Genomic DNA, 72,089 nt, shown 5'->3' on the forward strand with positions numbered 1-72,089 from the left:
AACAAAATTAAATACCATAGGAGTGAGGCTGAATGATTCAGAAGGTACCTGACCAACAGAGAACAGGTAGTTGAAATCCGGCAAACCCAAAATAACAAGATTGTACAAGTTACATCTATCTAATCCACTTCCAGTTCTGAGGGGTGTATCGCAAGGATCAATCCTGGGTCTGGTCTTTTTTACTTTATTTACTAACGATCTACCCAAGTACCAGAGTGAATTTGCCACGACTCTGATGTATATTACAGTACAATATTGCCACCAAAACAAACTTGGTGGTTAATGAAGCTCAAACTCAGCAACTTGTATTCGGGACAACGAAGGAAAAATCTGTGCACTTGCCTAATGTCCAAGCAGCAGCAGAGGCAAAGTACTTGGGGCTGACGATAGATGAAGACTGAGGACATTAAAGACTAAAGTGAAGCTGTGGTTGCTGCAGAAACCTCTTTATACAATTGAAGAGTACTTTAGAAGAGGGGAACTGACAATTAACTGAACTCTGACCTTTTGTGAATTACAATTTTATAATTTTTTATTTAAAAAAATTTTAATTTTTATTTTATATATATATTTTTTTATAATTACAGTGTTGTAATTTTTTCTCTCTCTGAAAATGAATTGTAATTTTAAGTCTTTTCAATTGACGGAGTTACAATTCTTAAATAATTTGTAAATAAAGAAATTTGTTTATTGTCTACACAACATGAAAATGCTCATCGTCCAAACTGTGCAGGAGGTATGCACTGAGGGTAAAATTATGTGAAAATAAGTCAGTTGGAGTGGGACGTCCTGGATTATGAACAATACTAAATTTCTAACAATGCAACATAAATAAATTATTTTAATGTAAGATGATATATTCCTCAATAGATCCAAACCATCTTGATGGGTGATTATGAAGGAATTTTCTTGGAAATTAACTTAAAATGTTCAACAGCTTAAACAACAGATTAACAAATGGTAATAATCAAAGTATAATCCAGATCCCAACCAACCAAAAGAGGCATTCCCCAAAGTTCAGTACTTGGACCAGTGTGGTTTTTCATTTTGGGTGGGTAGATGTTGGCAGTCTGTGGCGGCCATGTTGTTTTGGTGTCAGCTATTTCATTAGTGTATTGTTGTTCAGTGAGTGCTGTCATTTCATGACAAGTTACACGATCGAGCAGCACGTTCAGATGATTAAACTTTATTATCAAAATGAGTGTTCACTAGTTAAAACGTTACATGCGTTGCGACCATTTTACGGCAGACGCGGAGGCCCTTCAATGTCAACTCTTCAACGTTTGGTAGCTAAATTTGAAAAGACCAGTTCGGTAAACAACCAGCCTACACCCAGACATCAAAGGAACAGCAGATCTATCGAGCCGCTGTCTGTGAAGTGTGCAAAGGAACCTGAGGCAGTCTATTCCTCGCCGTGCACAAGAACTCGGCCTTTCGCAAACTTCAACTTGGCGAAGTGACAAGATGCTGTAAAATTGACACTGAGGTAGTAAAGGGGATTCCTGCTTAGATAAGTTTCCAAGCAGGAATATCTTGTCATAAACAATCAGATCACATAGATTTTGGTTATCTCAGATTACTGTTCTTAATATGAAAAGTGCTCAAATCTCGACTACTTAAGGTTCACTGTTTTGACTCTCTGAGGCAGCTATATGAATATTTATATGTGGAACAGGATGAAAACTAGAACTGTAGAAGCTTTACGGGTTCATGAAAAGGGTTAGTATTTTGGGTGCAGGTGATCTTCCTATTATTATCTCTTTCTCCAATTTCTGTTTGTCATGGGTAATGTAAAATTGCAAATTTGTTAAATTCTTAAAGTTAGGAAGGGTATTGTTATAATAACCATTACGGACTATAGTCTAGTATGTTGAGATATATCTTGTTCAAGCAAGGATTCTGATGATACCCAGTTGATCTCAGAGATGGATGATACCATTAAGATGTCCAGATTTCTGTTAGTACTTCTTGGAAGCTTCCCACATAAAATATAATTAGAATGTTTTAATTATTATCACAGATGTCAAGAAATCTTAGGAATACCTCATTTAAAGATTCCAAAAAATCCCTATTTGTAATTACGTTTTGGATTTTCAGTGACGCAGGATGCAGTTCAAAGAATCTTATCAGAACCCTCACGCTTCCGCACCAGTTAAAATGTGATAGAGTGACTTTCACTTACTGACTTCAGAAATGCTTATGGATATATTCATAGACAATTAAGGATTCCCAATGATGTTACCATTGATCATGATTTTCTGGACCTGATGCAACAATATAGAGGTAATGGAAATTTCCAACTACCATCATTGATTTCAAAAATGTTTGGAATGCTCTTGCTGTCCAAATATGTATTCCAAATGATTGCTGATCTACATAATGATCTCTGAGTCTTCATGATTAAACAGCCAAATAGGTGGATCATGAGAATTTTCCATTACCATCACTAATAGAGAGGCTTGTGAATATCTCTTCATCCAGAAAAATATTCCTGATAATGTCTCTACTGAAGGAATGAACTCTCAGACATCTACAGGAAGATTTGACAGGGTCCAAAGGTGGAGAAGACACTTATTTATACTCACTCAGTTGTCAAGGAACACATCCAATAAACTTTGGCATGCTAGAATTTGCTGCAACCAATCTTTTCAGTGTTGTTTTTATGAGCCCTGGACTCCTTTTCTAACCACTATTTCACTATTTATATTACTGATACACGTGGAGGAAATAAATACAAAGATGCATTTTCGATAATACTTTATTGAAGACTTTGATAACAGTGTAATTACTTTATTCTCGTCACTTTCTTATCGTTCGAAATTACTGTCGAACTCTTGATGAATAGGGCCGTTTCAAAAATATTACATGTCCCTTTTGTTGTAAGTATTTTTAAGTAAAATATCTTGCAATCACATGTAAATTAAACAGATGATTTAATCTTCTTCATTTTTATTCACATGGTATTGTTGGAAATTTTGTTTTTTTTTTGCAATTTGAAAAATGCTTTAAGTTTATTTTACTGTGCATTAGAATAATTATTGTATCAATACACTGTTACAATTATTATTAACAAAAATGTATATCAACAAGATGCATGCACCCATTGCACTACAATTCTTACTAATGAAAATAAATTATGAATTTGAGTGATGAGAATCTGTAGGTAATGAATTTGTGTCAAATACAGCTCATCCCTTAATCAAAATACTAGTTTTAGAGAAAGTCTATATAATCTCAGGACAAAACTTGACTTTTCAGCAGTTACTATATAAATCAAAATTTTAAATTGTGGTTAAATTCACACAGTTTTTCTCTGGTTTAAACAGATTTGTTTGATAAATAGATAGTTTTAATATATAGACTAGTCGCTACCCCCAGCACATCTGTACTTACTGTAGTTGGTATATGTAGTTGATATTTCTATTGTTACATTCATATTATTGCTTTACACTTTTAAATGTAAAAATTAAATGTTTAGACATAGCACTCCTCCATTCAAGCATTTTAATCAGTAAAATAATTGTAGGAAAGAAAATTAAAGCATCTGTTCTAAGCACATTTAAATAATTAATTGATTTATCATAATATATTACAGTAGGCTACACACAGAACACACATTAAAAAGACGTACTTAGTATTTTGAAATGATTTATGCTTCTCGTTGAACATGTTGAGGAAAGGATAGAGTGAATAAATGTAATAATTAAAAAAAACTGGTAAAACACAATAAAGATTACAAAAATATGTACAGAATCGGATATTTATGGACATATTGTTATGAAATTTCTATATGTAGGAAACATAATGGGTCATAAGTCAGACCGTAAGTTATGGCTATAAAATAAATTGTATTCTTTTATAATAATATGAATAGTTCTTTATTTTAGATTTTTCATATAGTAACAATGGTTAACAAGCTTTTTTCTGCTAGTTTGATCATTATAAATCATTTCAAAATATTAAAGTAAGCAAACATTAGCATTAATTATTCTATTGCCTTATCTAATGTTGAGTGTAACATTTCCATTACAAAAGTAATGGAAGCAACAATACAATCTAGTCTTTGGTTTCGAAGCTGTTTTCGTAATAAAAAACTTAAAAACACATGAAAAACTTGTCCTAGTGAAAATACTTAATAACAAGTTATTATTGCACACAACGCTATCTAATATCTTACAAGAGTACTAGTTACAATCATACTTGTGAAAAAACTTTGAAAAAAATCACATCAAGATACTACAAAATGTTTTGATTCATGACTGACAACAGAGTGAGAATGACACAAAAACTAAACTATCAGAAGAGAAAATTCAAATGTTATTTTGAAATATATTATAAAAAACACAAACTCTCGTAAATCAGTTTTTAATTAAATGTACACTAATATAACAGTTTTACATTTCTGTTCACACAACCACTCAAAATGTACAGAAGTAAATATGAGACTCAACTTGTTAATCTATCATACGATAATACTTTTAAAAACCTTATTTATTACAGATTTCATATAACTGTGTTTAATTTACTGGATAACATTTGCCCGTAACTGTTATGGTACAGTTTTTACAATAAGTATGGAATAAAACTGGAATTTGTTTTGAAGGAAAGGTATTCTTCTAACCTAAACTAGCGTGACTGTCTATGACTACAGAAATCAGCATAGTACATTAAGTGGAGTTGAATAGCAAGGCTTTGGATTCTTTGCATAAAATCTTTCTTCTGTCTTTGAAACTGATTTTTGTTTTTACTGTTGTTAGGTTGTAGTAAAGTAATGCTTAAAGAGAGGTTGACTGCCAAGCTAATGTTTCAGTGAGATTTTAACACAAAGATGAGAAAATGCTCTGCAAGAAATCAACTCTACGACAAAGCCGTGGCAGTGTTTTGGTTCTCTCAGTATGGGAACATATTTTAATAGCAATTTCTTTAGATTTCAAGTATGTTTTCCCAAACCGGCAAATCAGCCTGCAGAACTTACCCTAAGGCACAGTGGACCAATATTTAATATGCTACATGTTTTACCAATTTTACTCAAGAATTTTAAGTGCCAATTACTAAAGCACATGTTCTCTAGTGGACTGTCTCGTATCTTACATTTTTGAGGATAAATATCAACAGTGTTTATAACGTTGGTAATCTATTACTACACAGAGCTTTAGGTGAGATAACAATAATTTTGGGACGCATAAACAGTTAAAAAGACCACCATTTAAATAACAATTTCAGTATCATAAAAATTGAGCATTAATTGTTTATTCAACAACAGTTTTTTTGGTACGTATATAATAGTTTAAGATTGCTGGATACATTTTTTTTTAACTCTTGATTTCATTTTTAGATATAAATTGTTTGCATAATATGATTTATTCTGTAAATGTGTAAAAGTGTTGGTAAATGTTTTTCATGAGAACTATATAAAAGTAATATTTTTGGGTACTGGAATGATTTTCATTGAAATCCTTACACATATAACATTAGGAGTAAACTAATTTCTAACGGTTATGTAACTTTCTTCATTGCTATTAAATAAACAACAGCAATAATCCCCAAAGATAAATAAAATAGTTACAATAATATTACAAGGTCCATAAATGTTGACTTTCAAGTGAATGTCCCCTTCCCACTAGTTTGGATCACGCTATCTGGTTATAACTAGTTTAAACTAGTCAAAACTGATTTTTCCTAATGGGGTCAATCAAAACCAGTTAAGACTCGTTTTTATCAGTTTTTACTGACATAGACCTTTGACTACCTAAAAACTGTGATAATTAACAAAATTAACATTTCCATCAGTGATTCAACATTTATGTAATACAAATTAAAAATTGGTTTTAAATTTAAAACACCAGTAACACACATGTGGTGAAATATATAAAAAAGTATTTTACAATACTCTAAGAAAAATGTACAGTTAGTTGTAAATTCAAATTTAACTGTTTTTATTGTTTAATTTTCAGATCCTAAACTTTAGCTCAATCATTTTTAAAACTCATCTCAAATGCAATTAAGTTATTAATGGTTTTATCCTTAAACATTTAATTTTTATAACTATGACTTACAGCTATAACGGATTAACTGTATTCATTCTGGACAGCAAAGCTAATGTAGGTATTCAAAACATAGGGCTGAAACTCTCAAAACCACAATGTAATAGCTTTGTATTGTTGTAACACCTTTTAAAAATTTCTGACTTCTTGAATCAAATTTACTAAAAAGACCTTATTCTATTAGTAAATATTGTCTGTTTCATCCTCAGAGGGAAATATAGATTTACTATAGCATCTCTCCTGGTACCACGTAAACTATTGTCAAGCTACCCTCCAAAAAGTTTGATAAAAATGTAAAGGCTTCAGAACTTATTTACATTTTCACATTTTAAATTGAAAACTTACGTTTGGATTCAGACATTGAACGAGAAACAGGAGTATTTATTATTTAAGAGAGTATAACGAATAGACATATATTTTCAACATTGTATAAACAATGTAATACTCGTGTTGCGATGTAATAGGTACTAAATTTCTCTTTCTTAAACTACTAACTTTTCCTCCTTAAAAATATTTAAAGTTCAATGCCTTCATTCGTTGGGAAAGCAAAAGTTCAGAATGTCCACACATGAAGGAAAATACCTTTATAATTTATACTTACTGCATGAAAACCAGAGGCAAATGTGAAACAAGACTTTTTACATACTCTCACATCCAAATGAATTATTGTTATCATTGATTACTGTAATTTTTTAACCACTTACCATTATTATTAAAGACAGTACTCTGTACAAAATTTAAATGCACTAAATCTATAACTACTACTAAACAATGAGTCTATATTGAATTAGAAAACACTCTGAAAGATCAAACACAGCTGCGAGCTGTGGAAGGGCAAATATCTTTAACAATTGTAAAGTTTGTTAAAATTCACTGCTTAAATAACTGTATGACATTTAAGACACTTTATTGTTTTATTTAATGTATTTATAAGCACACAAGTCTGAGGCCTGTGCCTTAGACAGCTATGGGTAATGGTTGACTTGACATTAAGAATATAATCCACAGCGCCCACTGAAAGCGTCACTATAAGCGTACACCAAACAAAAACTCTATAATTTACTACAGACAGCGGAATACACATTGGTTATTTATTATCAATGTTATGACTTAAACACATCACGCAATGAACGAAAATAACACAATTGATTTATTAATTTGCATAAACCAAGTTTTGATCTACGTTTCTTTATGGGTTTATTCAAACATACATTTTAAAAATAACTATCATCAGTTAGATTAAGATGGATGAATAATTTTGTCACTAAAATTTTCTATGCTCTTGAGTTTTATCGGCAACAATACTAACAGTATTAAAAGAATAACAAATTTTATCGTGAACTGCTTCTCTTACACACTTTAAGTTTTGTGTGTGAAACCAAGCAAATCGTATTAATTTTGAGTTTGAAAATATGCATTTGTCATACTTACAGAACACAAGAAACTAACAAAACACATAATGTAAAACTTTGCTTTTGAAAAAAAACAAATAATCAACATTACTGGTAGTAAAGACATGATAAATAAATAATAACACAATTAAAAGCTAGTTAAATAAATACTTTTAAGGTGTTAATGAGTAAAGCACATTGCTACGTAACGCATAAAATAGAGAACTTGGTGAAATAAAAATTACGAGACAAAACAAAGCAACTCATTTACTGGTAGCTATTGTCTGTTTTGAAATAACCGATTGAATTACTTTAAAACAGAATCATCTAAAAGAAAGACATTAATACATTTTAACTAACATTTAATTGAACAAGCCAAACCACTACCACATCACTTTACAGTTTTAGAACTTACATAAAGATCAACATAAATGTGCCTATCAAACAGACAAGTATACGAAAAATTATCACAGCGTTAAGAAAATATCAACAGATTCCTATACATATAAGCTAACTTATTATAATACTTTACATTCATAACATTTATAATAATAACCAATCCAAGCTTATTTACATATCACCGAATATGCCAGCGAATGTTTTCCTCAGATTCTTCATGGTGTCTTCCGTGTCCTCTCCGGTGACACTGCCGGTCGTAGAGCCCTGGCGTCCGAATGATGCTCGTTGCGCCTGAGCGGCGTCCTCGGGCCGTCGGGACGACTGCTGACTGACACTGCTCATTGTGCTGCTCTGTGACGCTGAAACACACATCATCTGATCAGCCACTGCTGCCACTACGACGACACACACAGCAAGGCGGGGGAGTCTACAGCTTACCTTCGATTCACCTGCCATCGCCTTCACTCCTCAGCAGATGTCACCTATAGTTGTGCAAGCAGTTTAGCAAATAAAAAGCCTTTAAAGCTGAATGCCATTCACCATTCACTCACTGGTGTGAACGTCACAGAATGATTCACTCAATAGTTTACAAACCATAATGGTCATTGTAATAGATTTCATTGGCATCTTCTTGATAAAACCTGCTTCTACAATCTTTGAGAATTCACTTTGATTGAAAAGAGTAAAACAGCTTCTTTACCCAACTGTTGTTCTGTTGTCTCTCAAGCACCAGTGAAGATTTATACTTCAAGATCTTTTCACCAATTCAGTTCTCTTCTACAAAACTCTATTTTGGAAACCATGAGCCAATCATTTTTTAGAAGTATACAACTTAGTTTATCATGAAATTTGTAGAGTAATTTCTACATGAAGAAAGAAATGAACCACTAGCCCTACCAGTTTTTGTGGAGGTTTTGACCACTTTTAGCCTGTTTGCATTTAACCTTGTTGCCTGAGGCTAATCTAATGATTTTATTATGTTTCTGATGGTTAGTTTTAAGTGAGTCTAGGCTAAAAATATGACATATAAAAACATATGTTTGCTATGTTAACTCCTTTCGACACTCTTAACATTTCAACCTCCACCAAATCTACGATGTTTTGAGGATCAATTTATTTCCTAAAGTAGAATTCCTATATTGATTTCACAGAAAAAATTTAGGTTGTTTACTTATACAATACAAATAAGCTTTCTGATTTTGGGTTCTATAACGGACTTTCTGGCTTCTAATGATATGTACAGGTCATTTATGAAAAATCCAGTAATATTTTGAGGATTTGTGAAAACAAGTCAAAGAAAAACAAAATATGTAATAGTAAACATGGGGCATAAATGCTTACTTAGTATGGCACCTGGCTGTCTATATGTGCTTTTCACATTTCATTCTTTACTTCAGAAACAAACAAAAAACTCAAATTTTACCCAATTATTGTTTTTACAGCTGCAAATCTAGAGTAACATTAATATTACATCATCTATTACATTTACAAGTTGGCAGACTATTGAACCTTTTAAAGCTTAATAATATAACAACTGATAAGTCATTGAAGATATGGAAAGAATAATAAAAGTTGGTAAATTTAATTACAAACATTTTGATAACTAAAACATAAAAAGCGGTGACAAAATAATGAGGATGTAAGCTTTTAACTGTTTTAATGGACAGCAAAATATTTATTATTTAAAGGTTTACAGCATCATTACCCGTGCACTACAACAGTTAGATGTCTATATCTACATTATTTACTGACTGATCTAGTTGTAAAAATGTTTGTATTTAAATTTAGCTTCTATCATTCTTAGAACTTTCATAAACTCAGTTTTTACAGTATTAAGCTTTAAGTTATCAACCATCCGTTATTTTGAAACATGATAATATATTATTAATTTTTCTCTTGATTTGAGACTGCAAGAACAATTGTGCCACATTTGAGTTTTTATATTACCTAGTTTCAGAAATAAAAATAAAATACAAAATACATACAAGAAACTAATGCATTTCCGACCCATGTTTAAATCACATTTCCCAACAAAGACACCATAAAAAGGACAAAGAAGCAAAATATTACCGAAAAGTTCATAAACACTCTGTATGAATGAAAATGTTAGCACCAGAGAAATTATTAATTCTCTTCCTATTTTCTTTATACTGCCTTTAACATTCAAGAAAATATCATTTGCATCCGTTCATGAATTGTGTGGTAGAAATATTTTGTGTTTACGGCCAGTTCAGTGCATCAATTATTATACAGTTATCAATTATTATTATTATAAATTATCATTTTTTGTTGAGAATCGTAATCTATTTTGAATGCTTTAAGGTAATTACCACCTTTTGATTAATTACCTTAAATTTAAATATTAGGTATTTTTGTTATTGTCACAGTTTAACGTACTCAATAATGTGTTAAGTACTTTCTCTAACATATTTGTAGTTACTGTTGTTGCTGTCATGAATTTTTCAAGATTCAACCTTTTTCAAGCAGCAACAGATTTTAGCATTGGATTTTGCCAATGATAACATTTTCCCCATAGATTGCTACATAATCAAAGATCCTGTTTACTTATTATGACACGTTCCTTATCATTGGCTGAAACAAAAATATAAAACAGGCACACCTTAATTGATTGTACAATATATTTGTTGTTAAATCTCAAAACATATGAAATCTTAAAACCATCCAACAGATAAATAATTTTAGTCTAGGAGCAAACAACTAATTTAGACTGTATAAGTAAACAGCCAGTTTTTCTTGAAATCAGTAGAGGAATGTTTCCCAAGAAAGAAATCAATCATCAGTATACTAATTTTGGTGAAGGTTGAAATAGGAGTTTATCAAAAGAGTTAAAAATGTATATTTTTCTGATATATTTTTCCTAGCTTAATACTCTTCAAACCGACTGTGAGACACATTAATAATAGTTATATCACTGGCAGAAGATAAACTATAAAGTCACAGATAACGGACAAGGAGATCGAAAGTTACCACTTCAAACATCTATATGGTTAGCTGAAGCTGGTTTAATATTTATTTACATGTCTGATGGTCAATTTTAAATGTATTGAGCTAAAAAATATGTGATGTGGGAATAAACTATCATTTTATATTTTTAAACATTTTTATAGAGGTCAGTTTGACCTCTACTAAAACTAATGTGGATGACAACCAATTTCTTTCTAAGCAAATATTTCTTTATCGATTTCAAGAAAAACCAGTTGAGTGCTTATACAAAGCAAATTATCTCTCAGCACTTTGACTATTAATTAAAGGAACTGAATATAGTATTATAAATCTGTAAAAATATCTAAAGCCAAAGAATGTTTACTTTTTGAAAATAACAAATTAGATTTAAGTTAGTAGTCTTTCCTCCTATATTCAAACATTTATGTTCTCATATACTCAGATCATAAAACCTGTTACATCTATCCTTTCATCTTTCCTTGGAACATAAGATCTTACTCCTCTTCTTGTACTTCCTCTCTCTCTATTTTTTCTAACTTCACAAAGAACGCATACTTTATTTTTTTAAGGAAAGGCCGATCCCCTTTCAAGCCATATTCTGCTTGTCTTCATGGCCCACAGGCCTGTGCGAGATCTTATCAAATAGAATAAAGGAGAGAGTTGGTTCAGTACAATATAGATAGATTGTACTGATAAAATACTAAGTCCTGCATCTTAGACCGCTCAGCCACCAACACTTTAACTCTTTACGCTTCTCTCTTTTAAGCTATAAGTAAAGTTGTTTTGAATAGTTGAAAATATTATTTTGTTAATTTAATGTAATGATAAAGTCGTTATTGTCCATAATGTAATTGCTCTGTTTTATACTTCACTATATACATGACATTTGGTAAAACTTTATATGTCTGCATATAAATACAAGGGGTGACATCTAGTATGCATTTTCATTCAATTCCTCCTTAGTCTATCCAATTTGTCTGGTAGTAGTACGTTTCAAGTTTTCCTTTCATCTCTTCTTTATCATTGTTGTGCTACTTTTGTATGTATATACAATACCTTCTACAATATACTTTCTTATAATTATTTATAGCTAGCCAACTTCAAAGTTTTTTTGTTACTTGCATGCGTAATATAAATCTCTTTGTTGGTAACTCTAACTACATGTATAAACGACATAATTAAAAATAGAAAAAAAATTGGAAATTGAATATTTTAACTTAAGAAAATTTAAACAAAATCGCTAGCCATTGCACATTTGATCAGCTGAAAGTAAAAAAATATGTTTAGTTAAGCTAAAATTAGTTTGTGCAGTTCAAATTATTGGTAGGCACAATAAGTTTTGTGAATTTCAATTTGATAAATAATTTGGAAACTATACCAATAATAATCAATTTTGCTTTTTTCACCCATGATATGGTAAACTGTTTTTATAGTATACTGTAATTGAGCTGTTTTAGAAAAACAAAAAAGACCAAGAAAAACTCATTTAAGTTTTGCAGTCTATAAAATTCATGCAACCTGGTTAAATTGAAATTGTGTGATGTAATACGCATAGATTATTTATTTGTTTGTTTGGAGTTTATTTTTGTCTTGTATGATTTGTTTATTTTAACCTACATTGAAATTATTTGTTAGGTTAGTTATTAACCTGAAGAGATCAGATTGTAGATCTCGAAACGTAGTGTTACTGATTTTTTGTATCGCTGAACAATGGCAAATATCCAGAAAAATCCTTATTTATTTGCCTTATAAAATTTATATAGCCTTATATAACACATACAACTATGTGTTAACTATGTTATACTGTATAATTATGTTGAAGAAACCAACAGAAATTATTTAGAAAAAAATAACATTAATTTGTTCATTCATACTCTTCCTCTTGTTTTGTTGTAATCACTAATATATTTCTATTGTATTAAAAATTATTATTTAAATACAAACAATTAAAATATTAACTGTTATATTTTACATACTTTTAAATTATATAAAAATTGTAGAATGCATTTAATCCTACAATTTCTGAATATCTTGCTTTATTATTTTAAAGATAATCCTGTGGATGAAAATATTAGATGATTGGTGACTTAATGGCATTTATTCAACAAATGTTACATATACAATATCTCTGCTAATCTAAGAGGCCATATAAGCTACGTGACTAACATCACATTCTGTAGAAGGTAAGGTACACAGATCACAGAAATGGAGAAGAGAAAGTCCAAATATCACAGAGTACATGAACAAGTAGCTCACACAACATCTATACACTCAAGCTGAACAACATTAACATTATGATTTTATGTTCTTCCAGCTTACAACAGTTATGATGAAATCATAGTACTCAGTAGAAATCGTAGTAAACATTGGAATTTTTATATTGAAATATAGTACCAAAGGAAGAAATAAATCCTTTGTGGAGGATTTAAAAAAGGCAGTTCAAGTTTAACAATAATTGTTTGCACTAAAATATTTTTATTTTGTCTTGAATTAGGTGTTACAATTATAGTTTTGAATTAAAAATCTTTCAAGTCTAATAGAAATTTAAAATGTTATAGAACGCAACATAAAATTTAATTACAGATTAATACTCATAATGTTGCAAACTTTCTCTAAGCGTTCCAGCAGATATATTTTAGTCAGTATAGAAATTACAAGTTTGGACTTGCTTTAACATGGTAACACAACACTAGGAATAAGAGTGGTTTAAACATTAAAGCAGTTTGTTGAGATTTTTTGTAGACTAATCATTCTTGAACGTTTACGTTAATAGCAAACTATGTTGTGAACATTACTCTGTCAACAAATGACAGATGTTACAGAACGTACGTCTCTACAGTGCTTGTACATTACTGATTGTCACACGGGTAAAGCACACTTAGTACATAACGTTACGCTGGGGCTGCAGGCTGTATCTCCTGGATTTACCTTGGGAGTCTCGTCTGGGCTGTGGGCTGGTGCCGGAGGCGGGAAGGTCCGCCAAGGCACTCCGCTCCTCACTGGTAGGAGAGCCGGGAGCCGGCGGGGCTCCACCCACCGTGCTGCCCACCATAGATCCACTCATAGAACCACCCATAGAACCGACCATTGAACCACCCATGGATCCACCCATAGATCCACTTTGCATGCTGGACATTGATGTGCGAGATGCTGTTTTTGTCAGAGTTGAAGGTCGACAGTATTGCTGAAACACAATTCATGAGAATTGTATACAATGTATTGTGATGTGACAAAAATATAAATAAATAAACCAATACAATGGAGTATCGGACCCAACAGAACAAACTTTTCTGACTTCGAACTTCTAACCAAAGTCTGAAAAACAGATCGAACTAAGTAACTTTATCACATGTGTTAAAATGTCACATAACAAAATGTCGTATGACTGTACTTAGTTTGTTTACAAATTTGTTTATTCTTCAATTTTCTTGTTGTCAATTTTTGTCTGCTCTCTTACCATTGTAGACTTTTATTTTTACCTTTATACTCCAAAATATTTTTCCTTGGACTAAGAGGAAACTATGTACCAAGTTTAAAGTCTATAGGACCTTTCTATCAAGAGTTATAGAATGGCAGACAAATATACATATATATATATATATATTCCCAATCTTTGGCTTCATCTTTATTTAACAGAACTGGAACATCTTTCTCAGAAGTTGGTCATTCTAAATCAACAAGATCTGTTTTCAGATGCCATAAAAGTGACACTAACTGAAGAATGAATGCATATGTAGCTTTATTGAGCCAATGAATCATTGAACAATTTTCAAACCGTTGTAATTTTATGTTAAACATTTATTAAGAAAGCGATTTTTGTAAAATTTATGTGCACAATGAAGTGTAAAAAATGTTCTTGGCTTGGTAAGTCATGAAAATTTGGATTTGAATGGACATAAACAAAATGTTGATTTTAATTCATTCAAATATATATGCATTATCAATATTTGTACCTTTATAAAAACTGAAAATCTAAGAATCATATATTTTTTATACATTTACAAGTGTGCCAACATAAAGAAATAGCTAACATTTATTTGGTTAGTGGATTGAGCATAACTGTTTGAGCAATGTGTGTTTTAGTAATCAGCTGTTCTAAACTAAACAAAAATACTCTGATGTGACTAACATTGGGACTGTGGAAGCTCGGTGGGTGGGGCAGAGCCCTAGTTGAATGTATTTTAAATCCACAATAGGCACATCTATACTATAAGACCCCAGATTGCCACCTACTATGTACATAAAAAACGTTCTTGATACATTACACTGGAGTAACAAATCATTAAATTATTTTAATGAAATATAGATATATGTATTCTCTCATATAGCTAATTTAAGTAAAATACTACTCTGTTAGAAAAGAACTATAAGAATAATGTTAACACGTTCATGATGACATGTACCCCATTGAGTACACGTGATCTTTCACAACTGCTGTCGTGTACCCGATCGAGCTTTTTTAAAGTACATCATGCGCCCGATGGGGTACACGTTGCTATGCATTTTATTGTTGTGTTTTTATTGTGTGCCTGTCTTGGAGGTTTGTTACATTTGATCCCACGCTTAGATAAATACCTGACTATTGTGTACCCCATTGGACGCACAATTGCTTAATTTTTAAGGTAAATTCATTTTTTAGGTACCCCGTAGGGCACGTGGAGGAAAATTGAAAAACAATAATAAAATAATTGTTTTGTGCAAAATTGCGAAACCTACACACCTTTTTTGTTATACTTAATATTTTATGTAAAAAAACCGATTAAGGTATTTTGCCATTATTATTTAAAAATTCAACAGCAAATAAAAAGGTATAGAAAAACGCTGACACCGTGAACGTGTTAATGTTACTGGATGAGCATTAGCAAAGCCTATTACTTGAGGGGCTGTAATATTTTATGTCCATTTGTCTATAAGATATCTTAAGTACAAAACTGAGGTATAGACAGCAAAGCCTATTACTTGAGGGGCTGTAATATTTTATGTCCATTTGTCTATAAGATATCTTAAGTACAAACTGAGGTAGACTAGACAGCAAAGCCTATTACTTGAGGGGCTGTAATATTTTATGTCCATTTGTCTATAAGATATCTTAAGTACAAACTGAGATATAGACTTGAAATTTTAACTAATAAATTTTAATCATATCTTGAGAAAGATTGGAACTTCATTTCTACATACACAAGAATGAGTTTAATGAAGTATGTCTATCCATGGGATTGGGGAGGGCTTTTTAAACTCTTTTCTTTGTCTGGGAGCTCTGTACAAATATTACTTCTGTGTGACTGTCTGATGGTCTATCTGTCCACTGAACATCTCAAGAATAAAAATGAGCTATGACTTGAAATGTTACAAACAACTTCAGTGAAGCCAGTTTCACAACATAAGATGTGATATACTCGTACTTTGTTAGGGTAGAAGTGAAAATCAACTCTATTATTAATTAATTAATAGATTTTTATTCAGTCACTCATACTTGTTAAGCTTTTAGACTATAATAATAATAATTATTATAAAACAAAACAATTCTTACAAAAATTCAGGAACTCATAAAATTAATTGTAGTGATTGAAAAAGAATACTACATTGGAAAGTAAAGTCTAAATTTTCATATTGCAATTTAAGGAACATGTAATTAATTATAAGCTTTAAAATCAAAATCTAATTTTGCAGAGCTTGCAAGTAAACCTTTAATAAAAATATAAAAGAAAATATAAAAATTATTGCTATTGACAAAAAAGGTAAAAACATTATATTCTAAAGAAGAGCTGTTCATTTATTTAATTTATTAAAGAGATTCAAATAATATGTTTAACATAATGCAAATAAATACCAAAAATTGAATACTTGAACAAATATCAAATTTAAGAAAGTAATCTCAAATTGCAGCAATTTTTGTCAATATAATATAATTATTTTTAATTTATTAGATATCATCAACATATGTGTTATATTTTTTGTTTATTTATAGTTTATTGTGCTGAGGTTATAATATAACTGTGACCACAATGTAACTCGCCGAACAGGTGTCTTATAATAAATAATGAATAAAGGTTACTATGTTAATATACTAATTATAATAGACCTAAACAGTGAATTACAAAGTTTACTATAGTATATATATTTTTTGTGAGTTTTCACAAATAGCCACGGCCAAAAATGGTACTAGTTACTAGTACTAGTACTATTATATTAGTTGGTTTTATCTCATGTTGTGCCACATTACGCATGAAACAAATTACATGGAGTAAAATATTTTGAGATATTATTCAAATTAAGCTTTTGTTAATTAATTGTTCTACTGAACATGCTTACGAATTCGATTACTAGATTATGAACAGTAAATATGTATTTGATAAAAACTTACCTGCATTCTCTGAGTGACCAAGTCAGCAATATGCCTTCTGTCTTCTTCTTGAGTGTCTCCCATCAAAGATAAAGCGCTATCGTTGACCTCGATGATGTATTCCCTGCCATCCCTCGCTACGATCATCTCCAGGGCACAAATGTCTAGACCTCCAAACATCGCAGCCACTTCGTCTAACCACATCTTGTATCTTTCTGGCATCTGAATCTGCTCCAACATTGCTGAGCCCGTGTTCGTTTTCCAGTTACCCGATATTGACTTCCTCCTGTTAACATAAAAATGCTTAAAATTTACGTAAAAAGTAAAATTTCCTGAGGATATAAATTATAATTAAAAACAGCTTAATGATGCTAAATAATAATTTTAAAATCATTATTTAGGCATGGAAATATTTATAAATCTACTTCATGTAAAAACACTTAACCGTAATATGAATTACAATAAATTAATTCTTCAAGATGGCTGGATGGATTCATTAAAATATGGCCTCTTAAATTGGTGATTTTTAATTTATCTATCTAGTTGCCTGACAGTCGGTTTCATTGTATCAAACTAGGAAAAGTATAATCTGAGAAAAAACATATCGGTTCATACTTTTAACCCTTTTGATACTGTACTATTTCGACCTCCACCAAAACTAGTATGGCGCATAGAATAATCTTTTTTTGTCACATAAACTCTTATGAGTTATTAACAAGGTCGATAAAACAGCCAGTGCAGACTAGAGTTCTTTCTTAAAAAAAATTGTTCAATTGAAAAACCAGATAGTGTGCTTATTATAAAATGCAAATTGGCACTCAGCTTTTGGACTCAATAGAAACAAACAGTAGGCTATATTTCAGCAACTGGTGGAGTATCATATAACAAATTATAAAAGTGTTTTAGAAAATCACATTAAAAAAAAAACCATCTGTTCTTATAAGTATTTCGTTACCTCAAAAGGTTTTAAGAAATATATGATAACATTGCAACAATGCATTTACAAACATATTTTCTAACTGATTATTTGACAACAAGTAAATAGGCTATTTTAGGTATAATTACGTATCTTCTAAGGGTTAAAAAGTGCTATAAAAGTTGAGATAAAGAATTCAGTTTCGTTATTACAATTTTAAAAGGAATTTATCTAAAAAAGGATTATTTTTTTTGTTTTTTTACATTTGTTAATTCCAATTTTAAATTGAGAGGAAGTTAAAAGAATGTATTAGCGTACCAATTAATTATACAGTATGACTGGGTAAAATAATTCTATATTGGATCAAAGGTTGATCTCTAGTTGTTAAAAAGGGATCAGCTGATGAAATACTGTTAGTTAAGTCTCCTCTCGGTGAATGCTGCAAATCTGGTAAGTTTAAATAATGAAGCTTAGTTTACATCTCTATTAAGATTACAAATTGAGTAAGTGTTTGATAGATTTACCAATATATATGCACATTAAAATAATTTTACATTTTGAAATCTGTAATCTGATCTCAAAATCTTCTTTAGGTAAATGACTATACTAATACATGACTACAATCAGAAAAAAACGTTCTGGTATGTTTTTGTTTACTTTAATATAGGTTGTAGTGTAGTGATGCATTAGTTTAGTCATGTACCTGAAGAGGAAATCAGATTGCAGATCTTGAAACATAGTGTTACTGATTGTATTGTATCACTGAACAATGGAAAATGTCTGGAAAAATCCTGGAGCAATCCTTCAATCGTTATAAACAAACTTCAAACAAAGAAAATACTTGTATTTATTATTTAAAACTTATTGTGACATAACTGAGGGAGTGATTTAAAATGGCTTTGTCATTAAGAACTGAAATATACTCTTCAGCCTTGACATTGATCTGCAAGTTATTTGATTTCCATGGCAGGAATTTTTATTACTTACATAAAAGATTTGTAGTTGTCCCCAATTTTCTGCACATGGATGTCATACTTGCTGTCTACGTAAGGCTCTGTGGTGCAGTATGTGTTCGCCACCGCCACCACCGATGCCATGTCCTGGAAGTCTGCGTTGTTCTCCACTTTTACTTTGCCGAGTCCGCTGTGGGCGTGGCCGATCTTGAACACTACTGGGAATCGAGGTGCACTTAACTGGAAAACAGAGACAGCTGTAAACCGGCTAAAATATGACATATGTAAAAATGAATTACTGTAAGAATACTGGACTTTACAAAAAGTGGTTTACAGAGTTGCTGGAGTCCAAAGTGAAACACATTGTTTGAATAAATTTATTTCAGAATCAGAAGGACTTTTCAAAATTGCCTTATGAGAGATGTGCACTCATTAACTCCAAGTTGGATGGAACTATAATCAAAGCCATGATCTTCCTGGCAGCATAATAACAACGAGGTGATAAACTAACTTATTTAGGTCAGCAGATAGTTAGTTAGATAGAGTACAGTGAAGAGAAGTGGGAGTTGACAGCTTATTCTAAGTATATTCCATGCCTGCCAACAATCCAGTTCTTTACATCCCTTAAGCTGTTGTAACTGATACAGACTTTTATGCTTCATCTGACTCATGAAGACCTTTCAAAGATGTGTTAATGATTTTAAAGTATTGCTACAGAAAGTCTGTTTGGAAAATACAAAATTTGTTTTAGTTCTAGTTAATTAATCTCATTGAATATGTCATGATAATGATTTTTTATATAAATTTATTTTCACATGTTGCTTATGTGCTTCATATTTCATACTAACTTAAAGTTTATGACAGCACTGAATAAATTGTAATAATCTTACATATTTATCGTAAATTCTATAGTAAAGTTATACACTAGAGTAAAACTCATTGGGATACTCACCATTTCCCTAAAGTTGGGGTAGTAGGTTTGATCAATCAAGGGAAAATTTTCTTTTCCAAGGCGTCTTTGAATTTGAAGCAAGTGAGCGAACACCCAAGGTTTGTCCTGAAAGAAGAGACCTCATGATAACTGCAATGTGATAAGAAATCTACGATTATTTCTTTTCTGAAGTCGATTATTGTCAGAAAACTGACTGCTGGTGATAGAATGCAACAAAAACATAGATTTATGGCTCACGTTTTTAATCCTGGCCTAGTTTTCAAAATATAGGAACAAAATATAGGAATATAGGAACTGACGAAGCCTATTGTAATTTTGTATTACTTAATGGTCAATAAAGATCTTGATTCTTGATTCTTGAAAATATCACCCAAAAATACAAATTATTTACTTTAATGTATGTACTAAAAATCCTAGTACTATTTTGTCTGTTTTGGAGACCTTTGTAAAACAATAATTTTTTTATTATTTTTCAGGCAATTTTCAAGTTTAACATTATTATAATAGAAATATAAACACATAAAATAGAATACTAAAAATAAATAAGTAATAAAATCAAACAGCAGAATGCTTTTTCAACAAGCAAGTTATAAAGCCACAGATTATATGTTCTATACCATTTATAAAATATTGTATAAAGTTTAGTTCACAATTTTAATAGAAAGATCAATTCTTTATGATCATTTAGGTGTAGTGCAAATGAGGTTTCTTTATGTTTTATACTTTAAATCAATTAATTTAAATGTCATTAACTACAGACATTCGGGTTTTATGCAGATATAATGGATGTCCATAAATACAAACGTTGAGATCAAAATGGTTAAACAGTTTTAAAAAATCTTTAAAAATGAAGTTATGTTACATTTGAAATTGTTGTGGGAGTAAAAATCCAGAGTAAAACTGTATAACTCAAATGCACAGATCTCCCAAACTTGCAGGAATCTACTAAGACTAGATGTTCATGATTAATTATTGCTAATTGGTTGTTTCGCTAATGAAATTTCAAGGGATAACACAGGATAGGGTTGCTAAGGTGGGAAGGGTTGATTCAATACAAATATTGAGTTCATCTCCATTTCACCTTCCGATGTAGTGAATTGTATGAAATCTGACTCTGTCACAGACTTGAATTCTGGAATCAGGAGTCCACGTCAGTCTGAAGTCCAACAGAAGTCGTTGATAAAGAAGGTAAAAACAAACTCTTTGCATCGTTACATCAGAGACACATAGACAACAAAATAAAGTGCAATCTGGATGAAGAGATGATGATACAATCATTTCAGGTGCTCCACTAAACGGAAGGTGAAATGGAGCTGAACTCTACATTAGCATACGATGAAGTCATTTACCACTGTTACAATGTTATAAATAACTGAAATATAACCTCTTCAGGACTCTTATTTGTTCTGTTTTTGATGCTAAATAATAATTATTAGTATGAATGAAGATTAACAAATTAAGAAGCATATATTTATTATACACCAAATCAATATTACAACAGAAAAATTGTGAGTATGATGCACACTTTGTTGAAGGGAAGAAGTAACTGGTTCTTTAACTTTATTTTTAACATTCGGCTATAATTTTCATTACCAAATTGTGTATATAAAAACAATTAGACAACAAGCATTAAATCTGTTGTTATTTAATTTTTGTTATTTTGTGGTGTAGTGATTATGTTTGATTGCTTGATCTGGTATTGACTTTGTTTGGTTTTACCTCACATTTTAGAGTTTAAAACCTTAAATAGCAGACATCAATCCTAAAACATTGTGTTGCAATGATTTGAATATTTGGAAAATGCCTGTAACACTGTTATTCTTTTCAATAAACTTTAAAAAAAAACTACAAAAGTGGTATTAGCAACAAAAAAGCATGTTATATATGCATGGCTATATTTTATTAACCATTAAAAGTCATCTATTAAAAAACATTTGCCTACAGAAATATCGAAGACCTATGCTAGAGTAATAGTACTTACGAATACTATACATTGAACTCAAATTTGCTTAAGATGCAGAACTTACAAATACTTAAGAAATTTTACAAATGCTTAATCTTGGTTGACTATGTTATGGAAAATCTATAAAATAAAATGCAGAATTTCAGTTATAAAATACACACAATAATCCTTTCAAATAAAAATATGTATACATTTTTGTGTTACGAGAAAAGTACAATATATAACCAAATTATCAGTTTTGGAATGCAATACTTTAGTTGTACTTAAAAATGCATAGAAATTTACGCAAATGAAAGGAATTCACATTGTTTACCTCCTACTAATAACACTAAAGGTGTAACTAGCAAAAATCTGGTTGTTGTTGTAATGAATCTTGGCAATTTGATTTTTCTGTAGCAACTGGCCATAAGAAGTCAGTAATATTACAAAAATGCATTGTTGTATTTTAAGAACAATGAGTTTTCTCTACTGACCAGTATTTTCCCATTCATTCAAATGATGTGTTGGTAAAAAAAACTTCCAATGAAATATCCAGATGCAGCAGTCCTACAATAAAGAGGATCAGGGGAGTAGCATTTTTACCTTGTTAAATTGACTGAGGTTAGTAAATGACATTACAAGTCAAATATAGTTTATCACCTTGATTTTACCTCCATAAAAAATTTCTAAACTTCAAAAACGTTTACTTTCTTATTTTTCTTGCCTTAGAGTTATGGGAAATGTGTAATTTAAAAATATGATCAATACATAGGCAAACACTTTTTAGATCTTTCAATATTTTTATGGGGTATTCCGAAATATTTTTACGTTTTTAGTTGTTTATCATTTAAATTTCAAATAGTAACAGTTTACAAAAAAAGTAAAAAGCAGTATTATTGATTGTATCTGTAATATATCTCCCATAACACTACAACAACAGAAATAAGGGTTTAAATGTGTTTGAGGTTAAACACTGCTTGAAGGTTAAAAACTCAAGGTCATTTAATTCCAGCCAGATCTCAGAGTATAAGTGAGTGACAATATGTGATATGATGTAAGCATTTAGAATGTAATATATTACACATGTGGTATAAGTACTCAATTACTTTCTGATGTGCATGCATTTTTTCACTATGTACACAATTAATTACATACAAATAAAGGTGTTCTAGTGCAGATACCTGAAAGTTGTAGACAGCATGAAGTGAGTTTATACTGGGAACTCCTCCAAATTTGAACCCCAAAAGTAGATTTTTATTGTCTTCTCCAGCATCTCTTAGATTTTGACGGATTAAAACAAAATCTGGTTTAAATGATCTGAGGACAGAAGAAAATAATTCTTTAGAATGTTAGTATGTAATGTCTAAGTGATGAAGTTACAAAATACTTAAATTTAAAAGTAGTTTTTGAAAACAATAATGATTTGACCCCTTAGAAGTAGTGTCTAATTGTATGTAGCTCAGTGTCTGTGGATAAAACTTTAATTAAGAGCCACCAGCTGCAGTAGGTGCCGGAACTGTCAATAATGTTAAGAGCCGGCTGTACTGGTAGACATCTTGACTGTAACCCTATAAGAACAATGTTAAAAGTTGCACACTTTTACGGCCTTATTATTAGTCGTAAAACTATGTGAATATCTTATTTAAGAGATATAATTAATACACATGCATACACTTCTTAGATTTTAAATATTTTTATAGGTTATTCATTATAAAATGCTGAAATTTTTTGAACTTCAAAATTGAGGAAGTATACATTTTACAAAAAAAAAAAAAAAACTAAGTGTTTTGATGCGTAATAACTAAATCTTTAAAAGAAGACCCCCTATAATGCTAAGATTAAACATAGAGGTGTGTTTTAGCATTGTTTTTATGACATAACCTGTAAATTATGTTTTGAATGAATAAACGTTTTGATTCTTTGATTATTTTATGAATAAAACATAGTTTTTGAGGAAACACTTTTGTTTCTTAAAAAGACAAAACCTTGTTTCAGAACTATTGATAGTAAAAACGGAGCATAATGTGGTGTTGGTTTGAGAAAGTGTGAAAGTAATAAAAAAATTTCATTTGTTTATTTGTAACATGTTGACTGTTACAGATGCCTTACGGCGCAAATTAAAATTGACGCTAGTGACTTCGCTCAGTATAAAGCCATAGGAATGTGTTACATTAAATTTGGCAAACAATTGGAAACAAAATTTTTCTTTCATGCACAATAAACTAAACTCACAAATATGATGTTCATACTTGATTATCCTAATTTAAATGATTAATTTGTATTCTTAAAGACTATGTAATAAAGTCTTTAAGCTCTTAATAAAGTAAACTCTGCATTTAAAAACAACCCAGTTTCATGGCAAGTATTTTGTCAGGTTTTTTTCTTTTAAAAGAAGAGGCCAATCTCTCTTACACTGCTACCTTCATTGGCCACTGGCCTACGCAAAAATCATATAAAACAGAATAACGGAGAGAATCCATACAGTACAAGATCGAAGGTACTGATAAAAAGTGCTAAGGTCACAGACAAGAATCCAACTTGTGTTATCTCTAACTCTGGTTCAAACTCCTCCCATTTTTTGTGCACTCTCAGTTTATATATTGTGCAAGTTTGTTAATGACTCACCTAACGACCTTGGTGCCATTGCGGTAGACTCCCATGCTGACAGTTGTCCCTGTCTCACTACTCGCTGTAACTGACAACTCCTTGAACTCTGCCTGCTCCACTCGGATGTCAAAGTCTCCATGGAGCCGACGTCCTCGGAAATACTTCGACCTTTACAATTATCACAGATCATTTAAAAATTAAGAGCATTTAATATTCCATTTTGGCTTATATTATGAGTATGAAACCAAGTTTTAATTTTACAAAGTAATAACACCAAAGAGAACAGTTAAAATATTTTTACCAGTCAGTATTTTGATCATCGATGACTAAGAGAGTGAAACAGCGATCTTTGTTGAAAACAGGTCTACCAGTTGCTCCTGTCACAGCAGCTCCTGATGACAGTAAAATTATAACAGGTACATTTTTGTTACTGATATTAACTGAGTTTAGAAATACTGTCCACATATAGTAAGTAGTTCAATAATAGCTTAGAAGAAGAAAACTATATTGGCGAGACCATGCAGGGGTGTTCCTATGGTCAGTGGCACACAGGGCAACTTTAAAATCCTAGGAAAGTTAACCAATTTGAAGTAATATTTGTAAAAATTATTCTTTACACAGAATCTTGTTTATTTCCTGGTAAATGTACACTAATTGCATATATTAATTTATTAAATGCAGTTGATTGTAAGGGATTGAAAATGATTTCTAAGTAATACATTTCTGATGTAAGATAACTAGAATAATGATATATCAACTTATTACTCTACGGCTAAATGATAAAAAAAAACAAAGTTATAAAAAGGAAAACAAATGGTTAGTATAAAAGGTCAAAAGGCTTACCCCTGAAACACCTAAAATGTGAAGTAAGATTATTGATTAAATGACAATGACATTACTTTATAATTATCTGGTGATATAAATGATAACACTATAATTTCAAGATTTAATCATATTATAACAACATAACATTTATTTAAGAACATATTTTTATTGCAATTCCATATTATAATATAAGTAAGTATAGACTGTGGTCGTGTTATTATCATGCTTCTACTTCAGCCTAAAACCGCAATGTCCTAGGCAGGATATCTCAGTCTTCCCCGTCCTTTCGAATGGTTTTTGATTTGGTTAGAAAATGATTATATTAATGAACTAAAGTTGCTATTTCTTAAAAGACCAGGTAAATTAACCTCTCTTAATGCTTCAAATTAGGATAATAAGTAGTAGTTAAAACGGAGTACAATATTTTAACTATCCAGACTGATTAATCCCCCCTTATTTCCTTGATTCTTTTTAATTTTTCAGGCCAAACTTTTGAAGTGCGTGAGGCTCATCGCCACATTCTGGCTGGGAGGATATACCCAGTCAAGACCTCAGAGAGCAAGCCTTGCTACCAACTAACAGGATAATTATTGGTTTAACAGTTTTACCACTGCCTGGCTGACTGTTTTGCTTGTCTTGGCAGGAATGTCCTTTGATAAATCCTGATTAATGAGTGCGATGTACTGATACATTGATAGAATTCTTTGTGTATTAAATGAGAAATCCAACTAGTCAATGTATGAAGGTGGAGGCAAAATTTGTTACTGAGTTAACTGTCTTGCCAATCTTACAATTCCAAATGCCTGGACGTAAACGGCTGTTGTGTTTGTACACTACAACCAAGTTGTTACTCTCTATTTCACACTTGTCTCTTCTTTCAATCTGTGAATGAAAGAGGGGGAGGAATAGAGAGAGAATGTGATGAGTGGTCGAAGTAAGGAAAGGAACAGTAATATCAAGGTGTACTGTGGGCAACACCACTGTCCTAGTCCTTGCTTGCCTGTTAACCAACAGTTCATAAACCAAATTAACATCAGTTGTACTAATCTTAATGTGTTATGTGTATAGAGTTTGAAAAAAATTATGTTTACCTTACTTTACCCTCCAATTGTCTATTTATTTGTAAAAGAGACTAACCTACATTACCAATAAGTGAGGCACCCTGGTCTCTGGCGACACCGGTGAGACTCTGCACTCTCTGCAGTAGAGACTCTCTAGTCTTGGCAGGGCTGGAGGGTGCACTGGTAGTGCGGGAGCTCTGCTTGGAAAGGTTCAAAGAGAGGTCTCCTGAGTTGGGGGGCCCCCCGGTGGACACCGACCCTGGCGGGGCCTGGGTGGGGGGCTGCGCCTGTGGAGGGGGTGTAGGTCCAGTGGGTTCGGGTCCATCAGGCCCATCTTCCAACTCCGAGGATAGATCCCCGGAGGAAAATCTGGAAAGACAATTTGGGTTCAGTAACATTCTTAAAGTAAATATTTGGATGTTTAACAAAAATTCATATGATTGGTGGTATACTTATATGGAAATTAACAACCATAAACAATACAATCCTTCCAAAAATTAAGTTTAAATAAATAATTACATTATTTCCATTATAATATCATCGTAATGTATTTGAGTATAACATTCTTAAGTACCTTCTTTTCAATTACAGAGAACAATATTGCAAATAGTATTCTTTCTGTAGTATTCAGATTCTTTCTTAAAAACTTGTACAAGATAAATTCAACAAGAAATTTACTATTAAATCTATGCGACATTCTGGCATTTGAACTTGTTTTAAAATTGGACATGCAAAACACATAATTTCTGTCACTTAATGTCACTATTTTAAGGATAGATTGAGAACATCATGTGGAAAGACATGCACTATAATAGAATTTTATTTTGCCTAATGACGTACAAATGAAGCTCACTAACAGACACAAGAGAAATTTTGCCACCTTCCTGAGAATTCTATAACTTGCCACCAAACAAATCTTATATTTCACATAACCATATTAATACAGATTTATTAATCCAGAATCCTTTCAATGAAGAACATAGCCAGAAAAAGATTTTGAGGGTCCACATAACTGATATTTTTTCATAGTGGACAGAGAGTAAGGCCCCATTTGGTTCCTTTAAAAGTTATAGTCATAGTCATAGTCAAACTACTTTATTCTGTAATATGTACAAGGTACAAAGAATAGCGTCACTACAATGAAACTAAATACTAATATTAATTTTAAATATAAGTAAAAAAAAAATACAATCGCAACATCTCAACAATTTATCTTCAATTCTTCTTTAAATGAATTAATTGGTTTTTGTATTGAAATATTCCTCAAAAGAATATAGAGACAAATTAGTTTAAATAATCTTTGACTTCTTTTTTAAATTTTAACAGATTTGTTTCCATTATAAATTTTGTTGGTAAATTATGTAGATATCTAACACCTCTGTAATATGTTTTTCTTTTTGTAAAATTCAAGATTGTGTTGATCGACATGTCTATTAAAACGGGTATTATATGTATGTTTATTGGTTTGTAGTATCGGATCAAAAATTGTTTTACATAAATTATTGATTCAAATATGTATAAACCATATACTGTCAGAATTCCAAGTTCAGAAAAAATATGTTTAACAGAATCTGTATATCTTAAATTTTATTCATTATTCTCAAAGATTTTTTTTGTAGGACCAAAAGCCTATCTAAATTACTTATTGTTGTTGCTCCATAAATGCTTATTCCGTAAGCTAAATGTGAATGATCAAAGAGAAATATAATAATTTAAGTGTATGTAAAATTACTAATTTTTGCCATTTGTCGCAATGCACATATAGACCAGTAGACATCTTCTTAGTAACATGATCTACATGTTTATCCCAAGCTAAATTTTTATCTATTATAAGTCCTAAAAACTTTGTGTGGTCTACTTGTTTAAGTCTGTCATTGTCTAGAAAAATGTCACAGTTTAAATTTGATCTGGATTGCTTTGTAGAAAAAGAAATATAATTAGATTTATCTGAATTTAATAAAAGATTATTTTTGTCAAAAAAAATCCTTAATCCTAGTTAGAACCAATATATGATGAAATTTTCAATATTCTCAAGCTTCTGACCAGAAAACAAAACATTTGAATCATCAGCATACAGACACACGCCACCATCCAACCCCTCCATCACCCCTGGCAAACCTCCTATATAACATAAAAACAATAGAGGACCCAGGATAGACCCCTGGGGCACACCATGCCGTAGTGTCTGCAGCTGTGATCTATGAGCCCCTCACATAATGATTTTTATTGTGAAAAATGGTTTCTTCTATTTCTACATATTGTTTTCTATTTGTTAAATAGGAATCAAACCACACGTTTGCTCCTTTCCATATATACCGAAGCTGTTTAATTTCCTTATTAACTTTACATGACTGACACTATCAAATGCTCTGGTAAGATCTAAAAATATCCCAATTACTTTTTTCTCTTTTATCAACTGAGTCAATAATGGACTGGATAAATTCTATACCGGCCGTTATTGTTGATTTTCCACGACGAAAGCCATGTTGTTGTTTGTCCAACAGTTCATTAGACTCTAGTGGTTTTAAAAGCTGATCATAAACCACTTTTTTTTCGAATATTTTAGAAAAAATTGGGAGCAGTGACACTGGCCTATAGCATGCTGGATCAGTCACAATTACCTTTTTTAAAGAGAGGAATCACTTTGGCAACTTTTAAAATATCAGGAAATATTCCTGAAATTAAAGAAGAATTGATTACATGGACAAGAGGTTTTATAATAAAGTTAACAGATTTTTTCACAATATCAATTGGTATAATCATCGTGCCCCACAGAAAACTTAGTTTTTAAATGACAAAACAATTGTTTTTTAACTGATACTCAGACACCGGTTGAAATCTGAAACATGGCCGAGCACAGGTCAGATGCTCACTATTGGTATAAAATAGAGTTGAGCTGAGGTATGTTAGGTAATACTAGCAAGTCAACGGCTGTCACAAAAAAAATCATTAAAAGTGTTTCCTACAGTAACAGATTAGATATTAATTTTCCATTTGCAATAATACTTTTATTATGATTTATATTGGATTGTTTATTTACCTCATATTTAATTATTTTCCAAGTTGTTTTTTGGTTTGTTGTCAGAGTATAGAATTTTTATCATTGAAGTATTTTTGTTTATTTCTATTCATGCACTCTTTCAGTACATTTTTCTTTCCTTTTATGACTAACTTCAAATTTGTGTTTTTGGAAATTCTAAATTGTTTCTCAAGTTCAACTAAATTCATTTTTTAAAATTTGTATATCATCTGTAATCCATTTTTGTCCTAAGAAATGTTTAACAGTTTGACTAATTTTAGGAAAATGTATTTCGAAAATATAACTAAAAATACTATGAATAGTTGATATTTCATATCTACCGGTGATTGATAAACTTCTATCCATTTCTCCTTTGCTATATCTCGCAAAAATGTTTCAGTGTTATTCAAAGTAAATCTTCTGCATAGTTTTTTTATATTCATTTTTACTTGAATCAACACAATTTAATTCTAAAAAATTCTAGAAGTTGACCATCATGATCGGATATTTGAGTTATGATACCTGATATATTTAATTTTGTACAATCTATATTCGTAATAAAGTTATCTATGGCTGTCTGAAGAATCAGCTGTAACTCTAGTTGGGAAGTCCACCAAATATTTCATATTATACACTTTTAATATAATTACTAAATTTAGTGTAAATTATATCTTTTTTTAATACATTTATGTTTATATCTCCAGCCAAAAATCACATTTTTTGAATTTATGACTTAGTACATTACACATATATCTAAATTAATTTAAAAATTTGTCTACTAGACAGTGTTGGGGTGATCAATATAAAACTGCCAATACAAAAGAAAATTTATCTATAGTTTATTTCAGACAGGCAGCACTCAAATTCTTTTTCTCCTAAGAGAGCTTCAACTGCTGTAAATTTAATACATCTGAAATGTATATGCTCTTTAGCCAATATTAGCACTCCACCTCCAGATGAATGAGATCTCACAAAAGACGAGCAAATGTTGTACTGAGAATGTGTAACCCAACCAATTCTGCTGCTGTCAATTTATGTTCAGTTAGTGCCAAGATATCTGGTTGTATTTCCTCTAAATTTATATTTAACATATTTAAGTGGGATGACAAATGTTGAACATTTTGATGAAAAATAAAAAACTTGGATGATGAATTGACAGCTCCTTGCCTTAGTATGCCTACTATCTTGAGAAAAATCATATAAACTTTCAGTTGATGAGGGCAGGTGCTGTATGTTGTCATGAAAATTGGTAATGTTATTTGTATTTGTTATATTGTTATTTTTTGTAAAACTGAACCTTTGATATTATTTTTACTCTGCTCTATTTTACTGGGCTCTCTCTGCAATTGATTTGCTAAAAAAGGTGACAGTGGTGACATTAATGAAGGTTGTGTTGACAAGTGACTACATGTGTTTTTTATTGCTCATGGAGTTGTTGTTCTGGATATTAGAGATTCTATGTGTGATTGAATTGTCCTTGTGTGTTTGTGTTACTCTGAGCACAGCAATGGTATTTGTTCACATTTTGTCTTATCAACTTAGCTAGTAAAGCTTTACCTCTTCTATTAAAAATGAAAGCCATGATTTGTATAGTAGTTAGGCTGAATGGTTGATAAATCTATAAAACCTCTGATATTAGATGTTGACATACATTTATGTAGTTTTGCATTTACACAGTGAATAGCAAAGTTTTCTTTAGGCTATCAAAACGGAATGGAATGCTTAGAATATGTACATTTGTTTTAGATGCTACATTTACTATTTTATCTAACTTAAAACTATTTACAATAATTCATGATCCTTGACTCGATCACAGTCATTGCTTCCACAGAGAAATATTGCATGGTCTTCAGCTGTAAAATTAGACGTCATCTCCACCAAAATTTTGAGCAACATAGTTAAAATTTGCTCCTGGATTTGTGACAACTTCCACAGTGAAACTCTCCCCAGTTCTTCTTCCAGAAGTGGTGACATATGCTTCCCATGACTATCTGCCACAAACAGCAATCTGGGCTTCTTGGTTTTTTGTTGACCTCGAGTTTGTTGGCTGGTTATATTTTTCCAGTATTCCTGTCATTGTTGCCTGTGATCCTTTTATCTCAGAAGTACTCTCCTCTACTTCCGACTCGCTTAATGCTTGAAATTTATTTTTACACACTATAGGTTGTTCTGGCTTTAGTAATGGCAAACTTCTTCGGACATCTTTATTTTTAGTTTGTACTTTTACAATAGTGGAGTAAAGCTCACTTGCATTATTTACGTTACGTTCTTCACCCGATTCTTTGTTCAGAGCGATTTTTCAGCAGTACATACCAGTAATACTGAATAATTTAAATAATAATAATAATCGTTTACTAAAAAGTAATTGATAAAATAATAAAAAATTTGTGGGGGGGTGTCCGGACCCCTTTTCTGGCTACGTTCTTGCTTTCAATACAAGAAAGAATAAAACATTAATGAGTTTTTAAATATAACTCAATTGTAAAGTGCAGCACTACTTGCTGTAGGTTTGTATTATCCTCTTGTGTATTCCATTATTTTAGAAATGAAGCTTTCAGTTGTATGTTCTGAATCAAAATAATCACTTGTAGACAAGGATGTAGCCAGCAAGGGAATCCAAGGGATCTCCCAAATTTTAAATTTCTTCAATTACTGTTTTAGCAAACGATTATTATTATTATTTCAACAATTCTATATTAATCATTCTCTACACTGACACGGGTCAAGAACTTTTTAAGGTACAATGGGGAATGAGTGCTTGACTGCAGTTGCCTTATTTGTCCACTACGGAGAAATGTCAGTTGTCTTGACTCTCCCCAAAATTTTTTCCTGACTACGTTCTTACTTATAGAGATGTATTTTCTGTAGACGTTTTACTAATTCTGACAAAATAGTTTTATTTGTTTAAATGAGTTATTAATACTTTGATTACAACATTGATTCAATTTTTCTTAAGTATATAAGAACAACAAATCACTTACCTTCGTTTTAAGTAATTGACATTTGTAGTAAATGACTGTTTGAAGCTTATGAAAGAAATTTTGGCGTTTTATAGAAACCGTGGAGGGGACTGGAGGTAGACGTACAGTGCTCAGTATCTGAAACAAAATAATTGATTTGTCATTTGTGTTTTATTACTAATTTAATGGCTTTGTTATAAATTTATTTTGATGAAGAGTTAAAAGCCAAATGATTTAATAATAATTATGAATGTAGGATATTAGCCACCAGTGGTGAAATGACCCTGAGTTTTTCCGCATAAAAACAGTTTTAAACCTTATGCACATTTGCGTCCTTATTTGCGTACTTAGCGTCATGGGAGATGTCTCAACTTGAAGACCGTATTACTATCCACCCAAAGACTTTTTAGTTTACCTAGTAAAGTGCTTACTTTTTTAAATGTTGAAGTACAATAATATTTGAGATTTGAATGAAAAACCAATAAAAATTAAAAAGCATTTAGATGCATATTAGTTATGTTTTTATCAGTAATATTACACTGGCAGCGAGGTTGTAGTTGGATACAGTGATGTGGGAAGGAGGAAGATATAGAAAACTGTTATTTTTTATATTAGCATGGGTCTTTAAAAAAATTTCAAATTTTGTTGTACTTCGTCATTTAAGTATTCAAAAGCAGTTATACAAAAATAAGAACTAAACAATTTTGATAGAATTATATCATTAAAATAAGAAATCTCCCATAATTCTACGACTAAAAATTAATATTATTCTTATGGGGACACCTCAAGCTCATTTTACTACAGCCAGCTCTTAGGATAATAATTAAATGGTTGATTTGACAACTTAACAGTTACATTAAATTCCAGTATACAAAGAAAACTGTTGTTAAAATAGATAGGCTATTTAAGAATTGGTTGAACCTGTTTTACAATATAGGTAATTATAACTTTGGGAAATCTAAGATTTAACATGGCGATAACTAAAAATGATTAATTATGATGTTAACAAGTAGTGTTATGTGGAAATAACTTGTCAGTTAGTAAATAATTGTTTAATTTAACCATTAATAAAATATAAAATAATTTCAACATCATTTTAAAGTCGAATCACAATTAACTTTAAGTTGAACCATAGTTGACCCTGTAATTATTGAATTACCACTTGTCTTCAATCTCTCAGAATAATAGTAAAATTCATCAAGTTGTTATTAAAATACAAAGCGTACAAATAGGGTTTATTATTTAACGAAACACACCAATGTAAACAACAATCATATCGTGGTATTGTATAGAAAGTTACACACAGAAAGTATATAATCATACATATTATATTTACTAACCAAGAAATTAGTATATATATTATGCACAGTTACCTAATGACTTTATTTACTGTAACTACATAGTTTGTCATATAAGTAGGGACAGAATTAGGTTATAACTTGTGTAAAATGTTAACTTGTTAAAATGACACAATAATTTATTCATACATTTGATAAGGAAAGATTTCAACAAGTCAACATATTAGTATAAAAATTAATTATACAAAAGCAATTGAACATGACTGTATACTATAGAGTATACCATTTATATGTTAAACAGAGAGCACTCTGTGTAAAAATGGTACAGGAATGCAAGTCTCCCTACTACTAAACAATATCTGTGTCACCAAGACATGGCTATAGAAAGTCTTCTCCATCAATCAATCCAGATCGCAGATAAAACTGATGAAATTGCGTCACCAAACGTAAATACAGACAAGTAGAGATGGAAAGAAACACTGGTACATTGAAAGAAATCACATTTAAAATTAAATCAACTAAAACAACTCCTGCAGGTGGTATAGTGATAACATCAGTACACCAGAGTGGCAGTAACACGTAACTTTTCTACGATGCAACTAAACAAGTGTAAGTGGCTGTAACAACTCAAATGTCAGCTGTCACACATGTCTATCTATTTATTTTCACCGTAATACTATTTTGCAATATATAAATGAATGTTTGTCTTTGTGTCTTTTATAGACTCAGAAACTATTTGAGCGATCATTATGACAATTTGTATGTATATGTTTTTTCCACGTAGAAGGTTTATATCCTGATGCCCATTGATGTAACTTGTCACCAGGCGGCGCTGCAAAATATAAAAGTTATCAAAGCGCCTACACATTATAAACTGCAATTACGAAACAGTTACGTATATTAAATAACCAAATACTATTTGAAGGTGCTGTTTTGATGTATATTTGTCTTTAAAATAAATTTCTGGTTGAACTTAAAGCTTGAATTTTAGACCACTTTATTATGATAAATTCTGGTCGAACTTAAACCTTGTCAGGCCACTTTATAATGGTAAATTTTTGGTTGACCTTAAAGCTTGAAATATTAGACCACTTTATAATAAAGTGCATGTAAGTGTACAATGACTGTAAACATACACTTTTCACTGATTTTCTTGATCGTGGCTACAAGGTAAACTCTATATCGGCGTTATAAATATAATTCTCTTGAACCAGAAGTGCTCATACACGGGAAACGCGTACGAAGGTGCGGGAAACAGCTAGTTATAAATAAAGAACAAGATGACTTAGTAGTAGGATATAGAAAATATAAAGAACAAGTAAAACAAAATTTAAAGAAGGGCTTCATTGTAGTAATAGTAGCCAATAAAAACATTAACGATATAAATAAACAACAAAACTATCAGCAATAACCACAGATTTATACCAGCAAAAACAAGAGTGAAAACAGTAACTAACACTAGGAAATCACATAAATGAAAATGTACTGAGTTGCAAAATAGTTACTCGTATATTATAAAATTAGTGTATTATAATAGAGTTATAAAATTGCAAAATATTTATACCGTAGAAATTTAAATAAATAAATAAACCTAAAGTTACATTACATGGATTTAGAACAGGCATAAATAATTCATGCAAAAGCAAGTAATAGAACTAAAAATTGACAATAGAAATATCTGCAGAAGTAACAACAATAAATAATATGCAAAGCAATAACTGTAGTTCATAAAAAATAAGGGTAAATAACATTCACAACAGAGTTCGATGAAGGTGAATATTAAGACTAGAGGCAGGGCCTTAATTTGAAGGATTTTAATCTCGTAGGAGGAAAATTAAAGACCAGAAGTAAATAGTATTTAACTATATATATATATATACATATATATATATATATATATATATATATATTATATATACTGATAGGACATAGCACAACGAAAATGATTTCGTTGTTTCTCAACAGTGCTTTTTAAAACACTTAAATCAACTATAATGACCTTAAATACTAAATACCAGTCACAAATTATAACTATTTAATTAAATTAAAATAATTATGAAAACGGAAACTGTGTAATTTAACCCGGCATATTACGTAAAATCTTGAAACTAAACAGCTCAACTATATGTGTAATATAACTATGGTGGGAAGGGTAGAATCAATGTGAATGTTGAGTTTAGCTCCAGTTCATATTCCTCTTAGTGCAGCGTCTGTATTCTGACACTGTCACAGACTTGACTTCTGGAATCTGGAGTAGGCCTAATGTTCGTCCAAAAAAGGCTGGCGACAAAGACGAGCCTAATGTTTCCTATTATTTACGGTGAAGAATTTTTAACACCGGAACAACCTCAAAGAAAATTATAGGAAACACAATTACCTCTCTAAAAATATCTGAAACCTCAGAACAATTCTTCACCTCTATCTAAAGTTCAGTTTTGACTAGTTCAGTAAAACAACATAAGGAACAAGTCACTTGCAAATATAACACCCGCTCATAAAATTTCTGATAGTATCAAGATCAAAGTTTACGTAGTCAATGTCACCCTAAAGTAGGCACACGAGGAAATGTAACTGACAGTCATCAGCACACAGATGTTCCTTGAAACATTATACACACAGGGAGTTCAGAAGTATACAAATAAAAATACAGTGCCTACACAACCCTCCTGGGGTATGTGAATGAAACAAGGGTTTTCAGACATTTGGTATTGTTTAGTGATACAATTAACACTACGTTTCGAGATACGCAATCTGATATCTTCCTCAGGTGAATAACTAATCTAACATAACAATAATCTAGGTTAAAATAAACAAATTATACCAAAGCGTTGTGACAAGCGTAAGTCAGAATTGCAACAACCAAGTTGTGTATCAACTCTGTGCACACTATCTCTAAACATGAACTTATAAAAACGAAACACTAATTATTAAAACTGAACTAAAGAATGTTCAATACTAACTAAAGAACTAAAGAATCTGCACTAACCAACCAATCACAGAGAACAGCTGACCAAAGGTCAACAATAAATGACGTACGTCACGACAGAAACAAGATGACAGGAAAAAGGAAACAGGAATGGGTTTTTTTTATTTTTGGTTTATTCTCAAACTTCTCAAAACCACACTGTGACTCCGCATTAGTTAAGTACAAATCTCTTATCTGTTTGATACTGTGGGTTTCCATGTGATTCATTTTTTGAACTCCTTACATAAACAGTAACATCCCAGTCTTCTACGTACAGTACAGTCGCGCAGCTTATTGGCGAGTTTAGTTGTCAGGCATAGCGACACTAGCGCTACAAGCGGCAAGCAAGCTCCAATCGTTTAGACGGGGGAAAATGTTTGTTGTAACAATTTGGCAAAAATTGTTACTAATAATATTGTTTTATTTATATTGCACTAGCTGTTTCCCGCGGCTTTGCACGCTTTTCGTAAGCTTTGCCCGTGTATGTGATCTTCTGGTTTAATTGAATTATATTTACAACGCCGATGTAGAGTTTGCCTTGTTGCCACGATCAAGAAAATATGTTTAGGTTTATAGCCATTGTGCACGTACATGTACTTTATTATAAAGTGGTCTAACACTCAAACTTTAAGTTCAATCAGAAATGTTTCTTAAAGACAAATATACATAATAACTTAGCGCCTTCAAATAGTGTTTGGCTATGTAATATACATAACTGTCTCGTAATTGCAGTTTATAGTATGCAGGCGCTTTGAAACCTTTTATCTTTTGCAGCGCCGCTTGGTGGTGAGTTACATCAATGGGCATAGCTTATAAACCTTCTCCGTGGAAAAATACGTAAACATACAAATTTTCATAATGGTCTCTCTAATATTTTGCGATTCCATAAAGGACAAACACACAAACATTCATTTTTATTTATATTGCATTATTCGGTGCCCTGTTTATAACTAAACGGTTTAGACTACGTCTAAATTATAAGGTTAAATATAGATACTTGAAGTAGTTCGATGAACAATCAATTTACGAGTTGCTAATCACAACGTTTCAATTTATTTAAGTAGTGATTAATGTGTTTTATTAACCATGACATGTATGGTGTGTGTGTGTGTGTGTGTGTGTGTGTGTGTGTGTGTGTGTGTGTGTGTGTGTGTGTGTGTGTGTGTAATTTGTGTTTAATTTTAATTTGCCATAAAAATTAAAGGATTTGTATGGCAAATAAGAATCAATATATAATTGCGCACAAAATAAACTATGCAATTTTAATTATTAATAAACATTGTGTTTATGGTCGGGTTCGGGATAAATTTCTGTAAGTTTTCATCGGTATATTATGTCGAATTCAACTGGTACCCCTACTAATATTTTTATTCTTTATTCTCAATATAGTTTTAATTCTATTAACAGCAAGGTTAGTTTCAGTTCTAACGGGCAATTTTCTTTTAGGAATGATCGTAGGTGGTTTATCGGAAACATCAAATCGTGTGGAAATAGCATTCTATACTTATTTATTTTTATTTCCATTCATAAATTAAGGCAGTTCAAATGTCATGAACAAAATATTACATTGTCGAGAAGATACAATTCGTGTTTGTTAAGTAAACCTTTCTTCCTACTATTTACAGCCTATTTCCTAGATAGTTCGGCATCTTTCGGTACCTATGTATTTTAAAAAGAAAAATAACCCGATGATTTCTTTCTATTATTTATACAGTTAATTGCACTGCATACAACACGTCGTAATAAAGTCATTTTCACATGAAATTATAACACTAAAATTTAATAAAACACTCAAAGAGCACAATGTTAACAGTGTTTGATTGTTGACAGGAGATATGTGCTTGCTGACCGCCAGGTTGCGCTAATTGCAGTCCGACAACTTGTACACCAAAGCTTCGCAACTGTATGTAGTAGACTGAGGTAACACTATAAAACTGGAATACACCGAAAAATGTGCACACAAATAACCTTTTACGAAGACAGTTGTAAACATCAACTGCTATGGAGCCATGAAGTTACTTTGTCCACTGAAACAACTACGGTAAAATGTCCAGTTACTAGAGCAGTTGGCGCATTCTAGTGGAAAACCATTGAACTAACTGTCGAATCAGTCGTTTTTGTAACTGAAAAGTATTCACTGATGCAGTCCAGCCTTTTTATTGCGTAATAAATAATAATAGTGGATATGAGTCAGTAGAAACTCCTGAATGTTTCATATAATACAAATTTACAACTCTCATAGGTTATTGAGTAAATGTGGAGTACGTAACCATTTAGAATTATTATACAAACCGTAATTAATTGTGCTATTTTATCAGTTCACAGAAGATAAAAATTGCATGTCTAAAAAAGGTCCATATCACTAACAATCGATACAGAAGACGTAATAATTGTATAAGAAAAAACTACTAAGAATGAATGAAGAGCTGCTACTAAAAAGCACTAGCTGTTGAGTGGAATAAACAACACGTATTATGTGTATACTAAGGTTTCATTTATAAGCAGCGAGGGAGAGCTATGAATGCTTTAAAGGGACGATAAATGTTTAAAATGAATACTGTCAGTTAGCCATTTCAAGTAACACAAAGCACACTGCAAACACATTATGTGATTATCATCAGAGTACACATTACTAAGGCCATAATAATCTGTGCACATAATGTTAGGAGTTATGAGATACGGTCGGATGGTTCAGGAGAATTGTGTACAACCCCTCAACCCCACCCCCCACCACTTACAGAACAATGTGTGCACGGTTGTGGTATGCCTTGTAAGGTGGAAGTAATACCTCTAACACACCTACACACCAGCATTTACATTCCATCTCAGTTCTTAGAAAAGAGACACTCACATAATAGTAATTTAAGTAACAACATGGACTAAAACAATTTGTGTTTTAAAATGGTTTGGAAATTTTAGTTGGGTGCCGAAACACTGTCTCAAATGAACCACTCTATGAAATAATAATATTGATTGTAGTGTAGCGTTGGAAAATATTGATGATGAAATGATAAAACTGAAAAAGTACAATAATTAGACGATCTGCTACGAGCATGAAACAGTCTTGAGCGACAATTTATAAATCTAAATGTTAAATTGGTAACCTATATGTGGTGTTGTTTTTAATTCATCTGTAATTTTGATATAACATATTAATACGGTACGGAAAAATTTACTCGAAATGTATTTTGTATAAATGTACTCGATATGTTTTGTCAATATATGTATATCTTAAATATTTTAATTTTCATTTTCAGTTCAATTTATAAAAATAAAATTTTTTACTTTTTTTACGTATTTTTGTCGCTTTTATTTTTAAATATGAAAGAAAATGCCTCCTTATTATTTTAAGGATGCAATAGAAACAAACAAAATTAAGACTTTTTGGTTTACAATTTTACAGTAATTCCGTTAACCTTTCCAATTTGAAGATTGTTTTAAAATTTGTGGTTTGCTTAAAAATTTAGTAATGCCATGTAATAATTTATCTCGAGAAGAATACTCTAAAATAATTATAATATGATACACATTTTATTATCACTAAAAGTACATGCGGAGTTAGTTAAATTTGTTTGGTAAATGCAGTAGCCTATTACTTTAAGTTGCAGTGCTTCAATCTTTGCTAAACAATCCTGAAGAGTTTCTGTTTTTATTACAATTAGAGAGCAAGTTTTCTTCTTGATACAGCCCCAATTAGGAACTTTCTGGTTCGTATAATCATCAATTACTGAAATTTTAACTGTGATTAAAATGTCATATTAAATATTTAATTATTAAATATTTCTATTTCTATTCAACTTGTCCTAAATCATTTTTTACATACAAGTAAATTAACATATGTATGTATGATTTAAAATAATCGTTTAAACTAACTAGGCTATAGTTATTACATATAACAAGCTACAAATATTAAAAATAAAACTAATATAAAGTGCTAGTTTAAATAAAATTTGGAATAAAAGTACGAAAATGATTCAATGTAACTGGCTTGTACGAAATGTTGAAAAAATTGAAGTACAAGGTAAGTTATAATACAGACAACTGAGTCAAAGGAGTCATATTTTATGTTTGATTTGAAGGAAGATAGGCCAGAGTTAGAACTGACAAGTCACACAGTTTCGGGTGTGTTAGAGAAAAGTACAGCCCCCTCGGGATACGCCTTGTGTCACATATATGTTGTACTCTTCGCCCCTCCAGGTGACGAAACGTCATCATTACTTTCTCGCAGAACTGTGACTCTTGTATTTTCACAACCAAGAATAACATTTTATAGTGAAGTAAGACATAAAATGTTACGAAGGTTGCAAATGATATTGAAAATATAATAGCTCCATGTATTGAAAACTTCTTTTAATGGCATTTGGTTTAAAAATGCTTACATTTTATCATTATTATATATGAGTCCAATAGAACTAAAAATACACGTAAAAATGTATAAGTGTACTCTTTAGACTATTTAAATTAATAGCCAAAATATAGGGAGTGAGTTTTTGCAAATTAATATATAATAGTCCTTCCGGCTCAATCCGGTTGTAGAAGATGTTTTTGACAACACAAATTATTTAATTTTTTTTATAATTGACTTTCTAATCAATATCTCAAAAAACGGTTAGAGATAATAATGAAAAAGTGTTGAAAGTGTTAAAAAAACACGTTTGGAACAAACATTATTGTAAATCATCTTAAAATTCTAAAACATTGTTTTGCGCTACAGTGCATAATAACTGATATATAGCCATTCCCTTTTCCAAACTTTGAATGACCAATCTATTGAAAACTTAAGAAATATAAAAAAATGAGTAAAAGTTATTTATAATTACGTAAAAAATGAATTGGATTTGGTCTATGTTGAGAAATTAGTTGAGTTTTTAAAACATCTTTGCTCCAATGTGAATGACCTCCATCTTGAAACTTTTCATTAGTTAAGACTCGCTAACGAACTCGTCTAAACTATGAACAAACATTCTCTAAGTTTGGTTTGAATTTGTTACAAACTACGGTAGTTTACCGTGTTCTCATAATTCCCGCAATGTTGAGAACTAATTACATTTTGTACGCCCGCTGTCTGGAAACTCTGATTTTGCATTAAAATAATGTGCTGATAATATAAACAAGTTCATCAAGCACATTTTGGTTGTAATAACTATGTGTTTGTCAAGTGAAACATTAACGACAATTAATTTTAAAGTTCGAATTAGGCTATAGAGTTAAATTAAAAAGTGCAATAACGTCTGTGAATATTCAAGTTATTGTGTCATAAAAATTATTTGAAAGCAATTTCTGAGCCAATTTAAATAGGAAACCTTCAGTTTTTTGTGATTTCCCGTTTACGGCATGTGTAATGTAATTATATATATTTTGTGATGTGTACTTTGAGCCATGAAGTTTACTTTGTCCACTGAAACAACTGCGGTAAAATGTCCAGTTACTAGAGCAGTTGGCGCATTCTAGTGAAAGCCATTGAACTAACTGTCGAATCAGTCGTTTTTTGTAACTGAAAAAGTATTCACTGATGCAGTCCAGCCTTTTTTATTGCGTAATAAATAATAAATAGTGGATATGAGTCAGTAGAAACTTCTGAATGTTTCATATAATACAAATTTACAACTCTCATAGGTTATTGAGTATATGTGGAGTAACGTAACCATTTTAGAAATTATTATACAAACCGTAATTAATTGTGCTATTTTTAATTTATCAGTTCACAGAAGATAAAAAATTGCATGTCTAAAAAAAGGTTCCATATCACTAACTAATCGATACAGAAGACGTAATAATTGTATAAGAAAAAACTACTAAGAATGAATGAAGAGCTGCTACTAAAAAAGCACACTAGCTGTTGAGTGGAATAAACAACACGTATTATGTGTATACTAAGGTTTCATTTATAAGCAGCTGAGGTGGAGAGCTATGAATGCTTTAAAGGGACGATAAATGTTTAAAAATGAATACTGTCAGTTAGCCATTTCAAGTAACACAATAGCACACTGCAAACACATTATGTGATTATCATCAGAGTACACATTACCAAGGCCATAATAATCTGTGTGCACATAATGTTAGGAGTTTATGAGATACGGTCGGATGGTTTCAGGAGAATTGTGTACAACCCCTCAACAACCCCCACCCAACACCCCCCCGCCAACATACAGAACAACCCCTGTGTCACCCCAACCCCGGTTGTTGGTATGCATTGTAAGGTGAAGTAATACCTCTAACACACACCTTACACACCACCGCATTTACATTCCACCTCAGTTCTAGAAAAGAGACACTACATAAAGTAATTTAAGTAAACAGAACATGAACGCTAAAAACAATCTTGGTTAAAATGGGTTTGGAAATTTTAAGTTGGGTGGCCGACATCAACTGTCTCAAATGAAAACCACTCTATAAAATAAATAATATTGATTGTAATGTAGCGTTGGAAAATATTTGATGACATGAAAAACTGAAAAAGTACAATAATTAGACGATCGATCCTTATTCTTTCGAGCATGAAACATAAAGTCTTGAGCAACAATTTATAAATCAAATGTTAAATTGGTACCTATATGTGGCGTTTTTGTTCTTAATATCATCTGTATTATGATATTAGAAAATGTCCGATGGAAAATATAACATATTTGTACAATAATACGGAAAACCGATATGAAAAGGTTTCAACAATTTTATAAATATTTATGTACTCGATATGTTTTTGTTTTTAATACGCACTTTGTAATTATTTAAATATTGTGAAAGTTTTACATTTTAATATGTACTATATGTTTGTCAACAAACAAATATTTATTTCTTAATTTTTACAATTTTACGTTGATTTGTCGTCGCTTCGTTATTTTTAAAATGAAAGAGAAATGCTGTGTTATTATTTAAGGATGCAATAGAAACAAACAAAATACAGGACTTTTTGTTTACAATATGTTTACAGTAATTGCCGTTAACCTTTCCAATTTGAAGATTGTTTTTAAATTTGTTAGTTTGCTTTAAAATTTAGTAATGCCCATGTATAATTTATCTCGAGAAGAATACTTTAAAATAATAATAATATGATAACAAATTTTACTATCAAAAGTATAGTGGTAGTCAGTTAAATTTGTTTGGTAAAATGCAGTATAGCCTATTACTTTTAAGTTGCAGAGCTTCAACTCTTTGCTAAACAATCCTAGAGAGTTTCTGTTTTTATTTTACAACTAACTAGAGAGCAAGTTTTCTTCTTGATGACAGCCCCAATTAGGAACTTTTTTGGTTCGTATAAACATCAATTACTGAAATTTTTAACTGTGATTAAAATGTCATATTTTAATATTTAATTATTAAAATATTTCTATTTCTATTCAACTTGTCCTAAACCATTTTTACATACAAGTAAATAACATATGTTATGATTTAAAATATTCGTTTAAACTAACCAGGCTATAGTTTTATAACATATAACAAGCTACTAATATTAAAAATAAAACAATATAAAGTGCTTTAAATAAAATTTGGAATAAAAGTACGAAAATAATTCAATGTAACTGGCTTGTACGAAATGTTGAAAAATTGAACAAGGTAAGTATGATACAGACAACTGAGTCAAAGGAGTCCATATTTATGTTTGATTTGAAGGAAGATAGGCCAGAGTTAGAACTGACAAAGTCACGACAGTTCGGGTGTGTTAGAGAAAAGTACAGCCCCCTCGGGATACGCCTTTGTCACAATATTTGTACTCTTCGCCCCTCCAGGTGACGAAACGTCATCATTACTTTCTCGCAGAACTGTGACTCTTGTATTTCACAACCAAGAATAAACATTTATAGTGAAGTAAAACATAGAAAAAAATGTTACGAAGGTTGCAATGATATTGAAATATCAATTTAAAAAAAATCAAATGTTAAATTGGGTACCTATATGTGGTGTTGTTGTTTTTAATTAATCTGTATTTTGATATAACATATTAATACGGAAAAATTTACTCGAAATGTATTTTGTATAAATGTACTCGATATGTTTGTCCATATCGAGTACATTGTCCATGCTCCCATTATATTGAAAACTTCTTAGATTTAATTGTTATGGCATTTGGTTTAAAAATGCTTACATTTTATGATCGAGTACATTGTCCATGCTCCCATATATTGAAAACTTCTTAGATTTAATTGTTATGGCATTTGGTTTAAAAATGCTTACATTTTATCATTATTACATATGAAGCCAATAATAAAAAATACACGTACAAATATATTTAAATGTACTATTTGGACTATTTAAATTACTAGCCAAAATATAGGGAGTGAGTTTTTGGAAATTAATGTATAATAATCACTTATTAATATATAATAGTCTACGACCTCCCCTCATTTATAGTGCTGGTGCCTCCTCTTCAGTTTCTGTTTTAAGTTCTTTTTCGTTGTTGTTTATTGTATTTTTATTTGTTATGGATATTTACAGTCAGTTGGCCAATGGCGCGCAGTATAGTGGGTACGGCGGTTTATCGCAAGATAACCAGATCAACTCCTCAATTTCAAGACACCATCCAGCACTCGTTCCAATGACCTCTTCATCAGGCACAACACTATGGCACAAACTATGCAGCAAACAGCACGGTGGCTCGCCTGCAGAGGGCCGGCAACAACCTGCCTATAACTGTCGACCTGTTCCATGATGGCGTGAGATCAATTGAAGTGGAAAGTGAAAGGTGCAAGTGCTGCCAACGTAAATGCCTCCACTTAATGTCTATGTTTGTTCATTTTCTCGGTTTATTGTATGTCATAGTTTGTCTATTTACCATTGTTATTTTTACTGTCTGCTGTTTTGAAACACTGTTACGAATAATCCCTGTTATATTATTTTATAGTTTATTATGTTTTTTCTGTTGTTACTGTTATTAAGTTATTCTGTTATTATGTTATTTCTATTGTTTATAGTTTATTTATTGTTGCGTTCTTTCATTATGGTATTGTTATAGTTTTTAAAAACATTTAAATACGTTTTTTATTCTAGCATATATCATGCCTTGTATTGGGAGTATTATGTAATATTTCCTTTCGGTCATTCACATGTTTTTGTTGAGGTAATTTTTTGGTTTAGGTTAAGTTTGTAAGTAATTTATTGATCTTGAATTATGGATCTTGAATGTAGAAAATGGAGTATGTCCGTTGGAAATAAATAAATAAATAAATAAATAAATCAAGCAACGCCGAGCGTGCCTGCCTGCTTGACAGGTGACCGCTGAGCGATCCTGTCCTGCAAGCGGCCCGCACCTGCCCGGCCATTGGTGGTGGTTCGGAAGTCACCTTTAAGCCGTTGGTCCCCAGGTTGTGTTAGAGAGGGCTTCTTAGCCCTAACTTCGCCTGGTAAAATAAGACATTCTTTACTTTACTTTACTTTTTACTTTTTTTACAGTCTTTCTGTTAGATTTATATCCAATTGAAATAGTAGCTCTATTCACTGTTCACTTAATCTCTATGTTCTTGTTTATTGTTACCTGATATTTCTATTGTTGTTAGTAATATAGTGTATTTCTTAGTTATTATAAAAACTGCAGCCCTATACACTGTTGACTCAATCCCCACTCTAGTTTACCCTACTGTTATCTTAGATTCTTTACTGATGTTAGTCCCTTTTTATATAGTTTTTACTTACTGTTTTTTCTTCATAGTATTTAATTAATTGTTGTTGTTTCTTATTGTAATAGCTCTCCCCCTTGGGCTCTATGTTTCTATGTCCTATTGCTATAAAGTGTCCCCATTCCTAGTACTTAGCCTTACAATTTCCAGTCTTGTACAGTGTTGCCTGTGTTGTTTGCTGGTCTTGCCTCCTTGTTGTATGTTACTAATATGCTCTCTGTTTTGTTAGCTCCTAAGTAAACATTAGTACTTCTTGTCCCATAATATTTTTTGTTATTACTGTATAAAATTGGCGTTTGCCGTTGAGATAAATAAATAAATAGTCCTTTTCATTCTGCGGCTCAATCCGGTAGGAGATGTTTTGAAAACACAATCATTAATGGTTAATAAATGACTTCTAATCAATATCTCAAAAACTGTTTGAGATAAAAAAAAGTTGATTAAGAAAAAAGTTGCAACTGTTCCTGAACTCTATATTTTTCCTCTAGGTTCATGAATAATAGAGTTTTGAACATTTTTAAAATTAACGGGCCGCCATATTGGAATGGAATGGCGCATCAAGCTGGCCAATGAACGAGGTCGAGATATTTATAAGATCAGTTTTTGTACCAAGTTTGAACTTGCTTTAGCATTTCATTCACCATTCTTGGTGATTCGAGAAAATATTATGGAATATACATGTACTCGATATGTTCTCAATATATGTATATCTTAAATAAACGTTTCGAGATACAAAAGGGTTAAAATACAAAAAGGCTTATATAAAATGCCATAAGCATTCCAGAACATTTATAGACCCATATTTATTAGCGTAGGTTTGTGATTAATAAAGTTTAATCGGTCTCTATTTTGGAACGAAATAGCGATGAGCGTACCGGTGGTGGCCAAACGAACTTCTCAGATTAATTTTTATAAGATACGTTTTTTTTCATAGTCTTTTAACTTGCTATTATGAAGATAGGTAGATATTCGTTACGATATCTCACGAGATAAAACGTTTGCTCCAATGCGAATGACCACCATCATGAAACGTTTTATTCATTAAGACTGGCTAACAAACTCGTCTAAATATATGTGCAAATACTGCCTCTGTTCGAAGTTTAGTATGTATCTTAATTCAAAGAACTACGATATTGTGTTCACAATAAATTATTCCCGCAATATTGTAAACTACTCAAAACGATCGCTATATGAAAAAGCATGGCGTGATATTAAAAAAACACGTTGGAACAAACATTATTGTAAATCACCAGAAAAGTTCTAATACACTTCGAGTTGCGCTAACAGTGCATCATAACTGATATATAACCATTCCTTTTCCAAAACTTTGAATGACCTTCTATTTGAAAACTAAAAAAAATAATTAAGGAATAACAGTGTTATTTATAATTACGTAAAAAATGAATTGGATTTGGGTCTATGTTTGGAGAACTAGTTGAGTTAAAACATCTTTGCTCCAATGTGAATGACCTCCATCTTGAAACTTTTCATTAGTTAAGACTCGCTAACGAACTCGTCTAAACTATGAACAAACAGTTGTCCTAAGTTTGGTTTGAATTTGTTACAAAACTACGGTAGTTACCGTGTTCACAATTATTCCCGCAATGTTGAGAACTAATTACATTTTTGTACGCCCGCTGTCTGGAAACTCTGTTGCATTAAAATAATGGTGTGATAATGTAAACAAGTTCATCAAGCACATTTTTTGGTTGTAATAACTATGTGTTTGTTCAAGAAAAATGAAACGACATTAATTTTAAAGTCAAAAATAGGCCATATAATTAAATAAAGAAGTGCACTAACGTCTGAATATTCAAGTTATATGTTTATAAAAATTATTTGAAAGCATTTCTGAGCCAATTTAAATAGGAACCTATACTTATCTTCCGTTTTTTGTGATTTTCCCTTTTACGGCATTTATAGTGTAATTATATTCTTTTGTAGAAAAAATAGAAAAAAAACTATAATATAATGGATCACCAACATCGTCTGGTTTACAACATTTATATAAATATTATTTCACTTGTGGCAACAAACGTATGACATTCATTACTATAAGAGCTTCAAAACTAACACAATTTTTTTCCATTTAATATAAGAAGCCACCATTTTTTATACCCCCCACATATTTTTAATACACATTTCTGTAATTAGCAATAGTATAGGGTAGTAACTACATGAGTACCGCAGAAAGTATTGTGGGTTTAAGTGTCACACTGTTTGCAGACTGAATCGTGAAGAATACACCAGAAAGCTACAGTAGGCTATCTGATACGGAAGTTAGGTCGGCCGCTCACGGATAGAAACTTTTTGACTCGAAACAAATTGTTTGACCGGTCATGCCACCTGCGTGCAGGTCGAAGCGTTCCAAAGTTCGAAATATAAAATGAGTCGGTAAACAAACTCACATGTACAGTAAACCACCGGACTGTGTTTTGTGTGCTTTTATTACAATTTACACTGAGGACTCTTATTTTTTACAATATACAAGTTTGCGCCGTTATTGTTAAATCATTTACTGTTAATGCAGTGTGATTTGCAGTATAGTAAGCGTTCCACTCACCACCACAATCGAATAATCTATATTCATGTCGAATGACTCGGTATTGTTCTAAATTCATTCTAACAAATAAAATCATGTTTAAAGTAATTGAGTAATGACCGCAAGGTACAATAGCTATGTAGATTAAAGGTGTTATTTGTATCGCGAGCTCTCAGACACGTTTATTCCTTCAAAATATTAAAAAGTTACTAAATGTTACACTGTTATTTTGTTTGTTACACTTTAAAAAATACGTACAAATAGGTAATTTTTATTCATCGTTTAAAATATTATATTTTATATAGGAAAAACATTTAAACTATAATGTAAATTATAAGTACCCATAACGTAATTCGGTTCATCTTTTTCGGTGTTGGCGGTTTCGATAATCATGAATATCGATGATTTGATTGTGGTGGTGGCCGCTTACTAACATTGGGTTAACTTCGTAAACCAGAAGAGAAATGTTTCTAGTTTTTATCACGGAGCTCAGAAATGATCGAATGGAGATTTTATAACTGCATAATGAGCACAACAGAATTTTACCACGTTTTTGGTACTAATAGTTGCAAGGCCATCACACCAGAGAAAGGGGTCTAAAATCAGTCCGGCTCGTCGCCAAATGCGCACGCAAATTTTTCGAGATATTTTTGTCCTTGATACATAATTCGTACGTCTGACGCTTTTTTAACGAACTCTGCTAGAAACGCGTAAGCGACGTGAGGCAATTTTCGAACAGCGAGTTTCCGCAGACACTCCGTACGTCTGCGTTGTTCACGGTTAAATAATACGGCGAATCTCTGCGCAATGGCCCGAGTGAAATGTTTTTGTCTGTGCTGCTGCTGCTGCTGTGTCAACAAGGAGGTTCCAATAACGACTAATAAGTTTCATTAGATACGTCCAGAATAGGAAATGAAATAAAATAAAAATGCCTTTATTAAAGGTTAAATGTTTATATTATAATAAATACAAGACAATTTCAAAATTGAAGTGCAAACAGAAGGCCACATTAATTCACTCTAACATACCGACTGACCACATGACCGCAACAAGCAGTACCACCTACACCCCCACAGGCCCCCCAGCAATAGCCCTTAACCTCTTTATTCGCCATTCATAAAATAAGGTAGTTCAAATGTCATGAACAAAATATTACAATGTCGAGAAGATACAATTCGTGTTTGTTAAGTAAACCTTTCTTCCTACTATTTACAGCCTATTTCCTAGATAGTTCGGCATCTTTCTGTACCTATGTATTTTAAAAAGAAAAATAACTCCGATGATTTCTTTCTATTATTTATACAGTTAATTGCACTGCATACAACACGTCGTAATAAAGTCATTTTCACATGAAATTATAACACTAAAATTTAATAAAACACTCAAAGAGCACAATGTTAACAGTGTTTGATTGTTGACAGGAGATATGTGCTTGCTGACCGCCAGGTTGCGCTAATTGCAGTCCGACAACTTGTACACCAAAGCTTCGCAACTGTATGTAGTAGACTGAGGTAACACTATAAAACTGGAATACACCGAAAAAATGTGCACACAAATAACCTTTTACGAAGACAGTTGTAAACATCAACTGCTATGGAGCCATGAAGTTACTTTGTCCACTGAAACAACTGCGGTAAAATGTCCAGTTACTAGAGCAGTTGGCGCATTCTAGTGGAAAGCCATTGAACTAACTGTCGAATCAGTCGTTTTTGTAACTGAAAAGTATTCACTGATGCAGTCCAGCCTTTTTATTGCGTAATAAATAATAATAGTGGATATGAGTCAGTAGAAACTCCTGAATGTTTCATATAATACAAATTTACAACTCTCATAGGTTATTGAGTAAATGTGGAGTACGTAACCATTTAGAATTATTATACAAACCGTAATTAATTGTGCTATTTTATCAGTTCACAGAAGATAAAAATTGCATGTCTAAAAAAGGTCCATATCACTAACAATCGATACAGAAGACGTAATAATTGTATAAGAAAAAACTACTAAGAATGAATGAAGAGCTGCTACTAAAAAGCACTAGCTGTTGAGTGGAATAAACAACACGTATTATGTGTATACTAAGGTTTCATTTATAAGCAGCGAGGGAGAGCTATGAATGCTTTAAAGGGACGATAAATGTTTAAAATGAATACTGTCAGTTAGCCATTTCAAGTAACACAAAGCACACTGCAAACACATTATGTGATTATCATCAGAGTACACATTACTAAGGCCATAATAATCTGTGCACATAATGTTAGGAGTTATGAGATACGGTCGGATGGTTCAGGAGAATTGTGTACAACCCCTCAACCCCCCCCCCTCCACTTACAGAACAATGTGTGCACGGTTGTGGTATGCATTGTAAGGTGAAGTAATACCTCTAACACACCTACACACCAGCATTTACATTCCATCTCAGTTCTAGAAAAGAGACACTACATAAAGTAATTTAAGTAACAACATGAACTAAAACAATTTGGTTAAAATGGTTTGGAAATTTTAGTTGGGTGCCGAAACACTGTCTCAAATGAACCACTCTATAAAATAATAATATTGATTGTAGTGTAGCGTTGGAAAATATTTGATGAAATGAAAAACTGAAAAAGTACAATAATTAGACGATCTGCTACGAGCATGAAACAGTCTTGAGCGACAATTTATAAATCAAATGTTAAATTGGTACCTATATGTGGTGTTGTTTTTAATTCATCTGTATTTTGATATAACATATTAATACGGAAAAATTTACTCGAAATGTATTTTGTATAAATGTACTCGATATGTTTGTCAATATATGTATATCTTAAATATTTATTTCATTTTCAGCTCAATTTATAAAAATAATATTTTTTACTTTTTTTACGTGTTTTGTCGCTTTTATTTTAAATATGAAAGAAATGCCTCTGTTATTATTTAAGGATGCAATAGAAACAAACAAAATAAGACTTTTTGGTTTACAATTTTACAGTAATTCCGTTAACCTTTCCAATTTGAAGATTGTTTTAAAATTTGTGTTTTGCTTAAAATTTAGTAATGCCATGTAATAATTTATCTCGAGAAGAATACTCTAAAATAATTATAATATGATACACATTTTATTATCACTAAAAGTACATGCGGAGTTAGTTAAATTTGTTTGGTAAATGCAGTAGCCTATTACTTTAAGTTGCAGTGCTTCAATCTTTGCTAAACAATCCTGAAGAGTTTCTGTTTTTATTTACAATTAGACAGCAAGTTTTCTTCTTGATACAGCCCCAATTAGGAACTTTTCTGGTTCGTATAAACATCAATTACTGAATTTTTAACTGTGATTAAAATGTCATATTAAATATTTCTATTTCTATTCAACTTGTCCTAAATCATTTTTACATACAAGTAAATAACATATGTATGATTTAAAATATTCGTTTAAACTAACTAGGCTATAGTTATAACATATAACAAGCTACAAATATTAAAAATAAAACTAATATAAAGTGCTAGTTTAAATAAAATTTGGAATAAAAGTACGAAAATAATTCAATGTAACTGGCTTGTACGAAATGTTGAAAAATTGAACAAGGTAAGTATGATACAGACAACTGAGTCAAAGGAGTCATATTTATGTTTGATTTGAAGGAAGATAGGCCAGAGTTAGAACTGACAAGTCACACAGTTCGGGCGTGTTAGAGAAAAGTACAGCCCCCTCGGGATACGCCTTTGTCACAATATTTGTACTCTTCGCCCCTCCAGGTGACGAAACGTCATCATTACTTTCTCGCAGAACTGTGACTCTTGTATTTCACAACCAAGAATAACATTTTATAGTGAAGTAAAACATAAATGTTACGAAGGTTGCAATGATATTGAAATATAATAGCTCCCATATATTGAAAACTTCTTAGATTTAATTGTTATGGCATTTGGTTTAAAAATGCTTACATTTTATCATTATTACATATGAGCCAATAATAAAAAATACACGTACAACTATATAAATGTACTATTTAGACTATTTAAATTAATAGCCAAAATATAGGGAGTGAGTTTTCGCAAATTAATATATAATAATCACTTATTAATATATAATAGTCGACTCCCCTCATTATAGTGCTGGTGCCTCCTCTTCAGTTTCTGTTTTAAGTTCTTTTCGTTGTTGTTTATTGTATTTTTATTTGTTATGGTATTTACAGTCTTTCTGTTAGTTATATCAATTGAAATAGTAGCTCTATTCACTGTTCACTTAATCTCTATTCTTGTTATTGTTACCTGATATTTCTATTGTTGTTAGTATATACAGTTTATTTCTTAGTTATTATAAAAACTGCAGCCCTGTACACTGTTGACTCAATCCCACTCTAGTTTACCCTACTGTTATCTTAGATTCTTTACTGATGTTAGTCCTTTTTATATAGTTTATTTACTGTTTTTTCTTCATAGTATTTAATTAATTGTTGTTGTTTCTTATTTTAATAGCTCTCCTTGGGCTCTATGTTCTATGTCCTATTGCTATAGTGTCCCAGTCCTAGTACTAGCCTTACAATTTCCAGTCTTGTACAGTTGTTGCCTGTGTTGTTTGCTGGTCTTGCCTCCTTGTTGTATGTTACTATATGCTCTCTCTTTTGTTAGCTCCTAAGTAAACATTAGTACATATTGTCCATAATTATTTTTTGTTATTACTGTATAAAATTGGCGTTTGCCGTTGAGATAAATAAATAAATAGTCCTTCCGGCTCAATCCGGTAGGAGATGTTTTGAAAACACAATTACTCGTATTAATGGTTAATAATTGACTTCTAATCAATATCTCAAAAACGGTTTGAGATAAAAAAAGTTGATTAAGAAAAAAGTTACAACTGTTCCTGAACTCTTTATTTTTCCTCTAGGTTCATGAATAACAGAGTTTTGAACATTTTTAAGATTAACGGCCGCCATATTGGAATGGAATGGCGCATCAAACTGGCCAATGAACGAGGTCGAGATATTTATAAGATCAGTTTTTGTACCAAGTTTGAACTTGCTTTAGCATTTCATTCACCAGTTCTTGGTGATCGAGAAAATATTATGGAATATACATGTACTCGATATGTTCTCAATATATGTATATCTTAATAAACGTTCGAGATACAAAAGGGTTAAATACAAAAAGGCTTATATAAAATGCCATAACCATTCCAGAACATTTTATAGACCCATATTTATTAGCGTAGGTTGTGATTAATAAAGTTTAATCGGTCTCTATTTTGGAACGAAATAGCGATGGCGTACCGGGGTTGGCCAACGAACTTCTCAGATAATTTTATAAGATACGTTTTTTCATAGTCTTTAACTGCTATTATGAAGATAGGTAGATATTCGTTACGATATCTCACGAGATAAAAAGTTTGCTCCAATGCGAATGACTACCATCATGAAACGTTTTATTCATTAAGACTGGCTAACAAACTCGTCTAAAATATATGCAAATACTGCCTCTGTTCGAAGTTTAGTCTGTATCTTATTAAGAACTACGATATTGTGTTCACAATAAATTATTCCCGCAATGTTGTAAAGTACTCAAAACGATCGCTATATGAAAAGCATGCGTGATATTGAAAAACACGTTGGAACAAACATTATTGTAAATCACCAGAAAGTTCTAATACACTTCGTGTTGCGCTACAGTCATCATAACTGATATATAACCATTCCTTTTCCAAACTTTGAATGACCTTCTATTTGAAAACTAGAAAAAAATAATTAAGGAATAACAGTTATTTATAATTACGTAAAAAATGAATTGGATTTGGTCTATGTTGAGAACTAGTTGAGTTAAAACATCTTTGCTCCAATGTGAATGACCTCCATCTTGAAACTTTTCATTAGTTAAGACTCGCTAACGAACTCGTCTAAACTATGAACAAACATTGTCTAAGTTTGGTTTGAATTTGTTACAAACTACGGTAGTTACCGTGTTCACAATTATTCCCGCAATGTTGAGAACTAATTACATTTTGTACGCCCGCTGTCTGGAAACTCTGTTGCATTAAAATAATGTGCTGATAATGTAAACAAGTTCATCAAGCACATTTTGGTTGTAATAACTATGTGTTTGTCAAGAAAAATGAACGACATTAATTTTAAAGTCCAAATTAGGCCATATAATTAAATAAAGAAGTGCACTAACGTCTGAATATTCAAGTTATATGTTATAAAAATTATTTGAAAGCATTTCTGAGCCAATTTAAATAGGAACCTATACTTATCTTCCGTTTTTTGTGATTTCCCTTTTACGGCATTTATAGTGTAATTATATCTTTTGTAGAAAAAATAGAAAAAAACTATAATATAATGGATCACCAACATCGTCTGGTTTACAACATTTATATAAATATTATTTCACTTGTGGCAACAAACGTATGACATTCATTACTATAAGCTTCAAAACTAACACAATTTTTTCCATTTAATATAAGAAGCCACCATTTTTATACCCCCCACATATTTTTAATACACATTTCTGTAATTAGCAATAGTATAGGGTAGTAACTACATAGTACCGCAGAAGTATTGTGGGTTTAAGTGTCACACTGTTTGCAGACTGATCGTGAAGAATACACCAGAAAGCTACAGTAGGCTATCTGATACGGAAGTTAGGTCGGCCGCTCACGGATAGAAACTTTTTGACTCGAAACAAATTGTTTGACCGGTCATGCCACCTGCGTGCAGGTCGAAGCGTTCAAGTTCGAAATATAAAATGAGTCGGTAAACAAACTCACATGTACAGTAACCACCGGACTGTGTTTTGTGTGCTTTTATTACAATTTACACTGGACTCTTATTTTTTACAATATACAAGTTGCCGTTATTGTTAATCATTTACTGTTAATGCAGCTGCAGTATAGTAAGCGTCCACCACCACAATCGAATAATCTATATTCATGTCGAATGACGGTATTGTTCTAAATTCATTCTAACAAAATAAAATCATGTTTAAAGTAATTGAGTAATGACCGCAAGTACAATAGCTATGTAGACTAAAGGTGTTATTTGTATCGCGAGCTCTCAGACACGTTTATCCTTCAAAATATTAAAAAGTTACTAAATGTTACACTGTTTTGTTTGTTACACTTTAAAAATACGTACAAATAGGTAATTTTTATTCATCGTTAAAATATTATATTTTATATAGGAAAACATTTAAACTATAATGTAATTATAAGTACCCATAACGTAATTCGGTTCATCTTTTCGGTGTTGGCGGTTTCGATAATCATGAATATCGATGATTTGATTGTGGTGGTGGCCGCTTACTAACATTGGGTTAACTTCGTAAACCAGAAGAGAAATGTTTCTAGTTTTATCACGGAACTCAGAAATGATCGAATGGAGATTTATAACTGCATAATGAGCACAACAGAATTTTACCACGTTTTGGTACTAATAGTTGCAAGGCCATCACACCAGAGGAAAGGGGTCTAAAATCAGTCCGGCTCGTCGCCAAATGCGCACGCAAATTTTTCGAGATATTTTTGTCTTGATACGTAATTCGTACGTCTGACGCTTTTTTAACGAACTCTGCTAGAAACGCGTAGCGACGTGAGGCAATGTTTCGAACAGCGAGTTACACTCCGTACGTCTGCGTTGTTCACGATACGGCGAATCTCTGCGCAAGCGCCGAGTGAAATGTTTTTGTCTGTGTTGCTGCTGCTGTGCAATAAGGAGGTTCCAATAACGATTAATACGTTTCATAGTTACGTCCAGAATAGGAAATGAAATGAAATAAAAATGCCTTTATTAAAGGTTAAATGTTTATATTATAATAAATACAAGAAAATTTCAAAATGAAGTGCAAACAGGAAGGCCACATTAAATCACTCTAACATACCGACTGACCACATGACCGCAACAAGCAGTACCACCTACCACCCCCACAGGCCCCCAGCAATATGCACTTAACCTCTTTATTCGTTCATAATTTACGTAACCAATTATTGGCTTTTAAGTATTAACTTTTTTATTTACCTTCAGATTATACCTTACACATGAATACAATAACACCATAACTACAACAGGATGGTACAACAGGACGCTAACACTGTTCATTTCAGTAACTAAACTCCACGCAGCTATAAAATAAAAATACAAAGTCTGTGGTTCAGGCAACAGCATGATCACCAGATTATAGTCATGTATGACGTCATGCCACATAGGGGTAGGTCCTAACCATGATAAACTCAATTACAAGACCTTGGATCGGTCTCCGGTGGGACGGTCTCCGGTGGGACTCGCGAACACATCGATAATCACACCTGCTACACATACTGCAGCAACCGTGCGTTGTCGATACATCCTGTGACGTCATCGCCTACACCCGTCGCTCATCATTCACAACTAAACGGATCAAAGATGGGTAAAATATAATGTACAAAATTGATCGACTCCCGATTCAAGAAGCTGTTCAAATTATTTCTTGGTTTCGAATACTCTAAAATGGAAAAATCGAGTTTTTGGACTTTCATGGTTCTACGAGATTCCCGTCTTATTTGTCGTTTTACCCGGTACGTTAAATTCCCGGCTTATTCCCGCTTTCTCAGGTCATGTGGCCATCTTGTTACGATATTATTGGACATGATATCGCCTCCTTCGACCCCCCCCCCCCCATTTAATCCGCTACTGTGTAAGACATATCCTTATATAATCGTAATAATGATTGCTATCATAAATATTTGAATTAGATCTTCGCTGATGTGTTCCGATTACCTAATCTTAACTGGTTTAAAAAACGCGCGAAGGATTGGTTACTATCGTTAGATGGCGAAGAAGATCGACTTATTGTTCCTTGTTATCGCTGACCTTCTAACCCTTCCTCACTTTTTATTATTGTTCGGTCTGATCTTCACTATAATTGCCATAGTTAATACTTTAAACTACAGTGCAGCAAAAAAGTAGATAATGATACTAGGATATGTATCGTTATCAATGTGTCTCATCAATTACCTCTGTGGTGGCCGTTTCATTGCCATCCAGCCAGATTAAAAATAAATTCTATAACCCTTTAATAGTAGGCTATGAAAGATTACAAAACTACTATTTTTTTACTTATAATAAAATTTGTCCTCTTATTGATTTTGAGTTCTAGTATTCACGACAGGCCCTAGGCTCATGTAGGCCCAATTATATTACTATTATTTTTTCAAATTTTAGTGGAATTAAATAAAATTACTACAAGATTTAAGTACCGTATTGTTGCGCTGTGATATATGGTTTCAGATACGGTACCATTATATGTAGGCTATGTGCATACGTTTGTTGCATTACGTGTATATGTATACGTGTTTTATTGTACTATTTTTGGGAAAATAAACCATTTTCATTTCAATAATTAAATTTATAAAGGGTATTTGTAAAATATGTGAAGACTTCCGCAAATTATTAAAGAGAGAAAATAAAGAAACAGATTTCTTTGGCTAAAATACATGTTATTTCATTTTTCTCCCCCTGCCTCACTGTTTTTAAATTTTGCAGCAAGAGTGCCCAATGTTTCATCAAACGGTGGAGGGAATAAATATAAAAAAGTGTAACCGGAATATATGAATGGATTGTTTTTAACTCGCGCTGTACGTGCAGCTGTACGTGTTTGATAGATAAATGTTCTTCAGGAGGTAAACTACAGTACTGGAATTTGTTACAGTAATTGTGAGTACTCTTAAGTATAACAGTAAAAAATTAAAATAAAATTCCGGTACAGTTTCGAAATTACAACTTTTTCAACGTTTACTACCAAGTAATATGGAAAAAGAAAATTTTACTAAAAGAAAAATTAATATGTGCAATTAACCACGAAATAAATTATGCCGAATCTGTTCACAATTCGCTGCGTGAATTACGAATATTTGGCATATGCCACTTTAATTGCAATGTACAGTTTACTCTAAAAAGGAACATTTTGAAAATCAAAAATCGAGTAAAATGGGGTAACACAAGGACGAAGTCCACCGTATTGGTAATCGTTTCCTTAATAGTTGTTTCGTTTAGGAAGGGTTTCTTAAATATATTTCTATCCCATCCGTAGAGTATGGATGAATAGGGCTTTGGATGGATTGGTGGATACGTCTCCCCCAACCCCCGGAGCCCTAGTACTTAGCAGATTAGATAAAGGAGCAGTTGTCAGCTCAGATTCGCGTCAAAGTCCGTCAGTGTTCATAACTTCTCAGAAATATATAAAATGATAAAATGTTTGCAGTTGATATAGCCTACGTTTGTAATGTTCAATATGTTTAGTAGAAATTTCACAATAGAAAGCTGTAATTGTTGTGTTACAAGAATTACTTGATTTTCGCTCCTGTTCGCATTCCTCTTAGTGGAGTCTCTGGAATCTGACGCAATCATAGATTTGATTTATGGAATCCGGAGACATATTCGTATGAAGAGATAAAAAAGGCGGCGTCGAAGAAGCTCAAAATGAACAATTTTACAATTATTTATTACAATATACTGTAAAATACTTCATTTTCTTACAATAAAATCAACGGGCTGACGCATTATCATTTTTTTAAGAATTTTAATTTACTCTAGACTCTGGTTTATTAAAAGTGACCCATAGGTCGGACCACCCACAAATAAATTGATACAGTCACTTTGCACTGTATATAGATTTTTAGCTTCAACACACAAAGTAAAAATATTATATTTGAAATAAGCGTTGAAAAGGTATTCCCCCTCCCCCACGATATTTTAAGGTCATCCTTCCGTAGAAAATAAAAATAAAAATAGGGCCTTTATAGACGAGAGTTTCATTTATAATATTAAAGGCCAAAAAACTACTTTGCAAACAAACTTAGATGTAGAATGAAATTCATACTCAGCTAGAATAATAACAAACAGATAATTTTTGACGACAAATAACGTTGTATAACGTTAAACAGGAATATAAAAAACAATATAATATACAGACTATATTTGAATTAATATTCTTGCTATTCATTTTAATACACATAAACAACACTGGGGTTTTTAAGAAGTATAAAGTAACATCTAAAACTAGGGATTCGGGAATCTTCCTCTGGGAAATTGTTGAGCTTTAAAACTCCATTAATGTATTCTTAAAAACAAACTAATAGATGAGATTTTTATATTTTACTTTAAAAATTTCTGGGGGGAAGTGCTCGAGCTCCCCACCCCCCCATATACGCCCACGATTACCACAGTATAAGACTATCTCATTAGAGCAAACCTAATACTCACAGCACTATGCAGGCACACTACGCTCTCTGGCTTCTTCTGATGACGCGATAATAATCTGAAACAAACAGTAATACTACTAGTATACATAGAGGAATCATATGTAAAATATAATCATTAAAAATTGTTCACATCAGAAATGTATTGATAATTTTCAAATTTAAGATTAATAATCATTGATAAATTCATATAAAGAAACAAATGATCAATATTAATACATTAGTGCAGGTTGTTCGATTTAATTAATTATTAAATACTGTTAATACTACACACATTAGAAATTTATTGATAATTTTCAAATTTAAGATTAATAATCATTGATACATCCATATAAAGAAACAAATGATTAATGTTAATACCTTAGTGCAGGTTGTTCGATTGAATTAATGATTAAATACTTTTAAATACTACACACATTAGAAATGTATTGATAATTTTAAAATTTAAGATTAATAATCATTGATACATCCATATAAAGAAACAAATGTTCAATGTTAATACCTTAGTGCAGGTTGTTCGATTGAATTAATTATTAAATACTGTTAAATACTACACACATTAGAAATTTATTGATAATTTTCAAATTTAAGATTAATAATCATTGATACATCCATATAAAGAAACAAACGATCAATGTTAATAACTTAGTGCAGGTTGTTCGATTGAATTAATTATTACATACATATTACAGTAAAAAAGTAGATTAGTCTTTATTTCGTTGATTATAATCCTTCCTTAACTAATAAGATAATAACATGTTTGCCTTTTTACAAGCCGGTTTTCATTAAATTTGTGAATTAAAAATTTAAAAAGTCCATCATTTTTAACCATTTATGATAGATTTTTCTTTAGCAGAGAGGAAGACCCCTATAAGGAAGACATACAAGTGTGCAAAATTAAAATGCGGTAACGTAAACCGTGTCTGAACTATGTTTTTGTATTATAAGCACAAACAGACCGACACTAAATGAAGCGAATTAGACCATGGTGGTATGGGAACATTGAGGTAGATTTTGTATACATCAGCCTCATGTAATGCTTTTAGCTCGTGGTAGCATGTTTTTTAATATTCAAACCGATAAAAGTAGGTAACCGAATACTTAACTATGGTCATATGGCATACAGTTTTAAAGTCCATTAAATGGCAAAGTTTTTAATATCACTTGACACATTCTTGTGTACAGGGTATGGTAAAAAGATGGGGTTCAATGATATTTCAGTGTTTCTGAAACTTAGCAACTTTGCCATTTGAATCGACCTGAAGCTTAATTTTCTTTTCTTACCGTTTGAACCGATAACTTTTCAAATTGAAAATTTAACTGAGAATCTAAAAATGATGTAGTTTGCTCACATATGTCTATACGTTGCTGAGAAATATCAGATTTCTAAGTACAAAAACACGGGTTTTTTAGAAAAACTGAAAATAATTCATTTCAGACCTAATTTTTGGAGTTAGACTTTTTTATAACCATCATTTTATCACATTTACATTGCATTATAAGCAAAAAAATTTTGTCACACCAAGAGCCACTCACCCTGTATACTACATAACACTGCTGTTGAAACCTCAGCTGTACCAACAAATCCCAAACAAGATGAAACTTAATACAAAAATTAATATAACTATGTACTTTATATCCATTTCGTTTCAATATGACGGCCTTTTGAAATTAAAAATACACCCCTCCGTTATTTATGGACCTATAGAAAATAAAAAGGTGTTTTAGAATGCACATAACATTTCCTAAATTTTTTGGTATGTAAAATGTATTGTATTTAGAACGATTTTCGATATATTGAGTAAATATAAATCCCGTAATAAATAACTCATTAATATTTCAGCTGTCCCAAAATCTACCTACTTCTTTTGTCTGAGCCGGAAGTACAATTTGATTTATTTCCACCAATTGAACTATATCCCAAAATGTTTCCCCACATTTTTGAACAAATATACAAATATTCATTGATTATTTTCATTTATTTTCTTACAGCTCTTTTAAATATATGATTGGAACCAATATCTCATAAACGCGGTATGAAGTAAGTATATACTTAGCCTTCTTGTGAAAGGATGAAGGAAGATATTTGGAAAGTTTAAGAATGTAAGAATGAATGGCTGGCCTATCAGGTGATCTGATCGGCAAACAGCTGACTATGTAACAGCTGACTCAGCCTGTAGAAGCCTTCCAATGACGTCATATAAATCCTCCACACCTACTTCCTGCCATGCTTGCAGCTTCTCTTCACAAGTACAATATTTGTTTACTCCGCCCAGTATATTTCTGTTACTATTTATCTGAACATAACACACAGAACTGGAGAGTACTTACATGTTTATAATGTAATTATTGTAATCAGAATCCATGAAAACTCCTTCTTTAATTGACTTCCTTTATTGTTAATTCTGAATTATACTTTTGGTAGTTTTAAATTGTAAATTACAAACGTCTTATGAAAAAAATGCAATATGTTATATTACTGAAGCATAGACGTTCCCAGAATCAAAACTGAGAGGAGGGGACAAACCATGGTCATTTAGGCTGTAACATTGTAGGATGGATAAGTTCCTGCGCCTCACAGGGTACGCTAGTGTATTGACACACAATTTACATTTTAACATTCCACATTTATACTCTTTTTGTAATCCAGAATTACCCAAAACAATTGGTTTAAAAAATGAATTTAAACTTAAAGTTAATTGAAAATTATTTGGTAAGAATTTTATTGTCGCTATCTGTCATCAAACGTCTAAAGATCCTCCCAAAAAGCCTTTTGTAACAATGAAAGGCAGTGAAGTAGGCAAAGTTCTGGAAGCGATAAGAGAGAAAATACTGAGGTAGAAGCGAAAAGAGAGATATTAATGAGGTGGAAGCGATAAGAGAGAGATGATTGAGGTGGAAGCGATAAGAGAGAGATGATTGAGGTGGAAGCGATAAGAGAGAGATGATTGAGGTGGAAGCGATAAGAGAGAGATGCCTGAGGTGGAAGCGATAAGAGAGAGATGATACTGAGGTGGAAGCGAAAAGAGAGAGATTACTGAGGTGGAAGCGATAAGAGAGAAATTACTGAGGTGGAAGCGATAAGAGAGAGATTACTGAGGTGGAAGCGATAAGAGAGAGATGCCTGAGGTGGAAGCGATAAGAGAGAGATGCCTGAGGTGGAAGCGATAAGAGAGAGATGACTGAGTTGGGAGGATAAGGAAAGATATAACGATGTAAGGTAGTTCTTAGATGTAAGTTTAATGAGTTCGACTTTCAGCGTTCGCATTGAAATCGATTTAACTGGAAATGTCATTCCAGTTGACAGTTATTAAAAGGACCATTACTTTTAAAGCGTTTGATAAGTTGAATGAATTTCTCTGCCTGAACTTACAAACTGTCCAAAGAAATAAAGATCTGCCAAGATAATTTGTTCTGGTACTTATTACAAAAATATGACATGAATGAGAGTTTTACTAGCTGGAAGAGATTTTTAATTGAAATTTTATCTTGTGTATCATTGTATAACTTTTGTTTTTTATTCAGAATTAAGTTTTATATTTGGCTGTGTTGGAGTTTTATACCTAACGTCTGGATATACAGGTTTGTATATTAATGTATTATATCCAGAAATAAATCATTTGAATTGGAATTTACAAACACCAACTTGCAATTACTGTGCCAAAAAACTGTGACACTTAATATTTTTTGTACTGAATATATAGAATAGAATAGAATTGAATCATAATTTATTTCCACAAAATATTTACATGCGTGCAAATTTACTATCGATTTATATTATCTTACTACTATACGAGTTAAATGTTTACATAAAAATATTATACACATCAATTTAAAGTGGCCTAGGAAATGGGCCTACATGGGCAGAAAAGGCTGTGCGTAGGCTAATATTTATATACTTAAATGTAAACATTATTTTATTTCCATGTAAAATTTCCTGCTTCTCTGTGGCACGGTGTTTGTGGTCACTAAATACAAATATTGTTAACATTTTACTGGCGAAAACAAATTACGTAATAACACCACGAATATATAAGGATGACGAATAAACTCAAATTAGTATGAGAAAGTCGGGTTTATAATAAGTTTCAGAAATAAATTGTACAATTAATAGAGTACCTAATGTTGAAATACTCCCAGGGAGTTGCAGATGGACTTCTCCTCCATCGATGGGGCACCGTACTATATCTTGTATATCAATAAATTGTATATAAATAGAGTAATGTTGAAATACTCCCAGGGAGTTGCAGATGGACTTCTCCTCCATCGATGGGGCACCGTACTATATCTTGTATATCAATAAATTGTATATAAATAGAGTAATGTTGAAATACTCCCAGGGAGTTGCAGATGGACTTCTCCTCCATCGATGGGGCACCGTACTATATCTTGTATATCAATAAATTGTATATAAATAGAATTACATATTTGCGTTTTAGAAATAAGCATCAAGTAGGGCAGAATGTTCATAAAATAATTATAAAACAATAGACAATCAGATTCCTAGATCCTGGTAAAATAGATTAAATTTATTTAAACATCTATCGATTAAATTTGAAAAATAAACCAAATTTATTTAAAAGAAAAATTCAGGTTGTGAAGTGCCGAGATCACATGAGTCACAAACTAATATAACACATGTAGTATCGATTATTATAACATTTTATACCGATTAAATTAACTAATATACACGACAAAAGACTCTGTTGCTTTATAATTCTCACTAACTAAAAATCTAATTTGAAAAATACCTCCCTATCTATCTCCTTATCTATTAATACAACATCTAAAACTCTCATAATCATTTTTCTTATAATTCTCTATTATAGCAACTAGTCACAATTATCGTGCAAGAAAACATTCAATACGAACATTATAGTCTCTAACATTGTTGGTATCAATTAAACAATATGGTGTTACATGTTATTTTAGTATTCCAGGTAGTTGAATTCTGTACTAGATTTCTTCTTAATAAAGGTGGAAATAAGGAAAACCAGAATTACTATTAAATTAAGTTCTACACGCGATAGTTTGCACGCGCTTCCTTTTATTTCTATCTCCGCGAGGTGAAGTGAGGAGTTAAATACACTTTTATTTTTTACACTTGATGAAACCATTCCACGAGATGAATAAATGTGTGAAATTAGATGAAAACTGGCGTGTCACAAAGAACTTTGTGTTTCAGAAAGAAGCGCTTTCCTTTTCAGTGATTACAGAATAGTATCAGATATGGCAACTATACTTTTGTGATACGTACTAGATCTAAATGACTTTCCTATAATCGTTTCATGTTAACCTTTATAAAGTTAATTGATCATAATACTCAGGACTGTCACAGTTAATATGTCTTTAGACTTTATAGCTTTGTTTTTATTAAAGTCATGACTGACTTCTCATTACACCACCATTGTCTTTTCGGTTCACCGACTTCTTATGAACAATGTTCTCTACCTCTTGTCCGAGAAAAGACACTTTCTATAGTTTCATGTCAAGTTCATCAGTTCAGCTGTATAAAAAACAAACCCGTTAGAAGTTCTTGACAAACTATTGAACAAACCATGACGATACTGATTTAAATAAAATAGTCAGGATAGTTTAAATTAATTAGTTATTTCACTAAATTAATGAAGTACGTGGATCTGACCTAAAATTGAATTTTATTTGAAGAGGACACTACAGTGATATCGCATTCATGTTGATATGTTTGAGAGCTTCAACATTACAACGATATGAAATCCAAACACATCGCCACAGGAGGGGGAGGGAGAGAATTTATTCAAACATTCTATAATGGCATTTGCCATGGAGAGTACTTTATCAATAACATAATTTAATACTATATGACATAGTTATTTAATCCACTGTATTGGAATCGTATTTTTTTAGATTTTCAAGGTCGATGTTATACATTACATAAAATTATAAACCTCGTCGATACAATTATAATTATATTTACAATTTATAAATAGTAAAGAACGAAAATGGCTAAACAAAGAATATATAGTGAAATTGTTTAAAAGTTGGTAACCTGTGATACGAAAGCCATACTAGTTATAACTTGTTCGTCTTTGGTTAACCTTCAGCCAATCACGATAAAGCTCCGCCCCTTGGCCTCGTTTGTACAGACAAACTATTATTATTGGCAGTTTCTGTTTAATATCTGTTGACGAAAGAGGGCTCTCTACAACGAGATTAACATATTTCAAGAAGCATTGTGGACTGGATGTTAACTACTAGATTGAAATTCCAATATGTAATTATGGTAATTTTTATGGGGTTTTATGAAAGGTACAATGGGACCGATATAAAATTGACAAAAGAGAACTGGGAATTGTTGGGAAGACAGTTAAGGAGTTTTAACATCAGTGTGTAGTATAATAAGTTACCCCTGCAAATCAAAATGACTAAAATTATGAACAGTAAATACTAATGTAGATTCATTAGTTAACTAACTTGGCTTCACCAAAATTTCCAATAAGATGTTTAATTTTTTTTGTTTTTTAAGGAGAGGCTGATCCCCTTTTATGCCTTACTCTGCCCGTCCTCATGGGCCACTGGCCTGTGCGAGGATCTTATCAAACAGAATAAGGGGGAGGGTCGATACAGCACAAGGTCAATGTTACTGATAAAAATTGCTAAGGTCACAGACAGGATATGAACCTGCGCTATCTCTAACTCAGATCCAAGGATCGACGTCTTAGACCGCTCGGCCGTCGGCACTCCCAATTACTATATATTGCACGGGCTTTAATAATATCATGCAACAACGTATTTGTTTCAATAATTATTTTGTTGGTTTAGAAGACAAGGGAATAAACCATATCCCCAAAATAAAAGACACTTTTTGTGTTAATAATACAAAATGAACTTCCTAATCAAATGTAATATACTTAACTAATTTGTAATGTCATAATTTATGTATTGATTTAACGAACGGATTTGTTAGAAAAGTTATACCAGAATAAATATTGTATAGTAATCGATAACCTCTTAATATATTGTCTGAAACATTACCCTGTATTTTGGACCCCTGACGCGTGGAGGCAGCGCGATATTGTGGCGTGCTCGGTTTATAAATGACGCCAAGAATGACACATGAGGCTATCATGGCAGAATATTAACGACCTATAAACTACGGCGTTATCCAACAGAAAAGTTAAGTCTTGTGTGACACTAAGGGCACACTTTTACAACCCTCACTTTAGCGTGAAAGTGTTAAGTGTTAATTTAAAATACACTAGGGACACCCCTGACCGCTTCACGTGCCAAATCTTGTTCACAGTTCTCGTTCGTTTTCTCATCTTCGGCATTACAAAGTTCATTTCTTAAAGGCCGATATACGATTTTCACTTTTAAATATATTATCTTAATCAGAAAACCACATTCAACTTCGGTATTTTAATTTTATTTCTAAATTTGTGACCAAACCACAAAAGTAAAACAGTTTTGGGTAACGGATGTTTGAATAAATTAACGTAAGATTTTTATTTTGAAATATGTTCCATGAATTAAAAAGAGAAAGAGTAACAATCGATTGATTGTTACTAATTTTTTTTACTGTTTTCAAGTTTTTGGAGGGTAAAAAAATTTCCCCCCTTTTCAAAGGTGGTAACTTTGAATTTTCAAATTGAAACCCATATCTTGAGACATGGCATTATAAAGATCTATAATGGAAACACAATGACTTGGATAAATATCTCTGCGACATTTGTAGCAAAAGTTATGGACAAAGAACCCCATACATCTTTAGCCCTCACAAAAGTATTTTAATAAGTATGGTGAAGGTTTTACATTCATATCTCAATCCGTTTGGAATATATCCAGGCGTATCAGGTCTTAATTTACACCCTGTATGGCAGCAAAAAGCAGATCTGGTAACAATGTTCAAAACTTCAATTCCTACTATTAACCACTAGTTGTTTATTTCAGGAGCATTACAGAAATTTTGGACTAAAGCCTTTTAATTGTTATTTTTATTGGCGCTGGACGCAATACCAATTTTGAAGTTGATAGTGAAAGAGAGGCAACAATTAAACCAAAACTGTAGGCTACATGATTTATAAAATTTAATAACGTTCGACTTTTTAAACACTCAGATTCCATGAAACTTTTCGGCGAATATCCAGTCTCACTCAGTATAGACCAGCCAGTAAAAGGTACTAAGGGAAGTCTGTTTAGAAAATTTACTTTAATTAATTAGTTACTTAGTTAATTAATTAGTGTTATTTTAATTAGAATGTTACTGGCTGAACAAAAACAATAAACTGGTTAACATTATAGTATTTTCTTTTACAAAAATAATTTGCTCAAATAGTTTTTCAAACTGCAATATTTGTAAGCCACACCTACAAACTTCCTTTTTATTGTATCTAGAAGCTACAACCAATCCACATTTTATCGGATATGTTTATATTCTTATGAAGTTCATGAATAAGACTACATAAATAACTAGAAGAGAATTCGTAGTGAAACTAGTATGTTGTTGTGAAATAAAAACACATGCTGAAATAAAAACTGATCTCGATTTTGTTTACAATAAAGGTTATTGAAGGGAAGTTCTTGTTTCCAAAAGTTGGCGGTCGGAAACTCTCTTCAGCGTTAAAGCGAAAACTTCTATTTCATTGATTATACAGTAAAACGATTAATCACTGTATCCCGTCTGAACTGTCAGTTCAAAACTAGTTTTGTTGCAGTATCAAATATTGGCACAGTGAATACTTTTTAGGTCCATTAAGGACAGAAATAGATCTGCAGTACGAGTATACAAAAAAAATGAGAATTGCAGATTATCAAATTGACACTAAGTATTAACCTTACAGGATAAATCGGTGGTAATAACAAAACTAAATGATAGGAATGAATATATTTCTATTATTAATCAAAACCATACTAAATCGATTAAATAAAAAAATGTTTAAAGTCACTAATTAACCCGTGTAGCATTCTTACTTCTAGGATTCCCCTTAGAAACACCACATTAATGTAGTCCTTTCAGTACCATAGTGAGTATAATATTTTTAGTGATTTAACATTATTTAAAATTGAACCAGTTAAAAGTATATAATTATTAGAACAATGTCTCTATACCAAAATTAATTTATGGGTTATAATATTGTCCTGATGAAGTAAAAGTCAACATTTACACAGGTCATACAACAGGTTCTCAACGCAACTTTATTGAAAGATTTCATCGTGAGCGATCTCTCCTAGTAGCATCGATTATAGTGCACGATAACTTTGCGTGTCATCTATGATCTTGCACAATCACTTCGAGTAACATCTATTAATCGTAGACGATCGTTTTGTGTTGCATATACAATCGTGCAAGATCGCTTCACGTGACTATAGTCGTACCAAAGAGGCGGGTTCTAGCTCGGCTGCTGAAGAAACCATTAATGTAACTAGGTATTCCAAGGCAGCCATATGAACTTGGAATAAGAAACAGGTTCAAGAGAAGTCCTCTAAGTAGCGGGTGATGTCCGGGTTCAGGTAACCCCGTGCACTATGTATGCCATGTGTGAACAGTAAACAGGGGTCAGTATGACGTGTACCAGCGCCTGTCTTACAATTCCTTTACTCTCCTAATTTATATTTTCCCTGCCCTTCACGTATTAAAAAGAAGATCAGGCCGAATGCGACTCTAGCTATTGGGCGTCAACGGATCCAAGGTTTCTGTAGGTCTGTGACATCTGTATTAGTTACACAAGAGATAACTCACCTTATGCTATAAATTGAGGCACGGAATAAGTGAGCGCTAGGACTGCCATCTGTGGAGTGAGAGGTCAGTTAGTAAATATTTGAACGGTAAAAATCAAAGTTACGTGGCGCAGCCCTAGCGTCGAATCTCAGAACTATCTGAAGCAATCTTCTATACCTCAGCGTACCTCGTCTGTATGTATGATTTATCACAAGCGTAACTAGTACAATTTAACGTTATACCAAAATGTTTTTAAGGACAAACGTCCAAACGCAGTTGCAACTAATTGTTGTCCTTCTTAGAAATGATAATGATTTTAAATGTGGAAATAGAAACTCGTTGACTTATGAAGTAATGGATAGGAAACGCGACAATGTTGACTGTAGTTGATTCATACTGAGGCCATTCATTTTAAGATAAAAGGGTACTGTCTACTGTCTACTGTGTACGGTGAAAGGTGAGACAGACAATCTATCACTAGACGTACTCGTGGTGCCACAGCCACTGAGATGTCTTCTCGTTCTTTCTGCCTTGACGTCTCCTTTTGTAATGGCTCAGGGAGAGAAACTGTGTCGTCTTCTGATTAAAAATGGATTTCTTAGAGTTGAAAAGACCATTTTACTGTAATAATGATTATGGTTATATAATACAAAATATTACTTACTTTATTGATAATCTGATAACGTCTTTTTGCTCATAATTGAAAAAAATCTAAATTTTTCAGTGTACAATTTGAGCTTTAAAGTAAAATTATACTATTACTTTAGTCGTATTGGTACAAATTCGTACCTTAGATGATCGTTTTACCATAGAATCTGGATTTTTATTTACAAATTCACTCATCATTATCTTTGAATGAGAATGGTTTTAATATATTCGAAGAAGTTAGTAATCCGTTATGGAAAGTTGGAGTTTTATCAACCAGAATAGATTTAAAACTAGCTTGACCAGATAAACGTTAAGAACGGAACCGAAAAGAAAGGTACTTTTTCTGAGTTCATATGGCCTTCCCAAGTCTTGTATAAGGAGATGGTTAGATTTCGTTTAGGAAACATCAGCTGATCCGTTCTAGTTTTTCTGCTACATATTACGGCAACTAAATTGTTATTGTTTTGAATGTTTTGACAAACTAATTATGTTCTGTTGTAACCAAAATATTGATATGGACTTTGGCCGTTAGATATTTTACGGTAAGATACGTTATTGTTTATTTTCTAATGACAAATCAATTTATTATCAACCAAAGCTGTATGAAATGAATTCATTAAAATAGTTAGTTAATTTAAATACCCATTAAGGAAATTTAATTTAATGAGTAAAAGTTTACTTCATGTGTCGAAAACGCAATTTTTGAAGAAAGTTTTTCTTCGAGCTCTTCTTAAAAGTGGAGAAAGATTTCTCCGATGTATGTGTTTTGGCTGTCGATTGCTTCTATATATCAATACATAACAGGTTTTTATGTTGGTCCCCAGGATAAGTGTTAGAAAGGGCTTCTTGGTCCTAACTAACTTCACCTGGTAAAATAAGACATCCTTTACTTTTTTTGCAACAGAATTAACTGTCATTCTCCTTACGATTGAGACAACTTAATCGGATAATAGATAGAGAGGTAATTACGATTTTGATGAGCCAATATCCTATTGTCCAGTGAAAATATGTGTTTATATTGTCGTTTAGTATAAGAAAATGTGCTTAGATTTATTCTGAATCTGCTCGAATACATTTTTAAAATACACACAAACAAAGATGAAAGAGAGACAAAAGACATTTTCTTGGCTGATATCCATTTGTTTAACAAAGGTGTAGGTCGCTATCTCAGGAGATATGTGATTGTCGGAACGGAGAGTGAAATGTCTGGAATTAAGTAGTTTAGTATACAAAAAATTGGCTTAGATTATCCTGAATCTGTTCGAATACATTTTTAAATTACACACAAACAAAGATGAAAGAGAGACAAAAGACATTTTCTTGGACTGATATCCATTTGTGTAACAAAGGTAGATCGCTATCTCAGAATATATGTGATTGTCGGAACGGAGAGTGAAATGTCTGGAATTAAGTAGTTTAGTATACAAAAATTGACTTAGATTATTTTGAATCTGTTCGAATACATTTTTTAAAATACATACAAACAAAGATGAAAGAGAGACAAAAGACATTTTCTTGGCTGATATCCATTTGTTTAACAAAGGTAGATCGCTATCTCAGGAGATATGTGATTGTCTGAGGGGAGAGTGAAATGTCTGGGTATAGTGGTTGGCAATCAGACATCTGAGGACTAACCTATCCCTACCACATCAACCCTCCCCCAACCCTACCGGTCTGATTACGTCGCTTGTTCTGTCTATCCCGAGTATGACCTTAAGGTCGAACTTGACTTGCACTCTGATAGAATTAGCT

At 31.9% G+C, this 72,089-nt stretch overlaps 1 protein-coding gene across 1 annotated transcript; it reads right to left on the reverse strand.

The window, feature by feature from the left end:
* Nucleotides 1-2,740: 2,740 nt before the first annotated feature.
* On the reverse strand, nucleotides 2,741-32,450 carry LOC124357844 (synapsin; the record flags this gene model as incomplete). The annotated part of the gene is made up of 10 exons (XM_046809920.1): nucleotides 2,741-8,193; nucleotides 13,727-13,982; nucleotides 17,163-17,427; nucleotides 19,045-19,250; nucleotides 19,963-20,067; nucleotides 23,086-23,221; nucleotides 24,530-24,679; nucleotides 24,813-24,903; nucleotides 26,483-26,766; nucleotides 32,398-32,450. Coding segments are annotated over 10 exons (1,734 nt in total), but the record flags the coding sequence as incomplete, so codon positions are not given.
* Between the last annotated feature and the right edge of the window lie 39,639 nt (nucleotides 32,451-72,089).

This window comes from Homalodisca vitripennis, chromosome 1 (assembly GCF_021130785.1).
Source record: "Homalodisca vitripennis isolate AUS2020 chromosome 1, UT_GWSS_2.1, whole genome shotgun sequence".
In the NCBI taxonomy this organism is placed as follows: domain Eukaryota; kingdom Metazoa; phylum Arthropoda; class Insecta; order Hemiptera; family Cicadellidae; genus Homalodisca; species Homalodisca vitripennis.